This window comes from Lagenorhynchus albirostris, chromosome 7 (genome assembly GCF_949774975.1).
Source record: "Lagenorhynchus albirostris chromosome 7, mLagAlb1.1, whole genome shotgun sequence".
NCBI lineage: Eukaryota > Metazoa > Chordata > Mammalia > Artiodactyla > Delphinidae > Lagenorhynchus > Lagenorhynchus albirostris.
In genome coordinates, this window is record NC_083101.1 from 70,639,234 (window position 1) to 70,711,322 (window position 72,089).

Sequence of the window (72,089 nt, forward strand, 5' to 3'; positions counted from 1 at the left end):
CAATTAGATCACAGTATAATCTCCTACATAAAACATTTTAATGCTCTGAATGCCCTATAGAATAGAATCAGAACTCCTCAGCATATAATATAAAAATCAAAAACATAGGGCTTCCCTGGTGGCACAGTGGTTGAGAGTCTGCCTGCCGATGCAGGGGACACGGGTTCGTGCCCTGGTCTGGGAAGATCCCACATGCCGCGGAGCAGCTGGGCCAGTGAGCCATGGCTGCTGAGCCTGCGCGTCCGGAGCCTGTGCTCCACAACGGGAGAGGCCACAACAGTGAGAGGCCCGCATACTGTAAAAAAAAAAAAAAAACAAAACAAAAAAAAACATAAATGCTGATGGGCTGGAGGTTGATGACTGTACCGAGGGAGGAGAGGCCTGAGGCAAACTGAGCAGTACACACGTCATGTATAGTGCTGTGCTGGAACTAAAACAGTATTGCCAGACCCTCTAGATTTTCTAGAAAGCCTGGAATCCATATTTTTCCATTTAAAATATTCTAAATTTTAAATGTTGACACCTTATTTAAGAAAAATATTGAATGAGCCAAACAAAACCAATCTAATTTCCAAATTCAGGCCGCAGGGCCCGCTTTGCAAGGCTGGACTCTGATGTCTGCCACCTGTAGGGCTTCATCTCTCCTTAAGCACATACCCTGTCCTCTGGTCATAGTCTGAGAAGGGCACATACCCTGTCCTCCGGTCATAGTCTGAGAAGGGCAGCTCTGTAAATGCACTGCCTTCAGTCCCATGTTTGTAAGCCTCTTCTTGCGCCCTTTTCTTGCCTGCGAACATGGAAGTCATATTTCGTGATTCAGCTCATTGGCCTTTCCTCAAGATATCCCTCACCCCTACTTAGGCCATACTCACCACACTGTGCCTTATACCCCTCTCTCCAAACTCTATATAACTTCTCAATTACATTTGTAATTTACTGCTCTTTTTTATTTACCTGACTCGTCCTAAGAGACTCTAAGCTCCCCAAAGACAGGGACAGTATTTTATCAATCTCTGTATTCTCAGTACCTAATGCAGTACCTGGTACATCACCATCATCACTAACACATATAGTACTTAACTGCATTCCTAATGCCTGACAAGTATTAACTTGAACTCTCACACCGGACTGGTATTATCCTCCTCATTTTTCAGATGAGGAAACTGAAGCACAGGGAGTGACAAGATTCAACACCAAATACCCTGGAGTTAGAGGTCACACTTCTAGACCATATTTCCTCCCATATGGAGCAGTGTTATTTGCTGGAAATAAAATTAAATCTAAGTGTCATTTCCTAATAGTTGACCACTCTTTAGTATTTCTAATCCCTTTCTTATGTATCTTTCAGTTGCCAGTCAAATAGAAAAGCTGAGAGGCTATTTTGCCAAGAAGGCAAAACTTCATTAAAATAATGGTGTTTAAGGAATCTAAACTCACCTAGCCTTCTGAATTCATCTGCCCTTGATTCAGCCTTGGTGAAAAACAGAGTGCAGCCTGACCCGGTGATAACCCCATTAGGGAGTTTCTTTTGGTGCAAACAGCAATTTAAGCAAATATGACCCTTCTGTTTTTTCTAGTGCTCTTTGTTATTGCAGTAAAATCCAAGTAGAATTTCATGTGGGAAATCAAAAAACCAACGACGGGGACATTTCATTACACGCAGAAATGCAATGAAATGCTTTTTATTCTCATTCAAGCACTTATTATTTACCTGCACAGCTAAGGAATGGAAGGTCTAAAAATAAACTAAGTGCTAGACTGGCCTCTGCTCTTTTACCCAGAAGGAAATTTCACAGGCCTGTCTGAAGTTTCAGGGTAAGTGCTGTCACTCTCAAAAACGAAATTGAGCTATTTGTAATGAGGTGGATGGACCTAGAGTCTGTCATACAGAGTGAAGTAAGTCAGAAAGAGAAAGACAAATACCATATGCTAACACATATATATGGAATTTAAGAAAAAAAATGTCATGAAGAACCTAGGTGTAAGACAGGAATAAAGACACAGACCTACTAGAGAATGGTCTTGAGGATATGGGGAGTGGGAAGGGTAAGCTGTGACAAAGTGAGAGAGTGGCATGGACATCTATACACTAACAAAAGTAAAATAGACAGCTAGTGGGAAGCAGCCGCATAGCACAGGGAGATCAGCTTGGTGGTTTGTGACCACCTAGGGGGTGGGAGGGAGGGAGACGCAAGAGGGAAGAGATATGGGAACATATGTATATGTATAACTAATTCACTTTGTTATAAAGCAGAAACTAACACAGCATTGTAAAGCAATTATACTCCAATAAAGATGTAAAAAAACAAAACAAAACAAAAAACCAGTAGGTCTGCATTTTCCTTTGCAGTTCAAGTACTCAAACTACAGACGTTGTTACTGTTTTTAATCTGATTATAAATATTCCAACTAAAGTAGTTAAATGTTTAGAAAAGCTGAAGACATGGTAATACTAAGAGACTGAGGTACTTTGTTGACAACTTAAATAATGTAGCCAAGGACAACGTAGGAAGTCATTTAGTGCTATTAATCAGTAATCTAAATGCATTGTGTCTACGTGCATGTGTCTTTCTCTTGGCTAACATCTGTGAAAAGATCACTGAAAAATCTGATAAAGGAACATTGTAAAAGTACCCAGTAAAATCCAAATGATTGCCATCAATTACAGCTCACCTTTTGTAAGGCTCAAACTTGACATTTTAAAACATTTTAGTTATCACCTTGCTTCAAAATGAACAATGTACTCATGGTTAAAATTCTACCTTCCTTTCATCAAGATATTTGTGACTAGAAAATTCAATCCTCTAGTAAGTATTTATTTTACTTCTGTAATTTTTAAAATAAAGATTTCATGCCCTGTATATCTTTTTTCCCCAGAAAAATGCTGTTCTATATTCCTGACCCATGAAAAGTGCTGCCATCTGCTGGCCATCTATATAAGAGTTTGGGGTCCTTGAGGAAAGAACTCTGAAAAACTCCGTGCGTTGTTCTACCAGCAACTGAAGCTGAGTACACTTGTCACTTTAGAATTGCCCTTTAAATTATAACACCTCTCTCACTCTCTTACTCTCTTTCTCATATGTTGACTTGTAGGGTTAAAAACAAACAAAAAAAAGGTAATGTTTGCTGCCCCCTGCTGTTCAAATTCCTTAGCATTTCCGAGCTTTTCTCTCTTGCTGACACTAAAAACATAATAATTAATGCATTTGTTCCTCCATTCATTCACTCATATAGCCATTCACTCAGTTATTCATTCGATGAATGAATATAAGCCATCCTATGCACCTACAAACCATGATGTATGCAGATGACTGGGACACAAAACTGACCAATGTGACAAGGAAAGAACAAAGAAGAATTTCAAGGCAAAATTACATGAAATCTGTTTTTAAATGTCCCTAGAATCCATCAGTTCAGTTGTACAAAATCTGTGATGCCTGGGCTTAATAACAGTCTGAGGGCTTCCCTGGTGGCGCAGTAGTTGAGAGTCCGCCTGCTGATGCAGGGGATACGGGTTCGTGCCCCGGTCCGGGAATATCCCACATGCCGCAGAGCGGCTGGGCCCGTGGGCCATGGCCACTGGGCCTGCGCGTCCGGAGCCTGTGCTCCGCAACGGGAGAGACCACAGCAGTGAGAGGCCTGCGTACTGCAAAAAAAAAACAAAAAACAAAAAACTAATAAAATAGTTTAATTCATTCAGTTATTTACCACAACCAGGAGTGTTAAAGAACTTGGGGTGCAGATAGATCTTTTATATACTTACCAAGCTATACTAATTTTTTAAAAATAGAATGTTACCTTAAGGCTGGCCTAGTACATATTTGCATATCTTTTACTTCTTATCCTAATAAATACCAGGTACTGTTTCCTTTTAAGAATTGTTTTTTTCTTCTCGTGGCAGGGGAAAAAGAATTTAAGTATTTAGAGAACTGCCTATGGAAAAATTTCTCTGAACACAATTTTGTTAAGTTTTGTTGTGTCTATTTGACTTTTTTTTTTTTCCAGTGACTATACTGTATGCAATGATGACATTGCAGTCTTTGAATCCGAATTTATACCAGTTGAGACATCTCTGGGGTCTTCATGTCTGCATGGGCTTGCCTGACTGGGATTTGAAGGGGCAACAATTTTTAAAATTTATTATTATTACTATTGATTTTCTTACTGTCCTCTTAAGATTTTTTTTTTTTTTTTTTTTGCGGTACGCGGGCCTCTCACTGTTGTGGCCTCTCTCATTGCGGAGCACAGGCTCCGGACGTGCAGGCCCAGCGGCCATGGCTCACGGGCCCAGCTGCTCCGCGGCATGTGGGATCTTTCCCGGACCGGGGCACGAGCCCGTGTCCCCTGCATCGGCAGGCGGACTCTCAACCACTGTGCCACCAGGGAAGCCCCCTCTTAAGATATTTTGTTATCAATGTTCTGCTACATCCAAAGTGGCTGCTTGCTAATACAATTTCACCTTTTTACCTAAGCTTCCAATGCCAAACTCTAATCCACTGACAAAAGTGGTGGCCAAAATGTCCCTACCCATAATATCTGTGACACAGAAACATTGTACAAAGATCTGAGTCACACAGAATTGGGGATCTGCAAGGACACACTCAGGTTGTTCAGAATTTTTATTTCAGCAAATTTCTACAAGGTGGTGGGGAGTTATGTGAGTTGCTTCAGCCATGACAACTTGACAGCTTTAACGTGCCCAGTTGAGGAAGGGTTACCACCAGCCTGGGTCTACTTTGTAGTACCCATCCAGCACTGACACACTGGTCAGTAGCAGAGATGTGACCTTCAGTGGGAAAGCTGATATGGTCAGCTGAGATGATATATTTCATGCATTTGTGTGAACATTTCTTCTTCAATATTTGATGCTCCTGGAATGATTTAGAAAAGTCTTTTAAATTAGCATGTAATTTAGTCATATTTAAAGACATAAATCATTGTAGATTTTTCCCCGACAAGGGAACGTGGGACATGGAAGGACCATTGCTCAAGACCTGGTGTGGACAGCTATTGGCAACACCATCTCAGTACCTTGTTGGCTAGGTGATAGAAGCTGGCAAGGTATGTACAAGGGATTACATGAAAATAGAGAAAGCTATTGAAATATCCATGTAGTGCCATAATCAGAATTGTTGTAAGATGGCATCGGTACTTTTTTAGAATTGTCTTCAGAAAGACAAGGGTACAGGTAAACAGTAGGAATTTATAGGCCAGAACAGTAGGGCAAGATGCTACTTTCATAGACAGACCCTTGAGACTCCTATTGTCTTGTTGAAGATTCTTTATACCAATCAAAAAGGGAGACCACTGATTATTAGAAATTTTGTCATACTTTGATTCTGGGGATTGTTAAGAAAAAATTATCTAAAACTTGGAAATAAGCCAAAAAGATTACTGTCTGCCTTTTCAAAGACATATTAAAGCATTGTTCAACAAGTCTGCCCAAAGGTCATCTCCTTCTGGGAGGGGAATGGCAAACAACAGCCCAAGCCCTGCTCAGCCAAACCAGCTCTCCACCTGTTTTTGCATAGCTTCAAATGAAGAATGGTTTTTACAATCTTAAGTGATTGGGAAAATATCTAAAGAAGATTAGTCGGGGTAGGAAGATGGCGGAAGAGTAAGACGCGGAGATCACCTTCCTCCCCACAGATACACCAGAAATACATCTACACGTGGAACAACTCCTACAGAACACCTACTGAACACTGGCAGAAGACCACAGACCTCCCAAAAGGCAAGAAACCCCACACGTACCTGGGTAGGGCAAAAGAAAAAATAAACAGAGACAAAAGAATAAGGATGATACCTGCACCACTGGGAGGGAGCTGTGAAGGAGGAAAGGTTTCCACACACTAGGAAGCCCCTTTGCGGGCGGAGACTGCGGGAGGCGGAGGGGGGAAGCTTCGGAGCCGCGGAGGAGAGCACAGCAACAGGGGTGCGGAGGGCAAAGCGGGGAGATTCCCGCACAGAGGATCGGTGCCGACCAGCACTCACCAGCCCGAGAGGCTTGTCTGCTCACCCGCCGGGGCGGGCGGGGCTGCGAGCTGAGGCTCGGGCTTCGGTCGGAGTGCAGGGAGAGGACTGGGGTTGGCAGCGTGAACACAGCCTGCAGGGGGTTAGTGCACCACGGCTAGCCGGGAGGGAGTTCGGGAAAAGGTCTGGAGCTGCAGAAGAGGCAAGAGACTTTTTCTTCCCTCTTTGTTTCCTGGTGCGCGAGGAGAAGGGATTAAGAGCGCTGCTTAAACGAGCTCCAGAGACGGGTGTGAGCCGCGGCTAAAAGCGCGGACCCCAGAGACGGGCATGAGACGCTAAGGCTGCTGCTGCCGCCAACAGGAAGCCTGTGTGCGAGCACAGGTCACTATCCACCCTCCCCTTCCCGGGAACCTGTGCAGCCCGCCACTGCCAGGGTCCCGGGATCCAGGGACAACTTCCCAGGGAGAACGCACGGCACGCCTCAGGCTGGTGCAACGTCACGCCGGCCTCTGCCGCCGCAGGCCCGCCCTGCACTCCGTGCCCCTCCCTCCCCCCCCACCCCACCCCACCCCCCCCCCCGGCCTGGGTGAGCCAGAGCCCCCGAATCAGCGGCTCCTTTAACCCTTTCCTGTCTGAGCCAAGAACAGACGCCCTCCGGCCACCTACACACAGAGGCGGGGCCAAACCCAAAGCTGAACCCCGGGAGTTGTGAGAACAAAGAGAAAGGGAAATCCCTCCCAGTAGCCTCAGGAGCAGCGGATTAAAGCTCCACAATCAACTTGATATACTCTGCATCTGTGGAATACATGAATAGACAACGAATCATCCCAAATTGAGGAGGTGGACTTTGAGAGCAAGATTTATGATTTTTTCCCCTTTTCCTCTTTTTGTGAGTGTGTATGTGTATGCTTCTGTGTGAGATTTTGTCTCTACAGCTTTGCTTCCACCATTTGTCCTAGGGTTCTATCCGTCCGTTTTTGTTCTTTTTAAATTTTTTTTCTTAATAATTATTTTTTATTTTAATAACTTTATTATATTTTATCTTACTTTATTTTACTTTATCTTCTTTCTTTCTTTCCTTCCTTCCCTCCTTCCCTCCTTCCTTCCTTCCTTCCTCCCTCCCTCCTTTCTACTTCTACTAATTATTTCTTTCTACTTTTTCTCCCTTTTATTCTGAGCCGTGTGGATGAAAGGCTCTTGGTGCTACAGCCAGGAGTCAGTGCTGTGCCTCTGAGGTGGGAGAGCCAATTTCAGGACACTGGTCCACAAGAGACCTCCCAGATCCACATAATGTCAAATGGTGAAAATCTCCCAGAGATCTCCATCTCAACACCAGCACCCAGCTTCACTCAACGAACAGCAAGCTACAGTGCTGGACACCCTATGCCAAACAACTAGCAAGACAAGAACACAACCCCACCCATTAGCAGAGAGGCTGCCTAAAATCATAATAAGGCCACAGACACCCCAAAACACACCACCAGACGTGGACCTACCCACCAGAAAGACAAGATCAAGCCTGATCCACCAGCACACAGGCACTAGTCTCCTCCACCAGGAGCCTACACAACCCACTGAACCAACCTTAGCCACTGGGGACAGACATCAAAAACAACGGGAACTACGAACCTGCAGCCTGCAAAAAGGAGACCCCAAACACAGTAAGATAAGCAAAATGACAAGACATAAAAACACACAGCAGATGAAGGAGCAAGATAAAAACTCACCAGAGCTAAAAAATGAAGAGGAAATGGGCAGTCTACCTGAAAAAGAATTCAGAATAATGATAGTAAAAATGATCCAAAATCATGGAAATAGAATAGACAAAATGCAAGAAACATTTAACAAGGACCTAGAAGAACTAAAGATGAAACAAGCAACAATCAACAACACAATAAATGAAATTAAAAATACTCTAGATGGGATCAATAGCAGAATAACTGAGGTAGAAGAACGGATAAGTGACCTGGAAGATAAAATAGTGGAAATAACTAATGCAGAGCAGAATAAAGAAAAAAGAATGAAAAGAACTGAGGACAGTCTCAGAGACCTCTGGGACAACATTAAACGCACCAACATTCGAATTATAGGGGTCCCAAAAGAAGAAGAGAAAAAGAAAGGGACTGAGAAAATATTTGAAGAGATTATAGCTGAAAACTTCCCTAATATGGGAAAGGAAATAGTTAATCAAGTCCAGGAAGCACAGAGAGTCCCATACAGGATAAATCCAAGGAGAAATACACCAAGACACATATTAATCAAACTATCAAAAATTAAACACAAAGAAAACATATTAAAAGCAGCAAGGGAAAAACAACAAATAACACACAAGGGAATCCCCATAAGGTTAACAGCTGATCTTTCAACAGAAACTCTGCAAGCCAGAAGGGACTGGCAGGACATATTTAAAGTGATGAAGGAGAAAAACCTGCAAACAATATTACTCTACCCAGCAAGGATCTCATTCAGATTTGATGGAGAAATTAAAACCTTTACAGACAAGCAAAAGCTGAGAGAGTTCAGCACCACCAAACCAGCTTTTCAACAAATGCTAAAGGAACTTCTCTAGCCAAGAAACACAAGAGAAGGAAAAGACCTACAATAACGAACCCAAAACAATTAAGAAAATGGGAATAGGAACATATATATCGATAATTACCTTAAATGTAAATGGATTAAATGCTCCCACCAAAAGACACAGATTGGCTGAATGCATACAAAAACAAGACCCATATATATGCTGCCTACAAAGACCCACTTCAGACCTAGAGACACATACAGACTGAAAGTAAGGGGATGGAAAAAGATATTTCATGCAAATGGAAACCAAAAGAAAGCTGGAGTAGCAATTCTCATATCAGACAAAATAGACTTTAAAATAAAGACTATTACAAGAGACAAAGAAGGACACTACATAATGATCAAGGGATCGATCCAAGAAGATATAACAATTGTAAATATTCATGCACCCAACATAGGAGCACCTCAATACATAAGGCAAATACTAACAGCCATAAAAGGGGAAATCGACAGTAACACATTCATAGAAGGAGACTTTAACACCCCACTTTCACCAATGGACAGATCATCCAAAATGAAAATAAATAAGGAAACACAAGCTTTAAATGATATATTAAAAAAGATGGACTTCATTGATATTTATAGGACATTCCATCCAAAAACAACAGAATACACTTTCTTCTCAAGTGCTCATGGAACATTCTCCAGGATAGATCACATCTTGGGTCACAAATCAAGCCTTGGTAAATTTAAGAAAATTGAAATTGTATCAAGTATCTTTTCCGACCACAAGGCTATGAGATTAGATATCAATTACAGGAAAAGATCTGTAAAAAATACAAACACATGGAGGCTAAACAATACACTACTTAATAACGAAGTGATCACTGAAGAAATCAAAGAGGAAATCAAAAAATACCTAGAAACAAATGACAATGGAGACACGATGACCCAAAACCTATGGGATGCAGCAAAAGCAGTTCCAAGAGGGAAGTCTATAGCAATACAATCCTACCTTAAGAAACAGGAAACACCTCGAATAAACAACCTAACCTTGCACCTAAAGCAATTAGAAAAAGAAGAACAAAAAAACCCCAAAGTTAGCAGAAGGAAAGAAATCATAAAGATCAGATCAGAAATAAATGACAAAGAAATGAAGGAAACGATAGCAAAGATCAATAAAACTAAAAGCTGGTTCTTTGAGAAGATAAACAATATTGATAAACCATTAGCCAGCCTCATCAAGGAAAAAAGGGAGAAGACTCAAATCAATAGAATTAGAAATGAAAAAGGAGAAGTAACAAATGACACTGCAGAAATACAAAAGATCATGAGAGATTACTACAAGCAACTCTATGCCAATAAAATGGACAACCTGGAATAAATGGACAAATTCTTAGAAATGCACAACCTGCCAAGACTGAATCAGGAAGAAGTAGAAAATATGAACAGATCAATCACAAGCACTGAAATTGAAACTGTGATTAAAAATCTTCCAACAAACAAAAGCCCAGGACCAGATGGCTTCACAGGCTAATTCTATCAAATATTTAGAGAAGAGCTAACATCTATCCTTCTCAAATTCTTACAAAATATAGCAGAAGGAGGAACACTCCCAAACTCATTCCACGAGGCCACCATCACCTTGATACCAAAACCAGGCAAGGATGTCACAAAGAAAGAAAACTACAGGCCAATACCACTGATGAACATAGATGTAAAAATCCTCAACAAAATACTAGCAAACAGAATCCAACAGCACATTAAAAGGATCATATACCATGATCCAGTGGGGTTTATTCCAGGAATGCAAGGATTCTTCAATATACGCACATCAATCAACGTGATACACCATATTAACAAACTGAAGGAGAAAAACCATATGATCATCTCAATAGATGCAGAAAAAGCTTTTGACAAAATTCAACACCCATTTATGATAAAAACCCTGCAGAAAGTAGGCATAGAGGGAACTTTTCTCAACATAATAAAGGCTATATATGACAAACCCACAGCCAACATCGTCCTCAATGGTGAAAAACTGAAAGCATTTCCACTAAGATCAGGAACAAGACAAGGTTGCCCACTCTCACCACTCTTATTCAACATGGTTTTGGAAGTTTTAGCCACAGCAATCAGAGAAGAAAAGGAAATAAAAGGAATCCAAATCAGAAAAGAAGAAGTAAAGCTGTCACTGTTTGCAGATGACATGATACTATACATAGAGAATCCTAAAGATGCTACCAGAAAACTCCTAGAGCTAATCAATGAATTTGGTAAAGTAGCAGGATACAAAATTAATGCACAGAAGTCTCTGGCATTCCTATACACTAATGATGAAAAATCTGAAAGTGAAATCAAGAAAACACTCCCATTTACCACTGCGACAAAAAGAATAAAATATCTAGGAATAAACCTACCTAAGGAGACAAAAGATCTGTATGCAGAAAATTATAAGACACTGGTGAAAGAAATTAAAGATGATACAAATAGATGGAGAGATATACCATGTTCTTGGATTGGAAGAATCAACATTGTGAAAAAGACTCTACTACCCAAAGCAATCTATAGATTCAATGCAATCCCTATCAAAGTACCACTGGCATTTTTCACAGAACTAGAACAAAAAATTACACAATTTGTATGGAAACACAAAAGACCCCGAATAGCCAAAGCAATCTTGAGAGAAAAAAACGGAGCTGGAGGAATCAGGCTTCCTGACTTCAGACTATACTACAAAGCTACAGTAATCAAGACAGTATGGTACTGGCACAAAAACAGAAATATAGATCAATGGAACAGGATAGAAAGCCCAGAGATAAACCCACACACATATGGTCACTTTATTTTTGATAAAGGAGGCAATATAGTGTGGAGAAAGGACAGCCTCTTCAATAAGTGGTGCTTGGAAAACTGGACAGGTACATGTAAAAGTTTGAGATTAGATCACTCTCTAACACCATACACAAAAATAAGCTCAAAATGGATTAAAGACCTAAATGTAAGGCCAGAAACTATCAAACTCTTAAAGGAAAACATAGGCAGAACACTCTATGACATAAATCACAGCAAGATCCTTTTTGACCCACCTCCTACAGAAATGGAAATAAAAACAAAAATAAACAAATGGGACCTAATGAAACTTCAAAGCTTTTGCACAGCAAAGGAAACCATAAATTAGACCAAAAGACAACCCTCAGAATGGGAGAAAATATTTGCAAATGAAGCAATGGACAAAGGATTAATCTCCAAAATTTACAAGCAGCTCATGTAGCTCAATAACAAAAAAACAAACTACCCAATCCAAAAATGGGCAGAAGACCTAAATAGACATTTCTCCAAAGAAGATATACAAATTTCCAACAAACACATGAAAGAATGCTCAACATCATTAATCATTAGAGAAATACAAATCAAAACTACAATGAGATATCATCTCACACCAGTCAGAATGGCCACCATCAAAAAATCTAGAAACAATAAATGCTGGAGAGGGTGTGGAGAAAAGGGAACCCTCCTGCACTGCTGGTGGGAATGTGAATTGGTACAGCCTCTATGGAGAACAGTATGGAGGTTCCTTAAAAAACTACAAATAGAACTACCATATGACCCAGCAATCCCACTACTGGGCATATATCCTGAGAAAACCATAATTCAAAAAGAGTCATGTACCAAAATGTTCATTGCAGCTCTATTTACAATAGCCCAGAGATGGAAACCACCTAAATGTCCATCATCGGATGAATGGATAAAGAAGATGTGGCACATATATACAATGGAATATTACTCAGCCATAAAAAGAAACGAAATTGAGCTATTTGTAATGAGGTGGATAGACCTAGAGCCTGTCATACAGAGTGAAGTAAGTCAGAAAGAGAAAGACAAATACCATATGCTAACACATATATATGGAACTTAAGAAAAAAGAAAATGTCATGAAGAACCTAGCGGTAAGACAGGAATAAAAACACAGACCTACTAGAGAATGGACTTGAGGATATGGGGAGGGGGAAGGGTAAACTGTGACAAAGTGAGAGAGCGACAGGGACACTTATACAATACCAAATGTAAAATAGATATCTATTGGGAAGCAGCCGCATAGCACAGGGAGATCAGCTCGGTGGTTTGTGACCACCTAGAGGGGTGGGATAGGGAGGGTGGGAGCTAGGGAGACGCAAGAGGGCAGAAATATGGCAACATATGTATATGTATAACTGATTCACTTTGTTATAAAGCAGAAACTAACACACCATTGTAAACCATTTATACTCCAATAAAGATTTTAAAAAAATAATAAAGAAGATTAATATTTTGTCACATATGAAAAGTATATGAAATTCAAATTTAAGCATCCATAAGGTTGTACTGGAATACAGCCAGGCTCATTCAATCAGATATTGTTTATGTTTTTGAGTTTCACACACTCCTCAATTTTTGCCTCTTTGTAGGCAAGGTTTGCAGACCCTTTACCTGAGGGCTGTAACTTTGTTTTATTGTTTCTTACTGATAAGCGTTCAGACTCTGGTGGTTGATATCTTGCTTGTTAAGATAGATAAGTGACAATCTTTTTTCGAAGTTGAAGATGCAGGTGGTATCTGTTCACAGACATGATAACCCCGAAGGCTAGAGGTTTATTGCCTTGTAAAATATATACCAGTTTTGTATCTAATTTTTCCATCTTATTCTAACATTCTCTTTTCTGCTGCTGCAGCATCTTACATCCTCCGTTGAATCAGCTTTGTCATCCTGCTGGTTCCTTTATTAATGAGTTAAATACATCTCTGACATGTGCCAACTATTTATTTGTTTGAATGTTTTTAACTTTCTGAAAACTTAATTTGACATGTTCTTCTACAATCGATTCTTTTATTAAGAAAACTCTACAGTGGTTGTTGTCAGTTCAAATTACCTACAGCAGGCCAGTCCCATGCTTCTAATATTTGTATGCTCTTTTCTCAAAATGCATAATGATGAAAACTGCTAGAGTCCCCTTGGAAGGGGGATCAATTTGTCTTGAACTCCATGGCCCATACACAAAGAACAAAATAGTGCCTTACAGTCAGCTGGTGGGTGGGTGCCTGTTTTCTGAGAAGTTAAAAAATTGTTTAAATTTTGTCTAGAAATGCTCATTTCTTCCCAGAAATGGCTTATAAATTACATCACTGAAAAAACCAGACCAGACTTGGGACACTGTTCCCTTCACAGACATCACAAGTTCAAGAGCAAATGCTTGAGCCCTGTCCTGAAATTTAAAGTAGAAAAGTCCAGAAGTCCAGTTTAGCCCTGTTAAAAAGAAAACTACAAGCCCAAAATGGCATCACTTGCTTGTGCTAAAAGCCCATGAAACCAAAATTAGACTCAATACCTAACCTAACCGCAGTTTCGACCTTCCTCAGAAATAGTTTGAAATTTTCTGATCAGCACCAATGAGGTAATCTGTCACAAGGGTCCTCTCCATCCATCTCTCCCTCCTCCCCTCCCCCACTACAGAGGAAGAAGAGGCAATATGCATGATAAAACCCTTGCTGGTCCTTTCCATCCAAAAAGATGTCCTGGCCTAAAAATAATCATTTCTTTTCTTTTTCTAATAGCTCCCTGCCCCATCCTTCTTCCTATAAAAACCTTCCATTGTGTACAACACTTCTGAGAGCGCTCTAGTTCTAGCTAGGTGGGATGCTGCCCTTATGAATTGCCTAATAAAGCTAGTCAGACTTCCAATTTACTCAGTTGAATTTTGTTTTTAACCATTCCAGGTTTCCAACTCCTTCTTTGTCTAGGGGTCTTCTAATGCTTACAGGATTTAACTTGTTTACAGGGTCTAACTAACTCTCCGCAGGGAGGCAGTGCTGAGTAGAAACTGGACTTGCTGGTCACATTAAAGCACATAAGTTGGTCAAGATCCCCTAATTGTGAAGCAGCCATAAAACCCAAGTATCTGTGTCCCTGCAATGGTTCCCCTCTGAGTAGTGGGCTACCAACAATAGGACAAGCAGCAGACAGGCTCCTAGGAAACTACATTTGGGAGGAACTCCCAGCCTCCTGCTCTTTCAAAGGAGCACCCCAATCTTCTACTTTTATTCTTTGCTATTTCATTTTATGACTTAAAAGAAATAGAAGAAAAATTACATTGCAAGAAAATTTAAACCTAGAGCAAATGATAAGGAGAGAGTGAAAGTCTTTACTGTTTAAGTGAACAGTATACAGGAAGCACCCAGTGATGTTTTGAATGAAATTATGCTTGCATCGTGTTTCAGTGTTTTACTGCTATAGGGAAAGAGGAAAGTCTACCCTTCCACAGCCATTCTCCCACCCCCAGAGTAATCTGCAAAGTTTCTGTATATCAGAACATCACTGTCACCCAGCATTTTGTTGAAGAGTTTAATCCATCCAGGGAGTTTAAATTGGATTATCCCAGTAGAGAAGGGATGGGGATTTTGAGAGTAAGGGATTATCCCAGTGAAGGCCTGGTATAACGGGGGTGGGGGGTGGGGGGTGGGTGACCAGCCAGTGCTGAGTGATGAATACATGAGTCTGGATTCTGAAATCTAGTTGGCTTGGATTTTGGCTGGTGTGGGTAAGGTTAAAGATGGCCCCGGCCCTGTTGACCCAGGCTGGGAGTTAGGTAATATTTTATCCCCTTGAAAGCCTGACCTCAAACAGCCAGAGTTTGTAGGTCAGAAAGGTTATCCAGCAGCACGTTACTCTGTTTATTTTCTTTTTGCCATCCCTGAGTCTTGGGTCAACCCCTCCCCTGCTCTGTCCCCCACGAATTAACAGAAAGGAGCAAACCCCCGGTTGGGTCACGGTGATAAGAAGAGCCAACCGCGCCCCGCCCCGCGTTAGCAGCTGGAGGTAACCTTGGCGAAGAGCCTGTTCCCTCCTCTCCACGATTTTCCCTCCCGCGAGAACTTCTGCACCGAGAATGGGCCTGGTTTTACAGATAAGGCCGAGCTTGCAGCTGAGACGAGGCGGAGCCGGAGTGCTGCTCTTCCTTCTTTGTAGCGTTCTTGTGATGGTTAACGGAGCTGATTAAAGTGCAAAGCACAGAGTCTGGAACAACATAAGTACTCAATCAGCGGTCTCCATTATTCTCACTATCATGAGCCCGTTAGTTATAACTGGGGGTCGAAAAAAAATCAACGGAGAACCAGAAAGGTCCGCAAACGGGGCGGGACACTGGAACCTCAAATTGAGGTGGGGGGGTGGCGGGGGAGAGCCCACACCAGCAGCCAATCCAGCTGTCCCGGGGAGGAAGAGGAGGAGCCACAGCCGCCCCCGGGACCTCGTTGGTCAACCCCGGGCCCAGCGCCTGAAACCGCTTCGCTCCGCCGCTGCACGTCTCCACCCCGCCCGAGGCCGTCGCTCCTTCCTCGCGCAGCCATGGCCTCAGGTGCCACTCCCGCGGCCGTGAAGGTGAGATTAGTCGTTCCGGCTGCTGCGGTCCTCCGTGCCCTGTACGATCCCGCTCCCGCTCGGGAGGACCGCGCCTCTGGGCCGTGCGCCCAGCCAGTGCGCCCCCGCCGCGGCGGGGAGGGTCTGAGGCCGGTTAGCCCAGGGGCGGCGAGCGGGGGAGAGGGAACAATTGCAGAGTCGTCCCCCAACCTTTGGTCTCAGCTGCATCCGCAGCGCGCAGCGGGTAGGCAAGCACTTAAGAGAGAGGGACAGCGGACCGGTGCTGCGCCCGCGCCCAACCCTTCCCGAGCACCTTTCTGGGCAGATGCGTCTGGCAGGGGCTAGCGGGTGTGCCAGGTGGGTGGGTACCTGCAACCGCCGAGACGGACTCCTTGAGCCCTGACCGACTTCAAAGCTTCCGCTCTGACTTGGCTCTCTGCCCGCGGCCCACGTGGGAAAACTGCATGCTTGCTCTTTTGCAAGCTTCCGGCTTTTTTGTGTGTTCTAAACTTAGGCCTTCTCTGCTTTAGGAACTCTTGAGAGTTTTTTACAACACCGAAATGGAGTATAGGAATGCTGGGCCACTCTCTGGAGGCCTCTGGCTTTAAACTGCTTTGCTGGCAACCTTGAAAGTTAGGGATCAGTTTCCTTGTGCCCTTGGTCCTCACAGGTCTCGGTACAAGGCATCATTGTGCAGTGGGAGCTTTGGCCGGAGGAGGGCACGAGTTCCGAGGATTCCAACAAGTTTCCCTGGGGCTTTGACGCACTTCTTCCTGGTTGATGTCTCGCAGGGAGAGACTGTAGAATTCCAGTCCACAGAAATAAACAGGATCAAAGTTAAGATCTCTTCCAGGCTGTTTATGATCAGCTAAAAACTCAGTTGACTTGTTTGGCTTTAGAAATTCTTGGCCGTGAGATAGGAAGGCCCGTCGCCTTCAAGTCTCTCTCTTGACTCCGCGTTTTGTGTTCAGTTCCCCCTGGAGAAGGCAAATCTCTGAGATCAGTGTGTAATCAACCAGAGTGATTAGCTTAGTAGGCCCTTGCAGCTTTCAGACACTTGATATCAGGGGGTGGGTTGGGGAGAGTTGCAGTCACATTTAGATACTGTATTCCCTTTGCCATTTTGAAAAGAATCTTGCATTAAACAAATATTGTAGAATGCCTCTTCCTTATCAGTCATGGAGAACAAAGCAGAATTTTTATGAAGCTCTTTTTCATTTCAGTAAAATGGGAACATTACTGCAGGGTTTGCTGGGACGTTAGAATTGTATTGTCTTTCTAGCACATGGCTGAAACTTATTAAATGGTAGTGCTTCTGAGTGAGGGAGATGAGATTAATTTTGAACATCTTTTCTCCAAAAATTAAATTATGATAGGCCACAGTTTTCAGTGGGCAGGCAGGAAACTATTGCCTTTCCTTTACAGGAATACACTTAAAGTGACATTAAAAATAGAGAGCGGTGGTATTTAAAACAGTCTCACTTTAACCTGGTTTTGCATTCTCCCTACCACAGTTTCCCTGTAAGATTAGTGCAGTGCATTTAAGTGCAGAATGGGCACTGTGATCAGAGCCCTGATGTAAATATTGAATGATGTACATTTTTGTTCTTGGCCAGCTGCTGAATATAAAATTAATAGGTACAAATAGTGCTAGGCCTGCCTGCTGATTTCTCTTTTTGGGGTTAGAACAGGTGATAATTTTGCTGTTGCAAATCCATGATTCCTACACCACTTCTGCCAGACTGCTGAGGCAACATCCTATATAGAAAACATGAACTGCTAGTGTCCAGAGCAAAATAAGCTAATGGAAACCATATCCTATCCCCAGATCATAAAATATAGAGCTGGAGTGTTCCTTAAGACCATATAACCACACAAACCTCTTTTTGTGGACATAAAGCTGAGGCCCAGAAAGGTCACCTAAGGAGTCCAGAATTATAGTTGGACCTAGGTAGTGATAGAATTGGCCTAGAGCCTGGCATTCCGCCAACTACATGTTGTGAGCCATTTCTGAAATCTGACATGTGGTCCCTGTGCCCTGTTTTATTCTGTTGACAAAGGCCATGCAGCCTTAAGGAAGGGGGAGTGTAGAGTGTTTGCATGAAGCAAGCTGCTTGCCGAATGCCCAGTGGATACTCTCCCATAGTATTAGTAGCAGCCACTGTCTGGGAGGACCTCAGGGAGACAGTGTCCTCCGGCAACAGCCACGGGCAGTGGCATGCTTGGCCATGCAGAGGGCTGAACCGGATCTCTGGCATTCTGGAGGGCTCCTGTAATGGGCCATGGCTCCCCTAGGCAGCTGCCCAGCTTTTACTCTGAGGGATTAAAAATAACTCTTGTTTACATGGTTGCTATGACAAGGAGGGGATATGGTCCCATCATAGTTGGGTAGTGGGCTATAAACAAAATGGTATCAATATTAAGGGGGACGGGCAAGTCTAGACTGTGGAGAACAGGCCTTTGAAACTCTCCTTTTCGATGGCTGAGTGCGGCCAGCAAAGGCCTTCACACTGAAAGTCCTTGAGTGACCTTCAGAAACTGGTGGACAACCCACAGGCCCCAGTCAGAAACCAAATGACCAATGAGCCTTCATTTTTTGCCTAGAGACACAATGCCATTTGGGGTACGACAATTCCTCCCTTAGTATAACTGTCCTGAGCATTGTAGGACATAGAACACATCCTGGGTCCCCTCTCCCCACAAAATGCTGGTAGCACTCCCTCCAGTCATTGTGGCAGCCAGAAATTTCCCCGTGGATTTCCAGGCACCTCTCAGGAGAGCCTCAGCACTTGGTTGAGGACCCCTGGGCTGTAAATCCCTGAGACAGAGACCGCCTGGTGAGGAGATGAAGCAGCAGCCAGGTTGGTGTCCTGAGCAGCAGAGAAAAACAGAGATGGGGGCTTTTTTGCTGTTGTTACTTTGAGAAAGGTGTGTGTGTGTGTGTGTGTGTGTGTGTGTGTGTGTGTGTGTGTGTGTGTGTGTGTGTGTGTGTGTGTGTGTGTGTGTGTGTGTGTGTGTCTGCTTTGGGTCTTCATTGTGGTGCGCGGGCTTCATCTTGAGGTGGCTCCTCTTGTGAGGCACGGGCTCTAGGCACACAGGTTTCAGTAGTTGTGGCACGTGGGCTCAGTAGTTGTGGCTCATGGGCTCTAGAGCTCAGGCTCAGTAGTTGTGGCGCATAGGCTTAGTTGCCCCGCGGCATGTGGGATCTTCCCAGACCAGGGATTGAACCCGTGTCCCCTGCATTGGCAGGCGGATTCCTATCCCCTGCACCACCAGGGAAATCCCTGAGGAAGGTTTTTTGATTGTGATTATAATCATGGTATTCTAGTCTGTGCCTCAAAAGCATCTAAAGCAGTAGTTCTCAAAGCCTGTGCTGCATCTGCACCCTCCTGGGAATTTGTTAGAAATGCAAATTCTTGGGCCCTTCCCCAATCCTGCTGAATCTGAAATAGGGAGGTGGGCAGCAAATTGGATTTTCAAGAGCCTCAGTATATTCAGGTACCTGCTAAAATGTGATAACCATTGGCCATGGAGCTTTGAAAAGGCTGGGCATCTGCATTTTTAACAAGTTCCTCAGGTGTTTCTTAGTGAACTAGTTTCCTTGGCTGCTCTCACAACCACCACAAACTGGATGGCATAGAACAACACAGGTGTAGTCGCTTAACAATTCTAGCAGTCACAAGTCCAGAATGAGTCCTATGGAGCTAAAATCAAGATGTCAGTAGGGCAGGTCCTCTTGGAGGATCTAAGGGAGAATGTTTCCTTGCTTTTTCCGGCTTCTAGAGATCACCAGCGTTCCTTGGCTCTGGGCCCTACATTACATCGCCTTTTCTCCCCCTGCTTCCATCATCACATCGCCTTCTTCCTCATTCGACCTTATTAAAAGGACCCTTGTGATTACATTTAGGGTCCACCCAGATAATCCAGAATCATCCCCCCATCTCAAAGTCATTAATCACACAGGTAACATGCACAGGTTCTCGTAATTAGAATGCTGACAGGCTCTCTTGCAGGAGCCATTATTCAGCCTATGATGCTCAGCTAGCCCAGATTTTAGAAATTGATGATCTGGGCCCTAGAGCAAGGGTGCTCAATTATGGCTACACATTAGAACCACCTGAGGAGCTTTAAGAAAAATAACAACTCTGTCTTGCTCAATTAGAATATCTGGAATCTGGGACCTGGGCTTTGGTACTGAAAGCTCCCCTGGGGATTCTACTATCCAGCAGCTGACCCAGGAGGAGCACCAGGAAGAATCCTATGTTCTTCCACAAGTGAAGGAGAGTGCTACAGAGTACAGTAAGCTTTGAGGAAAATCCTCCTCAAAAAGTCACTGACCACTTCCGGAAGTGAACTGTATCTTCAAAGAGGGTGTCTGCCCATTAGAATAATATCTTGACTTTGCAAGGAGAGGTTGGTTAAATAAAAACTACAGATGTTCTGAACCTGAAGTTATTTTGGATTAGCACTCCCCCCACCAAGACCTCATTTAATTTTAATTACCTCTTCAAAGACTCTATTTCCAAAAATAGTCAAATCCTGCCCTTTGATGATGGCTAATCATCAAAGAAAGGCAAATCAAAACCACAATGAGATCATCTCACACCTGTCAAAATGGCTATCATCAAAAAGTCTACAAATAGCAAATGTTGATGGAAGCAACCTAAGTGCCCATGAGCAGATGAAAGGATAAAGAAGTGGTATATATATACACAATGGAATATTAGCCATAAGAAAAGAATGAAATTCTCCACTTCATGGGGTGCTAGGTTCCTCCATGTAGTATAAAGTGATGGTGAGCGGCTGTTGAAACCAAGTGGGGTATGTGAAATCTCCTGTGGCTGGTACCAGGGGAAGTGGACACAGGGTAGGGGTTGGTGTAAACCCTTTTGGCATCGTTGGAAGTAACCATTCTGGCTGGGTAAGCCAACATTTAGATAAAATGCTTACACAGTCTCAGAGAGGAAGTCAAACCATCTCTTCTTTTTGAGGAGTTTGACTTGGTGGTCTGCAAGTGGAAAAGTGTGGGATGAATCAACTTGCTGTTAAAATCTAGCAATGGCCTTGATGGACCAGGGGGTCCTTATTTCAGAACTTTATCTTGTGTAGTGAAGAAGTCCTGGCTGGGCAGAATTGGCCCAGAAATTCCATCTCAGACCTTGAACACTTTTCCTAAGCATTCCTAGGACTGCTTGGACTGAGGGCGATGCCTCTGGCCTAGGAAGCCTGGTAAGTATGCATGAGATCATGCATGGACAGCCCCCTCCCTTCCAAGGTGGTTCACTCAGGTGCCCAGAGTTGCTGTTTCCATGCTTGCTCTGTGACCTTGGTCCAGAACTTGAACTCTGAGGATCAGTTTCTTCATAACATGGAGACAAATTTCTAATAGGTTGTGGTGTTTATCAAGGATTCCAGGGGATACTGGGAGGTAGTACATCATAGTGGTTGAGTATGAAAGACCTGTGTTCCAATCCCAGCTTTGCTCTTTATAATTTGCTCTTTGGACAAATTTCTTTTAAGTTTTGTGTTTCTCTTTCCTCTTTTATAAAATGGGTGTTACACTATAGGGCCCATCTTACAGGGTGGTTGTGAAAATTAAATGAGGTAAGGCCCCTGGAGAACTTGGCCACAGTGCCTGTGACATGTAAATGAAAAGACACAGTTACTTTATCAAGGCAGGTACTGAGTTGACCATTTGAATTTAGAGGCTGGAGGGGAATGACAGGCCACTGGTGCTTGGGAGTTTCGTCCCATAGTTATACTTTACCATGGAGCCAGCAGGTGGCGACATTGCCATATCTTGGCACTGCTGGCTTCCGTCTGCAGCAAGAAAAAGGTTAGGGATTGAGTTCCCTGGTGTGGCTGTACTCAGTTGCTACACTTGTCCTGTGTCCCTTCCAAGATATGGGTTTTGAGAAACAGCTTGAGCCAGTTTGACTGGACGGGCTCTCCTGCAGATAACTCCAGTGCCAGAGAACACATCCTGGCCTTTCTGATGAGCTGTAACGGCTCTTGTTTTCACACCCAGTACTAAATATTCCTCACTGAGGGCTGAGTTAGCAGCTACCCAGTGCATGGTCATCATGCAGCCAGAGTGGTTTGGGCTGAAGCTTGGGGCTGCTGAGGGTGGGCTCCAGGGCACTGAACTTCAGCAAGACCCCAACTGGCATTTCTTATTCACTGCTGTGAGGCTGGGCTGGCTTGCCTAAACAGAGGGTGGTTTCAAAACCAAGTCTGGTTTGTTTTGTATATACGAGTCTGAGTCCAGTGTTAGATCCAGAATGTGAGATGCCATGGCCCAGGGGAACGGCCAGAAACAGCCAAGTCAGGGTGGTAGTATTTTTTTAAAAAAAAGGAAGCAAAAAAACACCAGACGTTTCCATGAGTAGTAGAGTCCCCAGGGGGTAGGCTGAGAGTAATTTCAAAGTCAGCAACTCAGTTCGGCGGTCTGAGGTGATGACATGGGCTGGACAGTTCATTGCACCCCCTACCCCATCCCAACTATGATCTGTGGTGCTTCGGCCTTACATGAAATGATAAAGACACCAGCTAGAGGATGGGTTAGGATTTCATAAAATAGTGTGATTTTAAAAATTTCTACTGAACTGAAATGAATTTAAACCCACTGACTTAAGTGAACACTTCTGTTGATTTGAAAACTGCAGTCCTGTATTGATTAGTCTTTACCTACAATGTTAAGTTGTAACAAAGAAAAATGTTGACTTGCTGTAGAATATGTAACCTGCTGTGGTTTCAACAATGTACCACAAGGTGGCAGCAACTTCAAAAACTGGTTTAGCCACTTGAGGAAGTCGTGAGATGCTTTCCAAGTACTAAATCATGTAACCTGCAGTTCTTTGTAAAAATCTTACTCAATCGCCCTTTTTCTTATTTCGTTGATTTATTTTTCTAGGAAATAGGGCCAGAGAGGTAACTATTTTCCCACATACTAGTATAAATCAACTTTGTAACCTGATCTCAAAATTATTTAATTCAGATGTTCAGTTAATTTTTAACTTTGGAGTTTTGTTCTCAAGGAGCTACTTCCGCTGAGTAGAAATTTTACTCAAGTGACAATAGATTTAAAGCTGTTCATTGAAAAAAAATGCTCAGGTGACTTTTTATTAGGTTTCTAGTTCATCTCTGTAGCCTGTTGCTGACAATTTAAATAGTATTTTTCCTTTAGGAAGTATCAACCCAGGGAAACCTTCCTAATGATTTCAGTTATTTCATTTTTAGTTAACAGTTTATTTAATATATTTAGTTATCTTTGTAATTGTTTTTGTTCAGGTGTCTTAATCATCAAATTAGATTAACTCTATAGGGTAATATCAGGGTTTTTAGACTCAGATTACTTCCTGAAGACGAGGACAATTAAGTTAATGTCTGGAAAATGCAATAAGACACTTGAAAATAATTTGGAACTACAGACCTTTGAATTACTTACTTACATTTACATGTATATGAATGACAGTTGGATTTCATAAATATAGAGGTTAACTTTTCATGCTATTCCAGATTCCTCTATCTGTGATCCCTTACAGCTCTGATTTTAGTGGCATAGGAAAGAAAATCTCTCGTTTCTTTATCAAGTGCGGTAATGAGGAGAAATCCTTACCAAATGGAAATGCTGAATATTTTCTATCCTAGTTGTTTTCTGAACATTTATTCCATCACGCATTTAGTAGAGATAATAAAATTGGTTAGAAAGTACTTTCTCCAACCATATTTACCTATTTTTAGGTTTGGCTTTATGATTTAAACTAGTTGAAGTACATTTCCATGCTAATTTGTTATTTAGATAGTCAGCAAAAATGTGATTTAGTCCGAAAAGGTGACTCATGCTTTGGTTATTTCTGGAATATAGAAGGCTTTCGAATGTTTGCTGAATAAATGATTGCTTTTCAGGAATGTTCAGATTTTTAAAATAACTAGGGCTTACCAGGAATGGAGAAGAGCATATGAGTATGGATAAACGAATTTGCTTAAAATAGTGATTTTGTTTCTACTGCAAACTGATCAAATGTGATATCTTTTTATTGTCTCCTTCAGATTGGAATAATTGGTGGGACAGGCCTGGATGATCCAGAAATCTTAGAAGGAAGAACCGAAAAATATGTGGACACTCCATTTGGCAAGGTTAATATCCAGTTAGTGGAGACATACTAGCTTTTTTCTTTCTCCTTCCTGGCTTGATTTTTAAGTTAAAAAATTTTTTTAAATTGCTTTTGTCTTGGCAGCACAGGGCTGCCTGCCCCAGGCTGAGAGAGGCCAGGAGTTTCTGTTACTGGGCTCTGCCAACTGAGACAGTATCCCTGAGATTGCCTTGGACTTGACGACTGAGAACATGGCTTTTAAATGTGTACAAATAATTTCTTAATTATATCCCTAGAAGCCAGATGCTCATTTCAAACACAGGAACTGTACTCTCCAGATCACTGCATTCAAATCAGCTTCTAATTTGGGGCCTATCGGTCATACTACAGTCTGTAACAAATGGGAGGAGATATCTAATGGCCTTTTCTTAGTAAGCCCTGGCCCAAAGGGGGATTTTGGGGGGAATGAGAACACAACTGCATAACTGAATTGGAAATAAAACACTCCTCCTTTTCTATTAAAAGGAGGCTGTTTAGTTCTCCCAGCTAGGGTGAGGGTGTCTGCCTTCTCCTAACTCCATAGGGCTACTTCCAAATGCTGTGGTTCCTCTGATCCTCCTACGAAGATCCCTGTATTTGGCAATCCCAACCAAACCCTCCTTTTCAGCCAAGTCCTTAGATTTGATCCGGTATCCTCCAAGTCCTGCTGTCAGCTTGTTCACTTCTTAGCCTCATGTTTTCTTAACTTCCTAGGTTCTCAGACTTTTTCCTCCATTACCTGAGGTCATCTTGTGGCCATCTTAGACCTGGTTAACACAGCAAACGGTTCCAGTGCTGAGTTCTTAAATTCCCTGATAGGGGCCTCCTATTCCTTTTGCATTTCACTCTCACACCTGTTCTTAAACCTGCCAAATAGCCTTGACACATCTGTGTATGATCAGTGTGGCATCAGAGTCCCCAGGGGTGCTTGCTACAAATAGATCTTACTAAATGGTACCTACCCACGCACGCTTCTAAGTCTTACGAATCTCTGTACTGGTAGAGAGGGCTCAGTAAATATTGAGTGACTAAGTTGATCCATCAAATCGAGACTCTTTCACTTCTTTGAAATATACCCTCAGACCCCAAGTTTCTATGACTCCTACTACAGATGAACAATTGAAATGGCAGCTTTTTGATTGTTTCTATATGTGTTTTTAAATCACTGACTTGTAACCATTTTTCACTGTGTGCAGCCTTCTGATGCCTTAATTTTGGGGAAGATAAAGAATGTTGATTGCGTCCTTCTTGCAAGGTAACGTATTTCAAGCTTTTGAATGTTACTACTAAAGAACATTTTAAATTTAACTTAAATTATGAAAAGAGTCATGATGCAGGTATGAGTTTTTAATGTGTCGGTGGAGCCATAGCATCTGAGTCATCTTTATCGCTTACAGTTTCAGGGTAGGTTTTACTGACTTTGGAGATTAAAGATCCTGCCTATCCCCCCTTAGGTTGGGAAAAGGTTTAGAACAATCCAATGAGTGATGCAATGATTTGACTAAACTTGAAGCTCTGCTTTCAGTTCTAGCTGCAAGAGGAAATGTTTTCTTTTGTTCTTTTCTGTCTTTTATCTTCTAGTTAACAAGATCGAGAAAAACTGCTTCATTCATGACCCCTTGTGTAGTAATAGTTCTAGATTTGTGGGGAGTGGGTTTCGGGTCACTGAAGTGGGTTCTCGGTGGTGTCTACACCCTTATTGCCTTATTGACAAGGCTCGTGCTGTTCCCTAAAGAGAAGAGCAAGTCATTTTATCACACAGTTAGAAATTAGTCAGACTGCATGTATTAGCTTTCTATTGCTGCATAACAAATGACCACAAATTTAGCAGCCTGAAATAGCATACATCATCCCACAGTTTCCAGCTAACCCAAGTGTGGGCACAGCTCATCTGGGTCCTCTTCGGGGTCACACAAGTAAATATTGTGTCACATGGGTATACTTAAGTGCTTGTTCTTATCTGGAGCTCCAGGTCCTCGTTCAAGCTCATGTAGGAGTTGGCAGAACTCAGTTCCTCAGGGTTGAAGGACGGAGGCCGTCCGCTCCTAGAGGCTGTCCATGTTCCCTGCTTTGTGGCCCTCCCCGTGGGCAGTTCACAAGACAGCAGCTTACTGCTGCAAGGCCAGCAGGAGGGCCACGTAGTGCATGCTGGCAGGCTGGGGCCTGATCATGGGAGTGACTCCCAGCACCTTCCGCTGTGTTCTGTTGGTTGAAAGCATCTCAGGTCCGCCCACAGTCGAGAAGGAAGGAATTATTCAGAGCATGAAAATGAAGACCACCCTAGGGTCTGTCTGCCACACTGCATTTTTGAAACGGAAGTGGCTTTGCTGAGTCCAGTAAAACTAAATTTTAGTTCTAGATGGTCGCATAGGGTTGATTTCAGGCAACCTTCTTTGTTGGTCTGTGGTCATTGCTGGAGAAACGCTTAATTTTTTCCAGACTGTAAGAGAAAATGGTTCGTGTTGTAGCCCCATGGTGAAGGTTTTATACTCTTGCCAGCTGAAATGAAGTGTGTCGGACTGTGAACCACTTTATGCAGTGGTTCTTAACTCCTTTTGATATGTGAATTTCTTTTGAAAATCTAATCAGAGATTTGGAGACCAGCCTTAGAAAAAATGCATGTACAGTAGTCCCCTCTTATCCACAGTTTCAGTTACCCATAGTCAACTGCGGTCCAAAAGTATTAAATGGAAAAGTCTAGAAATAAACAATTCATAAGTTTTAAATCTTGTGCCATCCCACCCCCTCTGCTCGGGTCAGGAATCATCCCTTTGTCCAGCGTATCCACACTGTGTACACCACCCACCTGTTAGTATAGGAAAAAAACATAGCATATATAGAGGTCAGTACTATACGCAGTTTCAAGCAGCCACAGGGGGGTCTTGTAACGCATTTCCTGTGGATAAGCGGGGACTACCATACTTTCTGGGCATTCATGGACTTCCACCTTCTGAGAGGTCGTTTATGACCTTGGGGTAAAAACCCTCATATGCTAATGCTTGTCTGCAATTATGTACAAATTATTTCCGTATTCTTAATTCTGTTGTTGGTGAAGAAGAGACATTAAGGTTTATTTCAAAATATCAATATGGAATGATACAAGGGATATTGGATAGCAACCCTGTGGTGCAGGGTTTTTTATTATCCATTTTACAGATCAAAAAAAAAAATGGGGGGCTGAGAAAGCTGAGTGATTTTGATGAGGTCACACAGCTAGTAAGTGGCAGACCTAGGATTTGAACCCAGGCAGTTTTACTTCAAAGCCCAAACTTTTAATCATTATCGTACAAAGTGAGATTTTTGTGTGTTGTTACTTCCTTGAAAGCCTGTTTCTATATTATCACATGTGAAGACGACTGGTCTCTTGACACTTAGCCTTCCTGTGGCAGAACATTACCTGTGATGTTCGTACTTTTTCAAGCAGCTCAGGATAATTTTAACTCTCTGTGAAATACTGCTTATAAATATACCCTCTAACGTGTGAATTTTTAAAAGTAATTTTAGAAATCAAGTTCCCGTTACTGGCTGTTTCCTGGCACACTGGGTGTGTGGGTGTGGGTGTGTGTGTGGGTGTGTGAGAGAGATAGGGGGAAAGAGTGTGTGTGTAAGTACTCAGTTTTTCATCCAACAGATTGAACTACTCATATGGCAAGTCCAGTTCTAGGCACCAGCAGGGAAGACAGATAAGGGCCTCACCGTCTCAGGGCTGATGCTAGTGGGAAGGATGGACACTGAGAAGGAAATATATAGTTTGAGTGGCCAATAGGTGCCAGAAAGAAAAATAAGGTCAAGGGGTAGTGATGTGATGGAGATGCAGTGGTCGTGGAAAGCACTCCTCTGGGGAGGTGATGTGGGAGCTAAGCAGCGAGGCCAATGAGGCTGAGCCCCGGTGGGAAGGGATAAAGGTAAGGACTGACGTTGCTGTTTGTAGGCTGGGCCCAGATGATACGAGCGCCATGGCAGAGTGTTTGGATTTTGTTTGAAGCGTGACACGAAATCATTAGTGGTTGTGTTAAGTGTGCTGGGGCTGCCATAACAAGGTGCCACAGACTGAGTGGCAACAGAAATTTGTTTCCTCACAGTTCTGGAGGGTAGAGGTCAGAGATCAAGGGGTCAGCAGGGTTGGTTCCTTCTGAGGTTGGGAGGGAAGGATCTGTTCCAGGCCCCTCTCTTTGGCTTGTACCTGACTGTCTTCTCCCTGTATCTTCACATGTTCTTCTCTGTGTATGTCTGTGTCTTTTTATAAGGACGCCATTCATGTTGGATTAGGACCCACTCTAATGACTTCATTTTAACTTAATTACCTCATTAAAGACCCTGTCTCCAGATATGGTCACATTCTGATGTACTGGGGGTTCGGATTTCAGCCTAAGAATTTGGAGGGGACATAATTCAGCCCATAACAGTAATGATGAGTGAGGTGATCCATTCTTGGACCATACCTGCTGATGTCATCATAAACAGCTGGGAAATCTAATATTTTAAATGTTTCATTAATTTCTTTGGGTGATCAGGCAGAAAAGAATAGAGAGATGAGACTGGAAACTTGAGTTTCTATTTTGGGTGTTTCTTCCTTGGCACCTCTTGTTTTCTGTGTCATGGCTCATGAGATACCAGATGCCTCAGATTCTGGGGTGTTGGTGCCCCACAGGATAGACATGGCATATTTTCCTGGAGAGTGAATTCTAAGTAAGCTATTACCTACTCTTGATAGGAAAGTAAACTATGAAATGTAAATTGAGTCTGCACTTTATTTATTTTTATTTTCGGCTGTGTTGGGTCTCTGTTGCTGCGTGTGGGCTTTCTCTAGTTGCGGCAAGCAGGGGCTACTCTTCGTTGTGGTGCACAGGCTTCTCATTGCGGTGGCTTCTCTTGTTGCAGAGCACGGGGTCTAGGTGCGTGGGCTTCAGTAGTTGTGGCACGTGGGCTCGGTAGTTTTGGCTCTTGGGCTGTAGAGTGCAGGGTCAGTAGTTGTGGCGCATGGGCTTAGTTGCTCCGCGGCATGTGGGGTCTTCCCGGACCAGGGCTCGAACCCATGTCTCCTGCACTGGTAGGCGGATTCTTAATCACTGCACCACCAGGGAAGTCCCGAGTCTGCACTTTAAAACCACATAGTTTATACTTGAAGTAGGCTGGTTATTGCCTGGCCTGTTCTCACTCTTCCTCTGCCAAGGAAAGCATTTTGGTGGGAAGGGCTGGAAGGCACTGCTGTAAATGAGTTTTCTTTTCCAAGAGTATTTTCCAAGAGTATTAAAAATGCCCCTGCTCGGGCTTCCCTGGGGGCGCAGTGGTTGAGAGTCCGCCTGCCGATGCAGGGGACACGGGTTCGTGCCCCGGGTCCGGGAGGATCCCACATGCCGCGGAGCGGCTGGGCCCGTGAGCCATGGCCGCTGAGCCTGCGCGTCCGGAGCCTGTGCTCCACAACGGGAGAGGCCACAGCAGTGAGAGGCCCGCGTACTGCAAAAAAAAAAAAAAAAAAAAAAATGCCCTGCTCACTCCTCTACCATATTTAATATATTTACTCTCTTTCCTTAGGCATGGGAGGCAGCATACCATCATGCCTTCGAAAGTCAACTATCAGGCGAACATCTGGGCTCTGAAGGAGGAGGGCTGTACACATGTCATAGTGACCACAGCTTGCGGTTCCTTGAAGGAAGAGATTCAGCCTGGCGATATCGTCATTATTGATCAGTTCATTGACAGGTGAGCAGTCGTCTAAAATGCTCAGGCTCCTCCTGTACAATCGTTCTCAGCTCAAGTGGACAATGTGTGGGGACTTGTGGGAAAGGGGACACAGGCCCACGGATAGAAAATAGAAGAATCATCATGAACTCTCAAGTTCCTAATTCTCAGCTTCAACATTTATCAGTTTGTAACTTTAAAAGAACTTTTTAAAAAACAAATTAGTTAATATTTCCTTAGTATTAGATGTCTAGGCAGTGTTCTCTTTTTCCCTATTGTCTCACAGACTTTTTTTTTGTAGTTGGTTTGTTGAAATGAGGGTCCAGAGAAGGTTTTTTTTCTTTTTTGTCCTATAGTCTCCCCACATGCTGGATTTTACTGATTGCATCCTTAAGTCTCATTTAGTGTCTTCCTCTGTCCCCTGTGTTTACCGTAAACCAGTGCTTAACTCCGGAGGCCTGATTGGAACCAGGTTTGAATTCTTGGTGAGAATCTTTCTGCATCATATCAGGAGGCACGTAATGTCTGGTTGTCTTTTCGTGATGTTAAGATCAATAGTTGGTTCCTGAGCTAGGGATTTTCTGTTACTTAATGGCACAAGGAATCTATAATGTTCCTTTACCAAAATATTGAACAATAATGGACTGCCAAGATCCTGGGCTTTCTCTGCATTTAGAAGTAGTTGAAGAAGTCATAAGGAAAGGGGTGGTATCCCAGGGATCCCATCCTCCTGCTGCCCCCACCTCCCATTCCTGGGGGAAGTAACCACTTCCCAGAATGCTCTGGATGGAGACAGGTAACTGCAGTCTGCTACTTGAGCCAGAGCGGTGGGGAGAAGAACCACAGAGAGTAAACCACTTGGTAGCTCCTATCAGCGTCCCCCATCCATTCACCCCGACCATCACCTCAGTCCATCCTACTCTTCCAGTCTGTTAACTCTGGGCTCGCTGTACCCAACGCCTCTCCTACCTTGACTATTATGGAAGGAAGGTTTATTCAGTCCTGTTCTGTGTGTCTTCTGCTTTTCAGGTATTTAAATATTCCCTAGTCCATCAGAAGCATTGAATGTTACCTGATGAAATGAAGCTATTAGCTTGAACCAAATGAAATTGCCTGTTCTGTAAGCTAGAAATGGTTGAATATCAGTAATTTCATGTGGTTCAACCTAATAAATAATGAGGATAGACTAAAATCATTACATGCCCCTCCCCTTTCATTTTTCCTATCATTTTTCTGCACCTGACACTATATGTTTTTCATCTTCCCCTCTAGAATGTAAACCGTGTGAGGGCATGGACCCCATATGTCCTGTTGGCCACTTTATCCCCAACACCCACAATACTACCTGGCCTGTGGTTGCTCAGTCAGTATTTTTTGAGTGACTGAATGAACATGATTGTTCGAAGGGAGAGGGAGACTGGAGTTTGTGTTTAGGGGACATCCTGATCAAAATCTCTATGGCCGTCAAAGACATGTGTTTGGGGGTAATGACCTAAGAAAAGGGGTGCAATGTGGTTTTTTTAATAATGCAGTGCACAAAACTCTAGAATGATGTGGATTTATAAAGTATGGTAGATGGTACTGGAAGGAAAAGTTTGGCTTGGATACTAAGCCTGGGATTAATTTGTTACTTACGTGGTGTAACTGTACACTGTTGCATTTCCCAGATCTTTGTCTCACATGTAGTAAATGTAAATGTTTCACATACTGGCTCGCAAGAAAGCAGGTGGGGCACAAAGAGAATAGAAAGAGAACAGGCGTTGCCATCAGATCTGGTTTCTTTCTGCCTTGGCACTTATTAGCTGTGTGACCTTAAAATCTTCCGGTGTCTGTTTTCTTCTATGTGTCATGTCTATAACCTGCCTCCTTAGTCTTGCCTTGGGAGTTCTGAGTCCCTAGCGAGTGCCTTTTATGAATCTAGCCTGTGGTACCTGCCCAATAAATGCCTTTACTGTGAGTCTGGGCTGGAGTATGTCTGCTAGTCAACATCACTTGGTAAAAACAGAAAAAAAGGTCTGTTAAAAGGAGGATCCCCTAAGTAAGTAACATTTAGAATGAAATCTCAAATTTTGTATCAATTATATATTGCAACAATAACATTTTTGATATATTAAGTTACATAAGGTACTAAAACTCATTTTACCTGTTTCTCTTATACCGTTTTGATGTGGGTGCTAGAACATTTTAAATTACATATGTGCCTTGCATTATTTTGCTATTGGAGAGCATCTTCTAAGTGTTACTGCTGCTGTTTGAGCTATGTGGTTTCTGTTAACCAGGCTTGAGAATGTCTTACAGGAGAGGAGAATCCGAACTTTTTGTCTTGTGAGAAATGCCCTACGTGTGTTGTACTGACAGCACTTTATTTTAACAGAGTAAATCCTGGTGTGTTAAGGCAGGCGTCTGAACCTCCACTTAGTCCTGTCATCAGGCATGAATGGTGAGCTGCAGGCTCTGCTGTTTACAGCCTCAGTGCCCATAGCTGTAACCACAGCCCCAGAATATTTGATAGGACTGCAGCATCCTGCAGAGGTGCACAGAGGATTAGAGCTGTGGGGGCAGGAGCACTGAACTCTAGAAGGGTCATCTTGGCTCTGTTTGGCCTCAGGCAGATCACTTTACCTATGTGGGCCATGGTCCTCTCCTCAAAATTACAGGTTGAATTCTATCACTTAAGCTCCCTTTTCCTTGCACTGTCCATGGGTTCTTCTCCAGGGATTGATCTGGAAACACATTTTTGCTTACTACTGCTATAACTTTTCCAGCACATCATCTTAGAAAAAATATCCTCATCCTAAAGTGTCTTCCAAGACTAGAGGGACTGTTTTAATCTCCCTGACATACATTTGTGATAAAGAATCAAAATGGAATAGTATGGCTATTCTTTTTTAATAGATGGCAGAACTAGAGCATCTTGCTTTCTTTGCCCTCAGTGCTCAGCATAGGGGGAAAAAACACCAACCTGGCTTGTCAACCATGCCGTGCATAACTTAGAAGTCATTAAGATTTAAGAGTGACAGGTAGCTTTGATTTTTATGGTTGTTTTTAAAATCATTAGATGCCTATAAGCTAAAAATGAAAAATACCCTTGAAGGTGTCTGACAGGCTGAAAGCTCTTTTAGGAAAATAAGATCATTCTATTCTGAAAATCATTGGGTTTGCTCATGCTACATTCCAACCTGTGAAAACTTGAAAGCCTCGGCATGAGAAAAGGGGAATCCTGGGTGTGGCTGACCTGGAGAAATCAGGACAGCAGACAGGTGGGGAGAGGAGTTGGTTCCAGTATTTTTGGGTGTGTGTACTCAGTCCTTTCATCTGTTTCTCAAACATGCAAGGAAATAACCTTTGCTAATATTTAAAGTGAAAGTAATCTTTCATTTGTGATTAGGGCTGCTGTAGAAAGGAAAATGTATGTGGATCTAGAACTTAAATGCTGAAAGAATGTGTTCTCTGGTCATTTTCCCATGTGTGTTGCACAGTGACAGGTTTCCTGAATCTTCCCTTATCCTGGACCCCATGTGCAATATTCTTCACAAACCAAAAATTTTAAATAGTAATTTATACCAAGAATTTGTAAGAGGCTCGCCCACAGTAAGTGTCCTCAGTGCCTGCTTTGGGCCTCCTGATATACTGGGGGATTTTTGGTTTTTTTGTTGTTGTTGTTTTGTGGTTTTTTTGCAGTACGCGGGCTTCTCACTGTTGTGGCCTCTCCCATTTCGGAGCACAGGCTTCAGACGCACAGGCTCAGCGGCCATGGCTCACGGGCCCAGCCACTCCGTGGCATGTGGGATCTTCCTGGCCCGGGGCACGAACCTGTGTCCCCTGCATTAGCAGGTGGACTCTCAACCACTGCGCCACCAGGGAAGCCCACTGGGTTTGATTAATCCCTTTCTTCTACTTGGTGGAGGTCCCCACCATCAGAGCCATAAGTCTTTTGGCAATTCATGATAAAACATGGTTAAGAATGGGGCTTGTTCTGCTTCTTGACCATTATTAAACAGTCCATGTGAACTGGGGAGAGAATGTGTCTGTCTGACCTTTCATCTGTTTTAGGATTGTGAGGCTATTTCTACTTTAAAACGATCTTATAAGGGAGACACTCCCAAGATTCATAATTTGGGGTAGTTCTCCTGTGGTATAAACCTCTGCCCGTGTAGGGTACATCTGGCTCTCACAGTGTTTCTGGTGGGGAAGCAAGACTGCCTGAGTGATGGAGAGAAAAGACCTCATAGGGAATCCAAGTTGATTCCCTCCCCATAATCTGGCTTTGCACATGAAACAGAGACAGAAATCTGAAAGCTTAGCTACTCTCAGGGTTCCACTAAGGCTTTTCAAATTGTTTCTCTACTGTGCTTTATACCTGCCTGCATCCTTGTGTCTTCTGATCTCCTGTATCTATTTGCCACTGTCCAGGAAGCAGCTGGGACAGCCAGTGGCTTTACTTGCTCAGTGGTTCTGCTGTTACCTCCCTTCCTGCTGGTGGAAGCACCTCCCTCCTTTGAGCCCAGCAGGATCAGTGGTAGGTGTTTTATGAAGCTGGATCCTCCCTGCCTGTGGTTTGGTGAGGGCTCCGTATAAGACTAACCAAATTCTGAGACAAGACTTAGAAATTTAGAGGCATAACTATGCATTTACTTGGCTTTTGTTTTGTTTTGTTTTTGCTTTTCAGCCTTTCAGGTAAAGACATAACCATCCCTCGCATCCCACCCCACTTTTAAGGCCTGACTTGGATGATACATTATAAAGTGGAGTATAGAAGTGATTTCTAATGAGATTTTTGCTATTATAGAGCAAGCAACACTGTTTCCCCTAGATGCTTTTTTCAAAGCATGAGGCATTTTGTTGTTTCTTCCTGTTTTCCTTCTGTTGCACATACCCTCCATTGTCGACCCAGTTGTTGTTAGATACTCCTAGAAATTCATTTGTCTGTGGGGGGTGGGGACTGATTATATGGCCTCTCTTCCACCCTAGACTAGTAACTTTCCGTGCCATGGAAGGTACACATGGGCAGGAGATTCTAGCAACTTCCACATAGGACCTTTCTCCTTTCACCATCAATCCTGAGTATCGTCATTGGCGGGAATTCAACTCACCTTATTTGTTTGTTTGTTTATTTTTAAAGAATTAGTTTTATTTATATATTTATTTTTGGTTGCGTTGGGTCTTCGTTGCTGTGCACAGGCTTTCTCTAGTTGTGTTGAGCAGGGGCTACTCTCTGTTGTGGCGCGTGGGCTTCTCATTGAGGTGGCTTCTCTTGTTGTGGAGCACAGGCTCTAGGCGCGCAGGCTTCAGTAGTTGTGGCACACGGGCTTAGCTGCTCTGCAGAGTGTGGGATCTTCCCAGACCAGGGATTGAACTTGTGTCCCCTGCATTGGCAGGCAGATTCTTAACCACTGTGCCAACAGGGAAGTCCCTCACCATATTTATGAAAGGAACAATTAGATATGCAGAGTGTTTCGAAAGATGCCCACATTATATTAAGTTAAAAAAAGGGCTTCCCTGGTGGCACAGTGGTTGAGAGTCCGCCTGCCGATGCAGGGGACACGGGTTCGTGCCCTGGTCCAGGAAGATCCCACATGCTGCAGAGTGGCTGGGCCCGTGAGCCATGGCCACTGAGCCTGCGTGTCTGGAGCCTGGGCTCCGCAACGGGAGAGGCCACAACAGTGAGAGGCCCACATACCTCGAAAAAAAAAAAAAAAAAAGATGCATACAAGTAGGGTCCCTTAAACTGCTTCTGTCACTACCAGAAATATCTCAAGGTGAAGCTGGGTAACATCTGTAAGGATGAGAATAAGATTCTTTCTTTTTAATAGCGGCCTCTATCAGGAATGTTTAAGGTGTTTGGGGGTTTTTTGTTTTTTGTTTTTTTAACAGTGAGAAAAATATGGCCAAAAAATTAAGATTAAAAAAAGGCAGGATGTAATTCCTAATGCCAAGTGTTTTCTGCAAAATGCTGTTAACACACTGGCCTGAGGCCCCTGGTTAGGTTCAACTAAAAGAATGTGGTGGAAGAAGCCCCAGCTTGGAAGTGAGGACATCCAAAATTGTATCCTGGCTCTGCCCCCAAATTCCTGTGTCACTTAGTGTCCTCATCTGCTAAATGAGGGTGTTGGATTGATTCCTAAGAGTTCTGATGCCCACCCTCTTAAGAGAATTATTTTCTCGCTAGAATCGGGAGAGGTTGGGGGTTGGGATGAGCGTTGGCTGGTGATGCACACTTACTCATCAGGAAAGTCCCGCTGTAACCACAGGGGTAAGGGATGATGTCAGTTTATTTCCCTCTCCCAAAGACATAGCCCTGCCTTGGGCTTCCCCCAGGGTTTTACAGTACAAAGTTCTTAGCCATCCTTGGAAGGTAGGCCTAGAGGTTGAGGTGTGTAATGATGTCAGTTTCTCAGTCTTTCAGCCTCTTGGGCACGGGGTTTGTTCTTACCAATAGAAATGGAGGTTTATGATAAAGAATTATACAGGAAGCCTTTGCTTAGCTCTTTCTCCCATTCCTGTCAGCAGCTACTTTGAACCCTTTCTGTTCTCTCACAGCTTCCTGCCCATATCCTTCGCTCTTGGTTGAGAACATTGCCTCTTTACAAGAAAACAGATGGTATTAGGCACAAACTCGCCATCTTCCTTCACCCTCCCTTTCACCAGTTACTTGCATCCCTGTTCTTCTTTGTCATCTTGCTGCTGTCCTTGAAGTGGGAGCAACTGTTCCCTGTGTGAGGTTAACTCTGTTCTACAAACTACCTTCTCACCTTATATCCTTACTGTTATTTAAAAAATGCTATAAGCTCCCAATGTTTGAGTTCCTACCAAGTACCACAAATCAATTAACCCTATTTACCACATACATGGGTCGTTTCCTCAGTTTAAATTGAGGGAACTTAAGCTCAGAAATATTGGTCATTTGCTAATAAGTGGGACCTGTGGGGTTTGAATTAGGTTCATCTGCAAACCCTATGACCTCAACCACTCCTGACACATGGACTTCCAGCTCTGGCCTCCACCTTGAGATCCATACTGGCTCCTAGATACAGGACAAGGTCCCAAAGACACCTCACACTTTGTAATTCACAGTTCATTAATTTTCCCCCTTGGTTGTCTTCTAACCCCACACCTTCCCCCGTCTCGAGCTCCCTCTTCTCCACTTGGTAAGTTGCTAAGTTGGTAATACCATCGCACTGCCATCTACCGGGTGATCGCTGCTGTGGATCTGTCACCCCTACATCCAGTCGGTCTCTAAGTCGTGCCCATGTGTGCCTTGAATCCACCCTGTCATCTGTCACCACTACCCTCATCTGGGTTAGTTCTTAACATTTTTACTTCTCCCAGCTTGACTCCCCTCAAAGCTGGTTGCCATACTACTCCCAGAAAATATAACAGGAAGGAAGACACAGTCACAGGAGTGCTGGAAACCAAGCTCAAACAACTGCTACCCTCTGGGAGGGCTTGCCCCGGAATCTGTTACTGAGCGTCAGCTCGTATGCAGACTTCTGAATAAGCAGCACAGTCCAGAGAAGGGCTGTCCCTGGGTAGAAGACCTCAGCTATTCAGCTCTTCCTGTAATTTGATGTAATTTTTTCCTAGTTCCTTTTGTCATTGATGGTAATGATCTTTGATGTGTACTTAAAACTATCTTGTCCCCTTTGTGGTGGTTTCTTCACTGCTTTTGTACTTTGCATCCCTGCTCATTTCCCTTTCCCCAGTGAAGTATTAATGTTTATTATCTGGTCATCTCTGGTCTTTTGAACATGAAGTCAAGTTATTTCTGAATAATTATGAAGGGAAAGAAAAATATTAAGTTCTTCCCACCTGTGAGATGCTGTCAGGCCCTGGATAATTAACGCACATACCTATTACTGGTAGAGATGGTTAGAATCGTAATAGAAGGCAATCTGACACATTACTAAAGTTTTCAATATGCATGCCTTTCCAACCAGCCTTCCCCTTTTGCAGCTTGCAGTGCTAAGAGTAAATGCACCAAACGATGCATTTTTCACTTAGGGGCACTCATGAGATAGACTGTTTGGGTAGACTTTAAGTGATATGGGTAGAATCATTTCCCCGAAACCAAGCTGTGTATGAGCAGCCCTTGGCCCCGCTTTGCCAGTAAATTAACCGCCTCGTGTTCCTGTGTGCTGAGGCTCGTGGACATGTGCTGTGCTCCAGAACCACCTTGGAAGTGTGCGGGTGTGTTTGCTTCTGCTGTGGGAAAAGTGTTTTCCCTCATCTTGTTTGCAACTCAGCACTTCCTCAAAGGAAAACTATTAACAAATGGCTGTCTTTGTGCCAATTCAAGGATCTTGATCCAGAAAGAACCTACTGGTCAGTCTTTCTCTGGGCTTTGTTCCCCCACTGTGTCTGAAAGTGCCCGGTATTCTCTCCCTGATGGCCTTGAACTCATTTCTCTTGCCAGTACACAACATCATTTTGTCTTCTTCACTCTTCCATACGCAGTTTGTTGTTTGTTTTGCTAACTTTTCTCATCACATATCCCCGTTTTGGGGGTACCCTTGACTTGAGACCCGAGTACGTCTGCTCTGAAGTTGGCAGACGACAGGTACAGAAGCAGATTTTCTACCAGCAGTAGTTACTCGGGCTGAGCACTTGCTTCATGTGTTCTTATTCAGTCTTCACACAGTATTTACCCTTCATACTTCCCCATTTAAAATATGAGAAGACTGATAAGGTGAACACAGGTCAGAGTGACTCTCTCCTGGAGGCACACAGCCAGCCAGGGAGCAGTAAAGCCAGTCAGTTGGGCAGTCCCTGAAGTCTACTTCCAGTGGATATATATCCCAGGCTGATGGTGGAGAGGGGGGTGAAATTAGCAGTCCCTTTGCCTCGCTAGGAGGCTTCACCAATTGAAGCAAGAGTTAGGGGCAGAGTTGCATTGCGTTAACTGTGTTAAACCATATGAGCACATGTATTAGCTTCCTATTGCTGCTGTAACAAGTTACCACAAACTTAGTGGCTTAAACAACACAAATTTATTATCTAGTTCTGCAGGTTAGGAGTCTAACATGGGTCTCAGTAGGCTAAAATCAAGGGCTGCATTCCTTTCTGGAGGCTCGGGAGAATCCCGTTCCTTGCTCTTTGCCACCTTCATTCCTTGGCTCCTGGCCCCCTTCCATCTTCAAAGCCAGCAATGGCGGGTCAAGTCCTTTTCATCACTAGTATTGACTCTTCTGCCTTCTTCCACATGTCAGGACTCCTGTGATGATACTGGGCCTACCTGGTTAATCCAGGATAATCTTTCTAAGTCCAGCTGGTTAGCAGTCTTAATTCCACCTGCAACCTCTGTTCCCCTCTGCCATGTAAGGTAACATATTCATATGTTCTGGGCATTAGGGTGTGGATATTCAGGGGTGTAGGGGGGCATTATTTTGTTTGCTGCCACATGCCACTTTCATAGCTTGGTAGGACAGAGCCGCCACCCCTAAACTCTCATCCTTGGTCTAGGTTGCTTCTGGAAGGTGTGTGATCCTTCCTGTTCTTCTCACCCACAGCCTAAAACACAGCTTCCCAATGGATCCAGCCAGTCTGACGTTGTCTAAGGCTAATTTTTTTCCTGTGGCCCAGGAAGAGATTCCAGTTCTATCTCTTGATGGGAGGAAGAAGAGATCTCATTAAGGGCCCCCTTTATCAGGGAAAGGTGCTCACCTAGGCACGGCTGCACACCTAGTTTCTGCCCTCAAGAAAAATCTGCAAGTGTCTTCCATTGATGAGCTCCTCCATGTGCTTGCTTCTGCTGCGCCTGTGTCCATCGGTAATGTGACCTGGGTGAATACTGTGGGCCAGATGCTGCATCTGTTCCCTCATTGATCCTCAGGGCAATAGTAGTAGCACTTTGCAACAATTACTGTTTATCCCCAAACGCACATTTGACATATAAATGGAGGAATTATTGCATCACCCTATTGGGATGTAGCTACCAGAGGTTTTTTGCGGCCCTGTTTTAAACAAGGGTGTAAGTGGATGTTGCTAATACCTTATGAAGAAAGAACTCAGGGAGGTTTGCTCTACTTCCCTGAGGAAGTAATTTGCTCAAGGCCACACGAAAAATCAGTAACAGGATTGAAATCCAGGTACAAAACTACATTTTCTATATTTTCTTCATATCCGTCAGAAAGCTCCACTTGAGAGTGAACTACTGTTTTGTTTATAGAAGAGCTCTTTTGACTGGAAATTGGGAGTGAACAGGCAGGAACCCCCTTTAACACAGGCTCAATGAGGTAACAGTCCCCACCGTGTGGGACGTCCTTTGCTTCTTGCTACATTACAGAAGCTCTCACTTCTCCTTAAAAACTCTCAGGGGGAGGACAGGAGATCTTAAAATCACATATATTTTCATTTTAGAATTTCACTTGGGTGGTGTCCTTCACTTGTGATTGCAAACCCCATTGCTCTTGGTCTGAATTTCATTCAGCATAATCATACCTCATTATTTTATGCAGCATAGGAGTACTTATAGTGATTTAAAATTAGATCATTACTTTTCCTTGAATGTGTCATTGTTTGAGTTATGCAGAACACCACAAGTAGGTGGGCAGTCTGTGTGAAGAGATGTTTCTTATTGGCACTTTCCCTCCTGGGATCTTAACAGCATAACCCTGAACCTATTAGAAATACTGGTATTAAAGTCCCTATTTCTTCCTCGGGGCTACCCCTCCTGCAAGGTTGGGTGCTCTGAGGCCCCATTCTCAGCTACAGCTTCTCCTTGGTGCTGACTCCCAATTCAGTCTCTAGCCCAGACCTCAGTTCTGAGCTGCCGTGGGATATCTAGGCATCAGGGCTCACTTAATCCTTATAACACTCTTACAAATGGGTGGATGAACACTACATTTTGTAATTGGGAAATGAAGAATCAAGGAGATATGATGGTTTGCTATAAGCCTTAGAAGTGGGAGTTAGGGAGCTTTGTTTAAAGAGAAAAATGTAAAATGTTCCAGTTGAGAGGGAATTAAAACAGTAGGCAGTTAGTATCACATGTATATAGCATAACATAAGGAATAACTAATACATATTATGTCTTAAGGTAAATGTTCAAAACAGAGAGAGGAGTAATTAGGCAAAGAAGGGATGGAGATAGAGAGGGACAGAGATAGATAAGATGGGGGTGTTACTGCATAGATGTCTATTGGGGTATAGCCACTGAAGGGTTTTGTGGCCCTGTTTTCACACTTAATCATGGTTGTAAGTAGGATTTTTGCTAATACTTGACTCACTGAAGGCTGAAACCAAGCCAAAGCTGGAATATGTGGAACCATTTTATTAGTCAGTTTTACAAAAAGAGAAAAGCCTCTGTTTATATAGGCTGGAAGAGTCATTTGACCTGTTCTTCGGTGCCATCTGAAATTGCTTTGGGGTTAACTTAGCCTTTCCCTTAAGACCCGTATATGATAAGGGGTTGAGAGGAGCACAGACTGGGTTTTCATTCCTCCCAATCTCTGAGGCCTAATCTCTGAGCAGGGTGGCTTTGGTGCCAGCTAGTGTCACTGTTTAATATGTGATGGGGAGGAAGTGACAGGTTAACTTTGATAGGTGGACACGCCAGCTGTGTAAACTGAACCAGAATATTTCTCCATGCCGTCGCCTACCCTCCCACCCCCAGAAGCAGAAATGAAGTGATTTGCCTTCAGCTGTTGGTTTTCCCTTGCCGTGTCCCTCCCCTGCTCTCCCCTCTCTAGGGAAATGAGGACTTTCTTTTCTATATTACTCATGAGTTCAAGTTTAGAACAATATAATGGATATAGGAAGTGCTTTATTCTGAAAACTTTGAGAGAGAAGTTGCTGGGTGACTTGCCACTGGCTTAATTTTACCCTCTCTCCTACAGATTCAAAAATGTTTTATCAGAAAGTTAACTTTAGAACTTTCATGAGACTTTAGAACTAATTCTGGCGGGTAGACGCATAAGCTTAAGTAAGGGAGCAAAGAGACAAATGATTCTGAAATGTGGAGCTGGATGAATGGCTGCTTTCTTCAGTGGGTCAAAGGCATGAAAAAATAAGGTTGAGGGCAGAGGGCAGGAATTACTCTCAATTTAGTGACAGGGCAATCAAATGCAAAGTTTGGACTGTGTTTGAACATGAAACTAATCAAGCAACGGTTTAAAGAAAGATTTTTTTTTTTTTTTGAGGACACCAGGGAAATTTGCACATGGTCTATATATTAGGTGATACTGAGGAATTAATGTCATTTTTATCAGCTGTGATAATGACATTGCCGTGGAAAATACTCCACATATTTTGGTCCTTCTGAAGTAGGGGTGAAGTGACAAAGTCTGGGATTTGCAACAGATGAAGCAAGTTTGACAAAATTTTGCAAACTGTTGAATCTAAGTGATATATATGGGGTTCACTATACAATCCTCTACATCTGAGATGATGGAAAATTTTCATATTGACTTCTTAAGTGTTTTACCTGGCCTCCTGAGCCCACAGTTGAGTTGCATCTACAGTTCAGTGTGGTTATCCTATCACAGCCACCAGACCACAGACACTTTAATTCCTGTTGGGAAGCACATTGCCACCAACCCAGAGCCAAAAAAGCCAAATACCATCCAGAAGCTCTTTTTCTTGTTGTTGTTGTTTTTTTTAAAAAAAAAAAAAAAAGTTTCCTTCAGCTTATCCAGAACTATTGATTCTGGAGTGAGGACCAAGATATCGACCTAGATACAACTGATTACCAGCCCCCAGAGGGTGGGAAGGTGGCTTTTTAAAAACTACCCTTTTTTATTTTATTTTGTAGGACTACCAGAAGGCTTCAGACCTTCTATGACGGAAATCATTCCTGTGCCAGAGGAGTGTGTCATATTCCAATGGCTGAGCCGTTCTGCCCTAAAACAAGAGAGGTTCGTAATATTTCTGGAAGGTGCACCAGAATAAATCATGAGGGCTTGGGGTGGCATCTAGACGTAGAATTAACTGGCCAAGCATGTGGTCTCTCTTCCCCTCTCTAGCTTGCTGCTTACTCAAGGTTTTATGAAGAGTTGTTTCCCTTTGCTAATAATGTCTCCACTACCCTCAGTCATTTGTTAAGATGAATCACTCAAAGTTGCAACCTACTTTTTCTTTTTTCTTAACTAAGTTTTGATTTTGCTGTCAGGATACCTTTTAAAATAATTTAGGGTAGCATAGTATGTCTAGAGTATACAATCTGGAACCAGATTTCTTATGATCAGGTCTTTGCTCTTCAGCTTAATTGGTGTGTGTCTTTGGACCAAAACCTCGGGTTTGGTTTCCTCGTTTGTAAAATAAGGTGATGATAACATGTACCTCGTAGGACTGTGAGGGATAAAAGAGTTATTTACTTATAAGTGCTTTGAGTGCTGCCTGTTAGTTATAAGACATCCAGTGACTGTTAACTGCTTTTATGAATTAAGTTATTAATAATCTGTAAATTGTCAGATTGGCATCATTTGCCTTTGAGCTGAGTTTGGCTGTTACTGTCCAGCTTCCTCTCCAGGATTATAGTAAGATCTCAGGACTAAAGGGGCAGCCCTACAAAAGCCAATGGTGATATAAAGTGAGGAATCACAGCCTTAGCTTTCAGAGAATAAAAATGGCTACCACAATTCAAAAGTCCATCCATGGTACTTTTCTTATAACTCAAGATTTGAAAGTCAGGTGCAACCCAGTAGGTCAGAAGTTATTGTCAGAGACAAACTGCCTAGTAAAATCTACTTTATAAAATAACTTAGACGATACAGATACCTAAACATGTTAATCATTCAGGTGATTTTAACACCTGAAGGTTAACTTTTAAGTGTGAGTTTAGAATACATTTGACCCTTGAACAACGTGAGGGGTTGGGGCACTGACCTACCATGCACTTGAAAATCTGAGTATAACTTTACAGTTGGCCCTCCTTATCTGCAGTTCTGCATCCAAGGATTCAGCGAACCACAGATTGTATAGTATTGTAGTATGAATTTATTGGAAAAAATCCATGTATGAGTGGACTGCACAGTTCAAACCTATGTTGTTCAAGGATCAACTGTGTAAGTTCCTGGGTAGTTATCAGCAGAATATATCAGAACAATGTAAGTCTGAAACACAGATCTGTCCACAGAATAAATTTGCTCTCCAGAGGAAGGTAGATGTGTGCAATAACATTTTTGTCCACTTCAAAATGGGGGCAGCTTGGGAAGAAATAGACTAGGGAGAGAATATGCATGTTAGTAGGAAATCAGAGGTACTGCCCAGTGATGTGGGTACTAGGAGTAGAGGTGGGTAAGGGAAAAGTGCTAATGATGTATGCAGAGCACTGTAAATGTGGTGGCTGGATGATAGTTTCCAGTAATGCAGTTTGGCCTCCCTTGAGACTGAATTAATTCAGCTATTATTAGTCTAGTCAAGCTAAGGACCCTCACATAAAGACTTTAAAAGAGTGCTGGGGAGGGCAGTTTAAGAAAATGGGAAAATAACGCCTTCAGAGTATTACTTTATTCTTATATACCCTAAAAGAGATTTTAAACTATTGTCCAAAAAATGTAAAGAGTGGGTAGTGTTTCCCCTTCGTAATTATCACTTTAACTTTCAACGTCATTGTGTACTTTCGTGTACCGATGACAGATTGTCAAGTGGCAAGCAAGGTACACTATGGTTGTACTATATCTTACCACTTGTGTTGAAATATGTGTATATAAAAGAGATAAATATGAAAATATTTATATGCAAATAGAGTGTTTCTGGAAAGTTGACCGAAGAACTGGTAACAGTGGTTTCCCATGGGGAAACTGGGTCGCTAGTACACAGGTAGAAGAAATACTTGTCACAGAATAATATCCTTTTGTACTGTTTACGTTTTTGTACCATGTGCAAGTATTACCTATTCCAAAAATAGTACTTCTAGTCGAAAGGTAATCTGAAACACATTCTTCTAAAGTCCTGACACAGTAAAGAGACCTCTCAGCCTGTAGTTTATATTTCTGGCACCTTACGGTGGCGTTATCTGTTTGTGTGGGAGTGCAGAGTACTTGCCCAGGTGGCAAGGGCCCAGGGTCTGTCACTGCCTGGCCCACCCAGGCCGATAAGCCTCTACTTCCTCCTCCCCATCGTGGCACCCACCACCCAGGGTGATGGTGAAGACGTACAAGGCACATTGCCACTGGCCTGCGATAGTTGTGATCTTCCTTCACACATCTCTAGAAGCACTCTGAAGTTTGGCCGAGACATACAGCTCAGTTATTTGGGATTTTTAAAGACATTTAATGAAGACAGGACTGGGCTGGTTATATCTTAATTTTGAAAGTGGGGGGGGACATCAGGGGAAAGAGTGATTTAATAAGCCCTTGTATTTATACCTATACTCCTTAAGGAAAAGTTTTTATTTAGCAGAATCTTATTTTCAGCATGTATAGGATAAATAAACATGATGTAGCATCAGCTAGTCATCTAGGGCTTGTCATGGTTCTAAATTTGGAGTTGCCGAAGCTCTTGTTAAAATTCTTTCTCGTCTTGCCATAGCATAATGTGTTATTTTTAAGGAAATAGGTTAATTTGCTTATGTGGTTCAGACATGTGCAGGCAAGACTTTGGCCTGGATTGGAGCCTTCTATTGACTTTGAGTTACTCCATCTTATATATGGTATCATAGGAAACTTGACAAATTATTTGGGAAATGTGTAGAAGCTGCCAGTGTTAATAATTAGAAGACCAGTTAAGCATTTAGATTCCTTGCTATATATATTCCTTAGCTCATTTAATATTCACAGTATCGGGGCTTCCCTGGTGGCACAGTGATTAAGAATCTGCCTGCCAGTGCAGGGGACACAGGTTCGAGCCCTGGTCTGGGAAGATCCCATATGCTGTGGAGCAACTAAGCCCGTGTGCCACAACTACTGAGCCTGCGAGCCACAACTACTGAAGCCCCCACGCCTAGAGCCCATCCTCCGCAACGAGAAGCCACTGCAATGAGAAGCCCACACACCGTAACAAAGATAAGCCCCCGCTGGCTGCAACTAGAGAAAGCCCACATGCAGCAACGAAGACCCAAAACAGCCAATAAATAAATAAATAAATAAATTCTTAAAAAAAAAAAAAACTTCTCAGTATCTCTGAGTTATATAATATTATTCCCATTTTACAGATGAAAAAACTAGGACGTACATAAGGGTAAGTGAATTCTTGGCAGTGCTTTAAGAGTTAAGTTTAAAAGACTATTTTTTTTTTAATTAAAAAGGAATGTTGAAGCACAGGCTAAGAAAATAATGAAATTAGATTAGACATACATTATTAGACACTAAAAAAAGTGATCAAACTTCTAAATAATGTTTCTAAACTCATATGTGGCCTTGCCTCTAAAGGGATGCCAAGATAAGTTTATCTCTGGATAGAAGAAATCAGCACAGCCCCATTCTGTTTTTTACTGTATGTCTTTAGAGAGGCAATAGGCAAAAGAGATTATGAAATCACTTTCTACCCCCAAAAAGCTTTCACAAAAGCCCTCAGGTTTTGTATAAAAGACCAGTGAGAATGAGTTTCTCAGGAGCTTGAAAACAGTTCACTCTGCACGTCTCTGAGATGTGAATGAGGAAGGCACCTTAGTGTAGACTTGGAGGTTAAGAGCTCAGGCTCAAGCCCCCATTCACAATCCATGATAGTCTCTTAAAGTTGTTAAGAAGTGAGATTAAAGCATGTAAACAAATGCCTGGTGTGTAGAAAAACCTCACTGTTTGCTCTTGTAGCTGTGAGCTAGGGGCTGGGGCAGGACAGAGCACTATATAAGGATAAGGGTCTAGGAAACACCCTTCTGTGATTTCCTAGGTTCTCTTTGAGGGCCTACAGGTACTAGGTATTTATAGTAACAATCTTTTAAACAATCAGAGGAAAAATAAATTAAGCTGACCTTCTGTTCGTATGTTCGTATGTTTTGAGTTTGGTTCTTTGCATTCTAGGTCCTCATAGAGACCGCTAAGAAGCTAGGACTCCGGTGCCACTCAAAAGGGACAATGATCACAATTGAGGGACCTCGTTTTAGCTCCCGGGCAGAAAGTGTCATGTTCCAAACCTGGGGTGCGGATGTTATCAACATGACCACAGTTCCAGAGGTGATTCTTGCTAAGGAGGCTGGAATTTGCTACGCAAGTATCGCCATGGCAACAGATTATGATTGCTGGAAGGAGCATGAGGAAGTAGTAAGTGAAATTCTCTTTGGAACTTGTATGGCCTGGGTTTCCACGTGCTGTGTGAGCCAGTAAGGGAGTGTCTTAACTCTTTGTTTATATTACATTACTTCCAGAAAGTGCCATTCTACCAGGTTTTAAAGTCAGCTTTTTATACAGTGTCATTAGGTATTAACAGATTTTTTCTGTAGTTCCCACTGGAAGAACAGAAATCTTCATAGAGAATAAAAAGACACTTTTATCCAAGGATCAACAGGGGAACAGTACATTGTAAACATGTAGGTGTGTTGGGAATTATATTGAGACTTGGCCCTTACTTTAAGGATAAAGACTTGGTTATAAGTTCTGTATGCTGTGCTACTGTTTATTATGTAGGGTGAAAACCCTACTATTACGTACCTCTTCCTGGTAAAAGGACTCTGTATTCATGTCTGTCTGTATTCCTGTTTGTCTTACCTACCTTGGCTGGGTACTGTGCTTGGTATAATAATATGACAGCAGACAGACAAGTCCATAAGGAGCCAACATTCTGGGTTTTGTGGGGCTGGGTAGAGGCCAAGCAAACCAATGTGAGAAGGCTCAGGGTTATAAAGAAATAGTGTGATAAGGTACAGAAGTACATATCAAATTGGCCCAACCAAATACTTGAAATCCAGGAAGGCTTCCTGGTTTAAGTGTGATGGGAAAGATGGCCGTGCCTGAGTTGAGTGGAGAGGAGAGGAGGGAGAAGAGGGAGGCAGGGCCACGTAGGCTGTGTAAGGATTTCAGATGGGAGGTCAATGAGGGTTTTTGGCAGGAAAGACAGCAAGATCCAGCTGGTATTTGAGGACACTGGGCCACTGAGGTCAGGCTTCCAAAACAAATATTTTCTTTGTGGAAAACTTTGAACATCTACAAAAGTAGAGTCTAATATAATGAACTCCCAGTTACCATCACTGAGCTTTCCACAGTTATCAGCCATGTCAAATCTTGTTTTATTTATATGCCCCTACCCACTTTTCTCTCCCCTACCCTAATTATTTTGAAGTAAATTTTTCTAAAAGGCCTCTCTTTTAAAATAATTTTTTAAAACCACACCATTGTTGTATGAAAAAATATTGATATTAATTCCTTAATATAATCAAATGTCCAGATTTGTCACATTTTCCCTCGTTTTATAATTTTTAACTGTTCAAATCAGGATCCCTTATAATCCACACATTGCACTTGAACGATATGCCTCTTAAATCTTTTACTGTAATATTCTCCTCCCTTTTCATTCCTTGCATTTTACTTGAAAAAACCAGATGATTTGTCTTGTCATTTATCTCATTTTAAAAAGAGAAAGTGATAAAACTACAGTCAAGAAATTTTGAAGGAAGAAGTGCAGGGGTGGCGGTTCTGAACACACTTAGGGAAGGTGACATCTTCTCCAAAGGGACCTTACCACCATCTCAGGCTGCTTGTTTCACCATCCAATTTCATGTAAAATGGAGTAAGATATTCTAGCTGCCTGTCCATCCGTGGGTATGGATTTTGGGTCATAGATGAACACAGATTCTTTGCATGAATGTCTTATCCTGACTCCGCAGTGTAATAAACTGTTGCTGACAACTAGGATGTTTGTTATGTAAGAGATTTGCAAATCCTGACTCAACAAAGTCTCTGACTTGGCAGCTTTGGTCACCTAAGGGACAGCTCAGCCTCATGATATTGAGAAGCTGCTTCCAATTAATAGGAGACTCCAGCCTCTGCCACTCCGCAAGAGCAGATTGCTTCCTGCCTGTGGCTTTCTGCTCGGTCTAGTAACATTTGTCCCCCATGCAGAGCGAATGGTACTTTCGTTTAGTAGCCCACATGAGGTTTGGAAAACAGTCAGTTGGAGCTACTTCAGTTAAAAGCAAAAAAAAAAAAAAACAAACCTAAGCTCTTTGTAAGTGGTAAGGCACGAAAGCAAATAATATTAAATGCCACCAGGAAAACAAAGACAAAGATGGCATCATCTCAGTCAGCTATGTGTGTCATTGTGCTTTAAACCAGATGTGTAGCCTGGCATGGCAAAAAGGTTTTAGAGTTGCCTAAACCCTTCTTCAAATCCCTGTTGTTCTTTTTACTTGTAATACTGGTTGAGTTATTTAACCTGTTCGCATGGGTGGGGGTTGTGTAGTTACATTTCTGACCTTGCAGATTATTAGGAGATTTATTAGGAGATTAGCTTATTAGGAGAATTAAGCCATATGATAAATGTAGCGCATCTAGTATAGTGCTGGCTCCTGAGAGGGTGGTCATCAGATGGTAGGTGTGATGGAATGGGGGAGGGGGATAGTTTCTGAAGAAAACTTCTCCGAGATTTAAGCTGGATGTTGAACAGAAGGTTAGAATTTATTGTGAGGAAGTTAGTAGAAAGGACATTTTGGGTGAAGAACAACAGCAGAAACAAAGAGAAAAAGGAGATCAGAATCTATATTAGTCACAAAGTGTGAGGAAAAGAGTAAAATACAAGGTAAATCTCTTGGATGCTTCATGACCCTGCATTTGAAGATTCATAGCTGGCCAGGCACCCAGCTAGCTGGTCACCACCTTGTGCTGTGATCCCCTCGCACAGTGATGGGACTCCCCTCTGCTACAGTGCTCATCATTTTGTTCTAAACACATCTCAATGTTGTGGGAGGGGTCTGGACTTGATACTTCAAGAAACAGAAATGTGTAATCACTGTGCCCTGCCCCTGAATCTTGGGTTTCTTCTAAGCATAGTGAAACATGACAAGTACTCTTTCTGATCATCTGTTTTACACGTAACTTTTTTCAGCTTTCTTATTAAACAACTTTACTCAGAAACAGACAATGGTAATGAACGTCCAAGAATCCAACATCCAGCTTCAATCAGAAACATAACAACTTAAGGCCAATCATATTTCATCTATACTCTGATCCATAATTTTATCCATAAACATTTTAGGAAACATTTAACATAACCACATTACTGTTATCGCATTCCAACAATAATTGCTTAATACATCCAGGCAAAGTTCAATTTTCTAGTTATCTCAAATAGCATAAGTGAGTTTTTTCTTCCAGGTATTTTTAAAAGATCAGGTAGGAACTCAAGAAGATGTTCTGTGAAAAGCAGGTCATTTGTCCTGTAGAGTTTCCCACCATCCGAATTGGTGAAATCATCTCCTTAGGGTGGTTTATCCAATTTCTCAGCGCTCTGTTATTTTCTGTAAATTTGCAGTAGGATCTAAAGATTTGATCATATTCGGTCATCATAATCCACAAGGAAGCTTATTAAAGTGGACTGTTTCTTTGTTGGGTTTGGGTTTTTTGGTTCTGTGATGTTAACAGCCCATCCATTAATTCACTGGGACTGTAAAATGGTTGATGCTTTGATTCCATCATTTTTCTTTATTAGCTGGAAGACTTCTCTAAAGAGAAATGTGCTTATCTTCTGATTTATCCAGTATAGCAACAGTTTTTAAAACTGGAATCCATTCTATGGACATGAGAAGAGCCACAACCTTTTTAGGCCATGCTAACACATTATATATCTGAGAAACTTTCTTGGATGCCATACTGAAAACCAGTAGTGCTTTTCAGAGATGTCACTGGGTTTCTCCAAGAGCTCTTCCTGATACATGCAGAGCTTGCGCTCAGGGGATTGAAACTGGGGTAAACTGACTTTAACAGATCAGTTAGGAACTCAAGAAGATGTTCTGTGAAAAGCAGTGGAATTTTAAATTGCTCTTAACATCCCGTGTTGTTGTTTCTCTAGGTTTCTGTGGACCGGGTCTTAAAGACCCTGAAAGAAAATGCCAATAAAGCCAAAAGTTTACTTCTCACTACCATACCTCAGATAGGATCCACGGAATGGTCAGAAACCCTCCATAACATTAGGGTAAGTATCCTCAGCCATCTGTAAGCAGACACTTCCATAGACCCTCAGCTGCCTTTTTCTCCTAATTTGCATTTCACCCTTGGTCCATCTTCTTATGTATTTTATACTAGACTAGATGTTTTCTACAAGTTTTCATGCTATTTACTACTACTAACCATAAATGGAATAGATACACATTTTGGCTGGTAATGCAAGAGCACTGGAAGTTAAGGTGGGGAGAGTTTTATTATCTAGTCTACCAGGTTCTTAACATTGTCCTGCTTTGCAGTATATCCCTAAGTTTTACTTCAGAAGATCGGTAATATTTGCTCTGTACATGGATTACACTGCAGACAAGGCTGTTTTCTCTTTGGCAGATCCATGCAAAGTGTTGGCAGCCTTTAAAGCCAAAACACTGACAACAGCAATACTGAAATGGTGCCAGGGAATGTCTACTTACAGTTAATGCTGCGTCAAACTAAGATAGTAATTAATGATAAACAAGTGATGGGTTGCAGATTGGTAGCTCTTCAATTCTAGTATTAATTCCCAGAATATAATTTGAACTGACTGCTGAGCTCAGAGATGTGTGGTTTTTATCTGGACATCTTGAGACTCTCTTGATTAACCACCTTGGATAAGAAGTTGCCTGAAATTGATCAGATGTTACATTCACCTAGTAGCCAGTATATCCTAAGGTCTCCTAGAACACATCTGTACTCTTAGGTCTTAAGAAAAGTAGTTGAGAGAGGATTCGAAAAGTTGATAAAAGCCCTCTCTACCTGAATTACTACCGAGGAGCCCTGGAATGAGAGCCACTGTTTTAGTGTGACAAGGACACTCTGTGGTAGTAAATGATTGCCAATTGCTGGGCATGGAGGTGCCAAGATTTGTTGTGTTTGCTGATTGCTGTGGTATAAATGCTCTTGCACGGCCGACTTCAAGCTACTAACATGAAGCCACTGGTAAGCTGGGAAGTGATGTACATAATCAGGTTTTTACAAGCTGGTACAAGCAGGCTCCAGCACACCACTGTAATAATATGCCTCTCAGCCTTGAGGACTGACGAAGTCAGGAATATTGACATTTGTAATCTGTCTTCCCTACTAGACTTTAAATCCATAAGGAGCAGGAAACACATCCATTGGTTTCAGCCTATATACCCAGGAGATAAATGTTCTTTAATGAGTAAATGTTAAGCTCTTCCCCCCATGAAGTATTTCATCATAATTGAAATACAGGCAGCCCTTATTATAAGGATAAAGAAAAGGGGAACAGAAAACAAATTCTAAGAATTGGAGAATGTCACTTTAAACTAGAAACAGTTACATTTAGCTAAACATAATGAGTGTAATGTGATAGAGCAGCATGACTTTGGCTTGTCTAAATAAACACACTGTTGATTGGCAGGAAATGTGACTCTACTTTTGCTGCTGCTGAGGGTATAACCTGCAAGATGGGATGGTGTGTTTTGGGTTTGTTTTTTTTTCGTTTTTTTTTTCAGGTTTCTGACCCCATTTTGACCATAGTCCCTTGAACTTAAAGATAATTTGTCAAGCAATAAATTTATTATTTCAGCTGCATTTTTAAGTAAAGATGTATGGATAGTAGAAATTGGTGTTCTTTCTGTGACGCTTCTGAAAGTGTGTGTAAAATTGTGTGTTTCTGTATGTATGCATTTTTTAAGAGGGTCAATATGTGTAGAAAAAAGAAAATGAAGAATTGCTGCTCTAGACAAAATTAAGAATCATGGCCTCCATTCTATAGCATTAAGGAACACCATACTAATAATCCCTTATTCCAGGGCAGTATTTTCAGCTCTCTCAGCACTGAAGTGTGTATCATTAATTCACTACACTTAGTGAGCACCCACTCTATGTCAAGATATGTAAGACGCTGTAATGAAGAAGCTCCGATTCTATTTGGTGATACTAACGTAGAAATTTCAATGACGTTTTTCAGTGGAATAAGGCAAATGATGGAGGTTGCATAAACAACAATCCAGGCTAGAGGTTGGTGTATAAAATATGTCCTAGTGGATGTGAAGGCGGATGGAGATAAGTGAGAATCAGAACAGTCCTCTGAGATAAACATTCTGAACCTCACCTTACATGAAAGAAGAATGAAGAACTAAAAAGTTAGGAGTTACACTCAAAGTCCCATAATTTGTGCCTGCTTTCTTTCAGAAAATGGCCCAGTTTTCTGTTATGTTACCAAGACATTAAAATAGCATGGCTGCCCAGAAGACAAGGTAACCTTCTAACTCCAATCATTTGGGGAATTCCTGCTTGAGAAAACACAGAAGAGATATGCAGCTTCTGTGCCCTTGCCCCCTAAGGAAGAACAAGTGATAAGACAAGACATTGCTCACATCAGAGATGCCTTCTAAAAGACTTGGACTGCTTCAAATAACAGAAGGAAAGCAAATAACCAGAAAACGTGGGGAAATATTTACACATTAGAAAAAAGAAGACACCTTTCACCATTCCCCCAAATTTGTAACAGTAAAGGTAAGCAGTAACATTCCTATGTTGCCAAGGAATGTGAAGAAATAGCTCTTAGACTATTTATTGATGTGACTGTGAATTGGTATAATCTTTTTGGAGGGCATTTTGGTAAAATGTATCACAAGGCTTAAAAAATACCCTTTGTGCTGGTTACTTTACTCCTAGGAATTTATCTTTAAGAAATTATCAGAGATACATACAAATAATTATGTATAAAGAAGGATGTAGAACATAGTTTTAATAGCAGATATTCAAAACAATCTGAATATCCAACAACTGGAGGTAATCATGGTTAAGCTCTAATTAGATTGTGAAGCAGCCAACTGAACACCATGGTTTCACATAATATTTAACGTACTAAGGAAATTGTTGCTGTATAATATGAAATGGGAATATAGAAGCATTTTACAGTACTAATTTTGTTTTAAATATGTACAAAGAATAGAAAGATATATACTCTTTTGTTATTATATTTGGGGGGAGGGATACTGGATAAATTTTTAATTTTCTTTATATTTTTCCATATCTTCACATTTTTCTACAATGAATATAATCAAATAGTGACGTTTTAAAAATAAAAATGGGGGCTTCCCTGGTGGCGCAGTGGTTGAGAGTCTGCCTGCCGATGCAGGGGACACGGGTTCGTGCCCCGGTCTGGCAAGATCCCACATGCCGCGGAGCGGCTGGGCCCGTGAGCCATGGCTGCTGAGCCTGCGCGTCCAGAGCCTGTGCTCCGCAATGGGAGACGCCACAACAGTGAGAGGCCCGCGTACCGCAAAAAAAATAAAAAAATAAATAAAATAAAAACTAAAAAAAATAAAATAAAAATGGGCTTAGAAAGATCCAGTTCTTGAAAACACACTGTTTCTGGTAATGCAGCAAAAGTTAAAATGGCAATACTAAGAGGAGTTCTGTTTGAGTTCAATCTTTATTTTTGTTAAAAAAGATAATTAATGACTGTATAGTCAGAACAATACTTGGGTTTGCAACAATGTGAGAAAAGCTGGGTGTTTAATATGGAGCTAATCTTAAATTATTTAAGAGACTGTATACACACATTATAGTGTGTCAGATATTCTTTAAATTGACATTTGATTTTCTGTTTCTACTCCTTTTTATGATTTGATGAATTATTTTCCATGAGTTGGTGATTTTTGTTTTTTAATAAAGAAAATGGAAGCTTCTGATTGTTTTTTATTATCAATTTTTTAGGAATGTGGCTTGTTTTCTTATCACAGGGAGATCATACTTCCCTCAAAATTACTCCTTCTCACTGTGGTCTGTTACTGGGTCCTTTAGTGATGTATCTCGTCTGTTTAAAGAGATTGTAGAATGAATGTGTTTGTGTCTAAGAAACTGTCTTCAAGATAATAAGCTGCTAATTGTAAACAATAAACTAGTTACCCACCCTTCAGCATTAATACTAAGCTGTCTGGGTTACATGTGAGTATGGCTCTTGGACTCTCAGATGCAGTGGTTTCAACTCTGCATATGAGGGAGCCACAGAGGACCTGATGGGTCTGAACCTAAGGTTCTCTGGCTCTATACCCCATGATTGTTTTCACTACCCTGTAATATACGCTATGCCTTACTTTCCTTCATTTTTGGTAGGTGTCTGAGGATGTCAAGGCCAAAATGTGGGCATTTTTCTTGTTGCCTTCCCAAAGTACAGTGCTTCCCAAGTTAAAGAAGTTCTTTTCTCGATCCAGTAGCCTTTTCTTGCAGCCTCATTTTTAGACTTCTCAAATGGAGTACATGGTACTCTTGTTTTATTACCCATCATTCACTCCTTAAACAAAGCCAATAATATAATTTTCCTCCTACCTCATTCTTGAGGACTCTGCTGACCATTTCTTCCCAGAACACTTCCACTTCTATGATTCTTCACTCCTTTTCTTAGCTACAAAAAAAGTGAACACTGTGATCAGTTTTGAGCATTTCGAAGTTTCCCCAGTGGATTATGGGCATAATGGAAAAGTTCTAGCTTAGTGACTTAGCCCCTTGGAAGAGTGCTGAGTTACTAATTAGTACATCTGCATCTATTTAGAAATGTGTATTGGCATTGTGAGCTGCTTATTTTTGTTCTGCATTGTTGTTCATGATTTTGACAATTAGATAACCGGAACAGTTCATATTCAGTGTTAACCAAAAAGAGTGGAGAAGGCTGGAACAGCAGGCTTACATTTGAGACCTGAAAATACTTCGCAAATTAGCCTCAGTGCATCCTGGAGTTGTTCATAATAGGCCAAAGCTTAAGAACGGCTAAAATTCTCAGTGGTGTGGGGCGGGGCGGGGCGGGGGGGGGGGTCTAAATAAGGTACATTCATTCAAATAAATAACATCTTTATGTGCCAGTATAAAACAATGTCGGTGATAAAAGTGGAAACCAGAGAAATATGTAAAGTAAAATAATGCAGTTTGTGTGGGTGTGTGGATAGCATATTTATGCTTTATGTCCACAGAGTTTCTGGAAAGAAGCTGAGTGGTAACCTCTGAGGTACAAGCCAAGGGACCTACTGTCTACCTCGTACCTTTCTGTACTCTTTGGACTTTTTACCATAGGCATCTTATCTACTCTTGGTTTATTCATTTTGAGGCATGGAGAATAGGGGAGGCCTTGCTCTATAGCAGTTTATATAAAATAACCTCTTTAACCTGACATTGAATTCTGCGAGGCCATGTCCGGGACAGTGTGTCTACTTCTGGGCACAACACTTTCAGGGGAACTCTGACCACCTGAAAAGCACCGAAAGAAGCGTATGGGAACTGGGAAGACCATGCCACGTACATAATGGTTAAAGGGACTGAATATGTCTAACTATTTAAGAGAAAATCTTATGTGAGCATTTCAAATATTTAAAGGGCTGTTCAGTTCTGGACTAACCTCTCTCACTACTGATAAGCCTCCATAAAAGCAGGAAACATCTTTTTTACTTATTATGGGATCCTTTGTTCCTTGTACTTAGCACAAGATCAGTGAATATCTGCGTAAGTGAAAATCTGATCCTATTTTTCCTACATAAAACCTCCATCAGCTCTTCATACACCTCCTCCTCCGTCTTCACTTTCAGCATGTGACTTCAGTTCTCTCTTCACTGACAAAACTGAAGCATCAGCAGACAACTTCCAGGCATACCCCCATTTCCCTCCCCCAAGCTCTTTTCCCCTCTGTTGTCTTTTCTGACAATACACATATTAGCAGCACCTGGAGGGCTTCTTAAGCCAGACTGCATGATCCCACCCTAGAGTTTCTTTTTTAGAAGTCATCAGTCTGGGACATAGTAATCTGAGGTTTGTAGCCATCTTGAAATTGTGCACACATTTCAGTACTGGTGTCTCAGTCCCCCTTTCTGTGTTTTGCATCTTCCAGCCTCTGCTGAGCTTGTTGATTGCTGCTCCCAACATAACCCATTCCACTGATGGACAGGGGATGGTTAGAAAGAATTCTTTTTCTTAAATTTTGAATTGAAGTTAATCTACCTGTAACTTTCATTTGTCCCTCTCTGGAACTACTAGGGAGCCATCTAATCTCTTCCACACAACACAATTCTAATATTGGATGACAGCCTGTCCTTCCAAGAGACGTTTTGCCTGAACATCTTTAGTTCTTTTTCTTTTCCAGTGTTACTGAGATATAATTGACATTCAATATTGTAAGTTTAAGATAGCATAATGACATATGTATATATTGCAAACTGATTAGTTAACATCCATCACCTCATACAGTTACAGAAAAAAAAATGTTTTTCCTTGTGATGGGAACTTTTAGGATCTGCTCCCTTAGCATCTTTCAAATATACCATAAAGCGTTATTAACTATAGTCATCATATTGTACATTACATCCCCGGTACTAACTTACAACTGGAAGTTTGTACATTTAACCAACTCCACCTAATTCCCCTACCCTCCACCTCCTGCCTCTGGCAACCACAAATCCGATATCTGTTTGTATGAGTTTAGTGTTCTGTTTTATTTTAGATTCCACATATAAATGAGATGAATAGTATTTGTCTTTCTCTATCTGACTTATTTCACTTACCATAATGCCCTCAAGGTCCATCAGTGTTGTTACAAATGGCAGGATTTCCTTCTCTTTATGGCTGTACCATATTCCACTGTTTATATACATACCACATTTTCTTTATTCATCCATCAGTGGGTACATAGTTTGTTTCCATGTCTTGGCTGTTATGAATAATACTGCAGTGAACATGGGAGTGCAGATATCTCTTCAACATGGTGATTTTGTTTAATTTTTTTGAGAACCTCCATACTGTTTTTCATAGTGGCTATACCAATTTACATTCCCACCAACCTTGCACAAAGGTTCTCTTCTCTCCACATCCTTGCCAGCGTTTCTTATCTCTTTTTTTTTTTTTCTGATAGCCATTCTGACAAGCGTGATGTGTTATCTCATTGTGGCTTTGCACTGCCCTAATGTTGAGGACCTTTTCATGTACCTTTTGGTCATCTGAATATCTTGGGGAAATGTCTATTCAGGTCCGTTGCCAATTTTTCAGTTAGATTATTATTATTATTATTTGCTATTCAGTTGTACGGGTTTTTATATATTTTGAATGTTAACCCCTTATCAGATACATGATTTGCAAATATTTTCTGCCATTCTGTAAGCTACCGTTTCATTTTGTTGATCGTCTCTTTTGACTTTCAGAAGCTTTTAACTTGGATGTGGTGCCACTTGTTTATTGTTCATTTTGTTGTTTGTGCTTTAACTGTCATATCCAAAAAATCATTGCCAAGACCCATGTCAACAAATGTCTTTCCTGTGTTTTCTTCTAGGAGGTTTGTGGTTTCAGGTCTTACATTTAGGTCTTTAATTCATTTCAATTTAATTTTTGTGAGTGGTGTAGATATAAAATAGGGCTTCAGAGTTTCTGATTCAAGAGGTCTGGGACAGGGCCTAATAATGTACATTTCTAATAAGTTCCAGGTGACCACACTTTGAAACCTGCTATCATAGATGTTTTTCCCTGCTCATCCACTTACTAGATCTTGTAACATCACTCTGGCACTTGCCCCTTTCTCCATAATCAAACTGCCCCTCATTACTGGATCACTGCATCTCAGTACACAAATTTGCTGTTATTTCTGCTATTAAAAAAATACTTCTTGACCACAGTTCTCTCTACTCTTTGTCTTAATGCTTTGACTTTCATTGAAATATAACCTCTTGAAGAGCTATCTATTTTCACTGCCTCCAATTCATCTTAATTCTTTTTTTAAAAAATAAATTTATTTATTATGTATTTTTGGCTGCATTATGTCTTCGTTGCCGCACACAGGCTTTCTCTAGTTGTGGCGAGCGGGAGCTAGTCTTCGTTGTGGTGCACAGGCTTCTCTTGTTCCAGAGCATGGGCTCTAGGTGAACAGGCTTAGTTGATCTGCAGCATGTGGGATCTTCCCAGACCAGGGATCGAACCCATGTCCCCTGCATTGGCAGGTCTTAACCACTTTGCCATCAGGGAAGTCCCATCTTCATTGTTTCTTCAGCCCACTCCAAATCAAATTTTGCCAGCATCTCACTTCCAATACCACAAAAATTATACTCAAGGTCACTTGTATTAAAGCTATTGGTCAATTCTCAGACTTCACCCTTTTCCTGTCAGCAGCATTTGATACATTTTATCCCTTCCTGCTCTTTAATAAACTTTCTTCATGTAGCTTCCAAAGACACCACACTCGGTTTTTCTTCTACCTCAACAGCTGCTATTCAGTCTTCTTTGCTGGTTCCTCCTCTTCTCCCTGATCTCAATCTTTGGATTTTGTATCTTCACTCATCCCTTGGTGACCATTTCTCATCTTCCCCCCAAATCTGCTCTCCCAGCACAGTTGTTGGCAGTTTCATTCATCCAGTTCCTCAGACCAAAAACATGGAGTCATCCTGGCCTCTTCAAAACCCACATTCACACCAGGAAAACCTTATTCACTCTACCATCAAAACATATCCAGAAACTGACTATTTCTCATGATATCTACTGCTTTTACCCTGCTCTGAGCTGCTCTCATTTCTCACCTGAATACTGAAATAACTTCTAACTGGTCTTCCAGCTTCTACCCTTTTCCATGGGAGCAGCACCTGTCCTTTCTCTCTCTGACTTCCTCTCTTACTGACACCCTCTAACTCACTCTGCTCCATACCACCAACCTTGCTTTTCCTACAGCACACCAGGCCTTCTCCTTGAGTACTTGCTTGGTGTCCCTTCTTCCTGGAAAACTCTTGCCCCAGATAACCACGTGGCTCACACTAGCACCTTCTTCAAATCACTGTTCAAAATATGCCTCAGTGGGTCAACCCCAACCATCCTACTTTAACGGAAGCAAGAATCCTCACTCTACACGCCCAGCACTCCTGAGAACAATTACCTGGCTCAACTTTTTTTTTTCCCCATAGCTCTTAACATTCCCAACATACTCTAGTATGTTATTTGTGTTTGCTTCTTCGTTGACCCTCCTGCTTTCTCTAAAATGTAAACTCTGCAGAAATTTTGTCATTCACTGATACACATCCCAAATGGCCGGAACAGTGTCTGGCACTTAGTAGCCTTTCAGCCAATACTTTTGAATGTACGGTTTCCCCTTCCTTATCACAAGCGCTGCATGTTCTAACATGTTATGGCTTACTCCAGCCTCTTCTCTCACTTCCCATATCTCATGGCAGTCTAGATCAGAGCTATCCTATAGAAATATAATGTGCACCAATATATAATTGCAAATCTTCTAGGAGTCACATTTAAAAAGTAAAAAGAGATAACTGAGGAGCTGTTCAGCAGCAGCTGCTGCCTCCTGCCTTTGTTTGCCACCGCCACCCCACAGCATAGCAGAAGAGACAGACCCTGGCACTGTAAGTGTGGACAGCCAGCCCTCAGCCCCAGCAGCTAGTTCACTGCCTCCAGCCCAACGATTCTGAAAACCATTCCTCACTGGAAAGAAAAATCCCTTTTGAGAGGAGACAAGAAGGTTGAGTAGAAGGAAGTGAGCTCACGTCTTCTTATGGAAACACCAAAATCACAACTAACTGCTGAACAACCACTGACAAAAAAATGCTGGAACCTACCCAAAAAAATACACCCAAAGACAAAGAAGAAGTCACAACAAGATGGTAGACAGGGTGCAACTGCGATAAAATCAAATCCCTACACACTGGGTGCGTTACCCACAAACTGGAAAATAATTATACCACAGAAGTTCTTCCACAGGAGTGAAAGTTCTGAGACCCCACATCAGCCTCCCCAGCCTGGGGCTCTAGCAATGGGAGGAGGAGCCCCCAGAGAATCTAGCTTTGAAGGCCAGTGAGGTTTAATCACAGGATTCCACAGGACTGGGGGAAACAGAAACTCCACTCCTATAGGGTGCACGCACGGTCACGTGCACACCAGGACCAAGGGAAAAAAGTGGTAACCTCATCAGAGACTGGGTCAGACTTACCTGCTAGTATTAGAGGGTCTCCTGTGGAGGTGGAGGGTAGCTGTGGCTCACTACAGGGACAAGGACACTGGCGGCAGTAGTTCTGGGGAGTACTCATTGGCATGAGCCCTCTTGGAGGCCACCATTTTCTCACCAAGACTGGGCCCCACCCAACAGCCTGTAGGCTCCAGTGCTGGGATGCCTCAGGCCAAAAAACCAACAGGATGGGAATACAGCCCAACCCATCAGCAGACAGGCTGCTTAAAGTCTTCCTGAGCACACAGCTTCCTGCTAAACGCACTCCCTGACACAGCCCTGCCTACCAGAGGGACAAGACCCTGCTCCACTCACCAGTGAGCAGGAACCTGTCCCTCCCATTAGGAAGCCTGCACAACAAGCCTCTCAGACAGCCTCATCCACCAGGGGATAGCCATTAAAAGAAAGAACTACAACCCTGCAGCCTGTGGAACACAATCTGCAATCACAGAAAGTTAGACAAAATGAGATGGCAGAAGAATATGTCCCAGATAAAGGAACAAGGTAAAACCCCAAAAGGACAACTAAGTGAAATGGAGATAGGCAATCTACCTGAAAAAGAATTCTGAGTAACGATAGTAAAGATGATCCAGGATCTCAGAAATAGAATGGAGGCACAGATCGAGAAGATACAAGAAATGTTTAACAAAGACCTAGAAGAACTAAAGAAGAAACAAATAGAGATGAATAATACAATAACTGAAATGAAAACTACACTAGAAGGAATGAATAGAATAACTGAGACAGAAGAACGGATAAGTGATCTGGAAGAGAGTGGTGTCTTTATTCTGCTGCGGAACAAAGTAAAGGAAAAAGAAAGAAAAGAAATGAAAACAGTCTAAGAGACCTCTGGGACAACAGTAAATGCACCAACATTTGCATTATAGGTGTCCCAGAAGGAGAACAAAGAGAGAAAGGGCCTGAGAAAATATTTGAAGAAACAGTAGCTGAAAACTTCCCCAACACAGGAAAGGAAACACTCACCCAGTTTAGGAAGTGCAGAGAGTCCCAGGCAGGATAAACCCAGGAAGGAACATACCGAAACATGTGATAATCAAATTGACCAAGATTAAAGACGAAAAAAATATTAAAATCAACAAATAACATACAAGGGAACTCCCGTAAGGTTATCGGCTGATTTCTCAGCAGAAACTGCAGGCCAGAAAGGCACAATATATTTAAAGTGAAGAAAGCGAAGAAACTACAACCAAGAATACCCAGCAAGGCTCTCATTCAGATTCAACAGGAAAATCAAAAGCTTTACAGACAAGCAAAACCTAAGAGAATTCAGCACACCAGACCAGCTTTGCAACAAATGCTAAAGGGAATTCTCTAGGCAGAAAAGAAAAGGCCAAAACTAGAAACAAAATTATGAATGGAAAAGCTCACCAGTAATGGCAAACTTACAGTAGAGATAGGAAATCATCTGCAGACAAACATGATATCAAAATCAGCAATTGTGAGGGGAGCACAAATGCAATAAACTGGAAATGCATTTGAAATTAAAACACCAGCAACTTAAGACAATCTTGTTCATATACAGACTGCTGTATCAAAACCTCATGGTAACTGCAAACTGAAAATCTACAGTAGATACACACACAAAAAAAGAAAAAGGAATCCAAACACAACACTAAAGATAGTTAAATCACAAGAGAAGAGAACAAAAGAGGATGGGAAGAAAAAAGACCTATAAAAACAAATCCAAAACAATTAACAAAATGACAGTAAGAACACACATATCGATAATTACATTAAATGTAAATGAATTAAATGCTCTAACCAAATGACACAGGCCAGCTGAATGGATACAAAAACAAGACCCATATATATTCTGTCTAAAAGAGACCCACTTCAGATCTAGAGACACATACAGACTGAAAGTTAGGAGATGGAAAAAGTTATTCCATGCAAATGGAAGTCAAAAGAAAGCTGGAGTAGCAATACTCATATCAGACAAATAGACTTTAAAATACTGTTACAAGAGACTGTTACAAGAGACAAAGAAGGACACTACATAATGATCAAGGGATTAATCTAAGAAGAAGATACAACAATTGTATATATATATATGTACCCAACACAGGAGCACCTCAATACATAAGGCAAATACTAACAGCTATAAAAGGAGAAATCAACAGTAACACAATAATAGTGGGGGACTTTTAACACCCCACTATTATCAGTGGATAAATATCCAGACAGAAAATAAGGAAACACAGGCCTTAAATTATATATTAGACCAGATGGACTTAACTGATATTTATAGAGCTTTCCATCCAAAAGCAGCAGAATACACATTCTTCTCAAATGCACATGGAATATTCTCCAGGATTGATCACATGCTGGGCCACAAAGTGAGCCTTGGTCAATTTAAGAAAACTGAAATCATACCAAGCATCTTTTCCAACCACAATGAGATTAGAAATCAACTACAAGAAAAAAACTGTAAAAAACAACAAAACACGTGGAGGCTAAAAATTATGCTACTAAACAATCAATGGATCACTGAAGAAATCAAAGAGGAAATCAAAAAATATCTAGAGACAAATGAAAATGAAAGCACAATGATCCAAAACCTATGGGATGCAGCAAAAGCAATTCTAAGAGGAAAGTTTACAGCAATATAATCTTACCTCAGGAAACAAGAATAACCTAAAATAACCGAACCTTACACCTAAATCAACTAGAGAAAGAAGAACAAACAAAACCCAAAGTTAGTAGAAGGAACAAAATCATAAAAATCAGAGCAGAAATAAATGAAATAGAGGCAAAGAAAACAATACAAAAGATGAATGAAACTAAAAGCTGGTTCTTTGAAAAGATAAACAAAATTGATAAACCTTTAGCCAGACTCATCAAGAAAAAGAGGGAGAGGGCTCAAATCAATAAAATTAGAACTGAAAAAGAAGTTAAAGCTGTCACCACAGAATACAAAGGATCATAAGAGACTACTACAAGCAACTAAGTGCCAATAAAACGGACCTAGAAGAAATGGACAAATTCTTAGGTACAATCTCCTAAGACTGAACCAGGAATAAATAGAAAATATGAACAGACCAATCACAAGTACTGACATTGAAACTGATTTTAAAATTCTCAATAAACAGAAGTCCAGGACCAGATGGCTTCACAGGCAAATTCTATCAAACATTTAGAGAAGAGTTAACACCTATCTTTCTGAAACTCTTCCAAAAATTTGCAGAGGAAGGAACACTCCCAAACTCATTCTATGAGGGAACCATTACCCTGATAACAAAACCAGACAAAGATATCACACAAAAAAAGAAAATTACAGGCCAATATCACTGATGAACACAGACACAAAAATCGTCAACAAAATACTAGAAAACTGAATCCAACAATACATTAAAAGGATCACACACCATGATCAAGTAGGATTAAAATCAGGAACAAGACAAGGATGTCCACTCTTGCCACTTGTATTCAACATAGTTTTCGAAGTCCTAGCCACGGCAATCAGAGAAGAAAAATAAAGGGAATCCACATTGGAAAAGCAGACATAAAACTGTCACTGTTTGCAGATGACATGATACTATACATAGAAAATCCTAAAGATGCTACCAGAAAACTACTAGAGCTCATCAATGAATTTGGTAAAGCTGCAGGATACAAAATTAATACACAGAAATCTGTTGTATTTCTATACACTAACAACAAAAGATCAGAAAGGGAAATTAAAGAAACAATCCCATTTACCATTGCATCAAAAAGAATAAAACACCTAGGAATAAACCTACCTGAGGAGATAAAAGACCTATACTCCAAAAACTATTACAATTCAGATGAAAGAAATCAAAGATGACACAGATAGAAAAATATACCTTGTTCTTGGATTGGAAGAATCAATATTGTCTAAATCACTATACTACCCAAAGCAATCTACAGATTCAATGCAATCCCTATCAAATTACTAATGGCATTTTTCATAGAACTAGAACAAAAATTTTTTAATTCGTATGGAGACACACAAGACCCCGAAGAGCCAAAGTAATCTTGAGAAAGAAAAACAGAGCTGGAGGAATCAGGCTCGCTGACTGCAAACTATACTACAAAGCTACAGTTATCAAAACAGTATGGTCCTGGCACAAAAACAGAAATATAGATCAATGGAACAGACAGAAAGCCCAGAAATAAACCCACGCACCTATGGTCAATTAATGTACAACAAAGTAGGCAAGTCTATACAATGGAGAAAAGACAGTTTCTTCAATAAATGGTGCTGGGAAAACTGGACAGCTACATGTACAAAAATGAAATTAGAACATTCTTTAACACCATACCCAAAAATAAACTCAAAATGGATTAAAGACCTAAGTGTTAGACCCGATACTCTAAAACCCTTCGAGGAAAACGTAGGCAGAACACTCTTTGACATAAATCACAGCAATATCTTTGTTTTGATCCATCTACTGGAGTAATAGAAATAAAAACCAAAATAAACAAATGGGACCTAATTAAACTCAAAAGCTTTTGCACAGCAAAGGAAACCATAAACAAAATGAAAAGACAACACACAGAATGGGAGAAAATATTTACAAACAATGCTACCGACAGGGGATTAATCTCCAAAATTTACAAACAGCTCATCGGGCCCAATATCAAAAAAAGAAACCATGCCATCAAAAAATGGGCAGGAGACCTAAATAGACATTTCTCCAAAGAAGACATACAGATGGCCAAGAGGCACATGAAATGCTGCTCAACATCACTAATTATTAGAGAAATGCAAATCAAAACTACAATGAGATGTCACTTCACACCAGTCAGAATGGCCATCATAGTAAAGTCTAGAAACAACAAATGCTGGAGAGGGTGTGGAGAAAGGGAACCCCTCCTACACTGTTGGTGGGAATGTAATTGGTACAGCCACTATGAAGAACAGTATGGAGGCTCCTTAAGAAACTAAAAATAGAGCAACCATATGATACAGCAATCCCACTCCTGGGCATATATCCAGAGAAAAATACGGTTTGAAAGGTTACATGCACCCCAGTGTTCATTGCAGCACTGTTTACAATAGCCAAGACATGGAAGCAACCTAAATGTCTATTGACAGATGAATGGATAAAGAAGAAGTGGTACATATATACAATGTATTATTACTCGGCCATTAGGAAGAAGGAAATAAGGCCATTTGCAGCAACATGGATGCACCTGGAGACTATCATGTTAAGTGAGAAAGACAAATAGTATGTGATATCGCTTATATGCAGAATCTAAATAAAAATGACACAAATGAACTTATTACAAAACTGAAAGACTCACAGACTTAGTGAAAGAACTTATGGTTACTGGGGTAGGGAGGGTGTGGAGGGAGGGACAGACTGGGAATTTGGGATTGACATGTACATACTGCTATATTTAAAATAGATAACCAACAAGGACCTACTGTATAGTACAGGAAACCCTGCTCAATACTCTGTAATAACCTAAATGGGAGAATTTGAAAAAGAATAGATACCCATATATGTATAACAATCACTTTGCTGTACACAAACTAACACAACATTGTTAATCAACTATACGCCAATAGAAAATAAAATTTTTTTCAAAAAGTAAAAAGAAACAAGTGAAATTAATTTACTTAACCTAATATATCCAAAATATTATGTCAACATATAATTAATATTAAGAAGTTATGAAATTTTACACATTCTTTTACAAATACTAAACCTTTGGAATCTGGTGTGTATTTTATACCAACTTTACACCACAATTTGGATTCTAAATTGTCATCATAAATATTCGATCTGTATTTAAATTTAATAAAATTTACTTTCAGAAAGTAGGTTCACATGTTGTTAGTTGTTCCAAGTATACTGAAGCAGATGTTAATTTTTAAGCTTAAGTTAATAAAATTAAATAAAACTAAAATTCAGTGTCTCAGTCGCATTTGCTATATTTCAAGTGTTCAACAGCTGCATGTGACAAAGGGCTACCATAGTGGACAGAGCAGTTCTTGGCCTTGCAGCTCCAAGCAGTCTGCGCCCCCTCTTGCCTCTGGCCCTTTTCAACTGCAGTCTCTCCACCTGGAAGAGGGTCCTCTTTGCTCCATCACCACCCCTCTTCATTTGGCTCATTTGCTGTCTGTCTCTCCTCTGTGTTCCACAAACACCCTGTTCTATTACAGTACGTTGTCACACTGTTATTATGGATTGGCCACAAAGTTCATTCGGGTTTTTCCTTACCATCTTAAGGAAAAGCCCAAACGAACTTTGTGGCCAACCCAATATAATTGTCTGATTCAATGTCTATTTAGCGTAGTGACTTACACATGAAAGTTACTATGTATAATTGTTAAATAAATGTATAAGCCCATGACATTTCTGCCTACTGAAATTTCAGTCATCCTTTCATTTCTAGTTCAAATCACTTCTCCCTAGGAACTCTAGGCAGACCAGCCCACAGTAAACAGTCTCCCCTTTGTACTCCCAAACTACTTGAAGTCCATATTACTCACAGACCATTTATTAGAATGGTTATGTACAAATTCTTATGTACAAATTCTACTCCCCCAACTAGATAACGAACACTGGAAGAGCAGGAATTCTGGAAAAGAAAATTACCTACATATTAGGTGTTCACAAAATTATTAAATGTATTGCCTGGTTTGAATCTTGTGTCTGATAATTGCATTTTCCTGGATAATCCAATGAAACTTTTTTTTCTTGTTTTAACTATGATGTTAAAGCCTACTTTCTTTCAGGGACTTCCCTGGTGGTCCAGTGGCTAAGACTCTGCGCTCCCAATGCAGGGGGCCTGGGTTCAACCTCTGGTCAGGTAATTAGATCCCACATGCTGCAACTAAGAGTTTGCATGCTGCAACTAAAAGATCGTAGATCCCGAGAGTCACAACTAAGACCGTAGAAGATCGTAGATCCCGAGAGTCACAACTAAGACCCGACGCAGCCAAATAAATTAATTTAAAAAATAAACCCTCCTTTCTTTCCACCTTTTGACTGGATTTTAAAAGCAATATTTCATAAAGAAAAACTACTTTCTGAATGACTCCATCTACATGTATATGTAGTAAATCATTCATCAAAATATCTTTTGTCTCACAAACTTCTTCATTTATCTGGAATTGGTCAGATCTGATTCATTGTCTAGTCTGTCAGTACAGGGTATGTGTCCATCTCTCTGAAGATAAAAGTAATCAATCATTCATCAAAATGTTGTTATATACCAACCTTGTTCATTTCATTTATCAGTGATCCTAAATAATCAATTAAGATCCTAAATAATCAATTTAGATCCTAAATAATCAATTAAGAACAAAGCTTATTTCTCCCTTTTGCAAAAAGGTATCCTTCAGTCGTCAGGCTAAAGGGGAAAAGAGCAAACCAAACTATAAAACTGCTGCCAAATCTGCTCTATGTGATTTACTGCAAGCATTAAAAGTCTCTTCTCTGTTTCTCTACCAGATTGGAAAAGAGAAGAAAGACGAGTGGGTTATCATAAATAAATCAGAGCTTCTCAGCTTCTCACATGTTTTATCAACATAGTCCTAATTAAGAACCCCTGAGGCAAAGCGGGACCTGCCTGTGGGTAGATATGAGCCTGGAGACCCACTCCCTGTAATTGTTCCATTCATGATAACGATCATGGTGTTCTGGCATGACAGAAGCCAAAAGTCTACATTTTCCAGGAGAATGAATGAATGTACGTATCTTATTTTGGTGCCTCAATTAGTATTAATAGAGCCCTTTTCCCCATTCTCTCCTATTTTCCCAACTAATGCCCCCTTGTTATCTTAGCATAGGTGGGGATTAATCAGGGTATAATATAGTTGAAAAACACCTAGGGTGGAGGGAATTAGGAATTCTGGGTATTGAATTTTGAGCTGGCAAAAAAATTATATAACATTCGGTTGCCTTGACAATTATTTACATCTTTCAGGGGTTGTTCATCTTGTCATGTACTTTGTCTTCCCAAGGACATTATAGGTTTCTATAAATTGTGGAGTGATTTAGGTGCCACTCCCAAAAGCCTGGCACATGCCTTACACTTAATGAGCAACCAATTAATTGTTATTGGTTTTACCTCAATCAGTAGTTTAAACTGAACAGACTTGGAAATTGAACAACTAATCATATCAATAAGATCCTGAAAAAATGGTTTTTGAAAAAGAACAAACACTGAAACACATAAGTATTTCAGAATTCAGCATATAACTGAAAAAAAGATATGCTTGATTTCATAGGTATTTTGTTGTAGAGCACATTTCTTCACAATAAAAAAAAAAGCATCTGAATGCTTTCATTTAAGGGAAAATGAACAGGAAATTGTCAGTGTTTTCAAACCATGCCCTCAGTTTCACAGATGATCCAAAATTAAAAAGTCTACACATCAGAAAGTGATGATGCACTCGTTAACTACTCTTTTTGGCCTCACTTTAGTTTACAAACTCCCTCCCTGTAATAATCAAGATTACAAAGCCAAAGTAGTAAGTAATAGGAAAGTCAATTCCAAATATATGCAAAAATACAAAAAACAGTAATTAACTTTATCCATCACCCATCTTCAAGAATTATCATCTCATAGCCAATTTGTTTCTTCTATACTCCTACCCACTATTCTCCTCCCATGTTCTTTTGAAGCATTTCACATATATAATTTCATCCCTGAATATTTCACTGTTACTTCTAAAGGATAAGTATTTTGAAGACAGCCACAACACTGCTAGTACACATAAAAATAAAAATTCCTTAATGTCAACTATGCACAGAATACTCAAAAGTTCAAATGTTTCATAAATGCCATTTTTTTACACATTGTTTATTTGAATCAGGAGGCAGTTAAAGTCCACACATTGCAATCTGTTGATATGTAGTTTATGTTTCTTTTAAATCTCTGTGTTTACTCTCCCTCTCTTGCTGGTCCTTTCACTCTTCCTTTCTCCCCTCTTCCAATCTTTCATATGCACTCTTTCTCCTTACAGTTTATTTGAAGAAACCCAGTTGTTTGTCCTTGAGAGATTTATATAATCCAGATTTTTATAACTGCATCCCCATAGCATAATTTAATATAATCCTCGATCCTCTGTACTTCCTCTAAATTGCTAAGTTGAATCTAGACAGGTTTTTTTTCAAAGCTACTTCAGAGGAGGTGGCGTGCTCTTCCATCAAGGGCCACATAATGTCTCATCTGTCTTGGATTTAGCACCCTCAGCTTTTAATGCCTCTATCCATCAATTTAATATGAGTTTCTAAAAAAATGATATTCTAATTCAAAGTTACCTCCATTTAAATACATGAAAAGACAGATGACAGCCTCCTTATTTTAAGATTGAAAACATCTTAGTTTACACAGACAGAGCATTTCATAAAATTTAACAGTCATTCATGCCAAACAAGCTTAGTAAACAAGAAATCAAAATTCCTTAGAATTTAAGAACGGGTCAGATATACACTATAAAATACACATTGGATAAATGATTAAGAACAAAGCCATAGGAAAAGAAAACAAGAAAAAAATGACTCTACTTTAACATACAAGGCAGATTTAATTTAAAAAATACTAAATAGTACTGAAGGAAATTTGAAATATAATCAATAAAATTAGAAACTCAAAAGAGAGTTATATAGAGTTGGAGAGATAATTCATGAGCTGGATTATGAACTAAAAGGGAAACCCAGGATGTACGGAGAAAGAGATGGAAAATATGACAGCATGAAACATAAAGTGTAGCAGAAATTCTAACAAAGATCTTATTAAAGAGAATGCATTTTCCAGAAAGAGGAAATAAAGAGAGTGGGTGGTGTGACTCTGATCTCCAGCTTTACAGCATGAGGAACTCTGTGGATTCACTCACCAGTGAAACTAGTGAAAATTATTTTAAAACAACCAGTTAAAATCTCTGGACATGGCTGAAGGACATATACAGCAAATATAGAAACACACATTCAAGAAAATTTTCTACAATTTAAGAATATTGAGAGTCTCTGGTATTTGAACTGAGATCTGCTTCCTCCTTCCTCCCTCCTCCCTCCTAACTCAGCAAGAGGGAAACTTTACTCCAGACTGGATACAGTCAAGAACACAGGGATCCAGCTCTCAGTTTGAGGGATACAATCCCAGGACAGGCAGTATGTTAGTATTTCTTTTCCTACCCCCACCTATCTGTTACTGAGGCTAAGTTATGGGCAAGTGTAGGTGAGAGGTGGCTCTCTCTTCCTCTGCCCAGCCCCCAAGAAGGCTGTATCCTGGGTGTGGTGCTGATGAGAATATTGAGCCCCAGTCATCATTCTCCTGGTTTGTAAAGCGGTGATTCTGTGCTGCAAGAGTCAAACAAAAAGATCTGAAGGTATCGTCCCCTCCCCACCACCACTGAGCACTCAGCTCCTAAATTGGGAGTGTCACTGACAGAGAAGCTTGCCATTGTCCCCTCTTCCACCTCCATAGCCATAACTCAGAGATTTTGCCTTGAGGGAGAGCAGGTCATAAACCAGGGAGCTATTCTCTTCCAAAAGGAACTGACTTCATTTGCAACAGAGTGTGGAGAAGTTCAAGCCTACCGGTGCTCTCAACTTTAGTAGAGGTTGTGGTAAGGGCAATTGGGGTATTGGTAGAATCACTGGACATAAAAGCTAAACTGTAAACTGGCTAGTTTGTGTGAGAGAATCTGGGAAGGACATAGCTGGGCAGAGACTGCCTGAAGTCAGAAAAAAATCTCAACAGACTTCCAGAACTATCCCTTCAAAGGATTCTGAATTTCACTGGTTCAGCTGGTGAGCAATTTACGCACCAGGGCATTGTTGAAAGTAATTAAACAATCACCTAGCAATTAGTAGAGTTCAACATCTGGCTAAGGTCAGGGACAGAGTCAGCCAAAGAGAACCCAAAAAAAACCACTGTTAACCCAGGGTGACTGTAGACATAACCCAAGAATATGCTCCCTGAGGAGCAATATCAGAACTTACCAGTGCAAGAGAGAAATAGACTCTACTAAAATAGTACAGCCAGTTACTTGACCAATAAGCTAGCAAATAACAATAACAAGCTCCAGAGGGAGGCACCAGTACCCAAAGTTACTACAATGTATTATCTAAAATATCTAATTTCCAACAAAAATTAGTCATACAAGGAAACAGGAGAGTATAACCCATACACTGGGGAAAAAAAATCAGGCAACAGAAACTGCCTGTGAGAGCAACTAGATATCAAATTTAACAAAATCTTCAAAGCAGCCATTATAAATATGTTCAAAGAACTAAAGGAAACCATGATTAAAGAGCAAAAAAGGCATTATGAAATGTGGCAGCAAGTAGAGATCATCAATAAACAGGAATTATAATAAAGAACAGAATGGCAATTCTAGAGTTGAAAATTACAATAACTGAAGTGAAAAATTCACTAAAAGGGCCAATAGTAGATTTGAATTAGCAGAAGTAATAATAAGCAAATCTAAAGAAA

General features: G+C 41.3%; 1 protein-coding gene across 1 annotated transcript; it reads left to right on the forward strand.

Moving 5' to 3' along the window:
• The first annotated feature begins 15,752 nt into the window (after window positions 1–15,752).
• Window positions 15,753–53,325, forward strand: MTAP (methylthioadenosine phosphorylase). Its single transcript, XM_060155174.1, has 8 exons — window positions 15,753–15,906; window positions 23,938–24,024; window positions 25,217–25,275; window positions 29,556–29,723; window positions 42,451–42,553; window positions 46,601–46,840; window positions 50,580–50,702; window positions 52,868–53,325. Exons 1-8 carry the CDS (start codon window positions 15,874–15,876, stop codon window positions 52,904–52,906), a joined length of 852 nt encoding a protein of 283 aa, XP_060011157.1. The 5' UTR covers window positions 15,753–15,873; the 3' UTR covers window positions 52,907–53,325.
• The last annotated feature ends 18,764 nt before the right edge of the window (window positions 53,326–72,089 follow it).

What these genes read in the sequence shown, in the direction of transcription:
- MTAP (XM_060155174.1), top strand. Translation starts at nt 15,874, where the DNA reads ATGGCCTCAGGTGCCACTCCCGCGGCCGTGAAG. An exon ending in TCTGCCCTAAAACAAGAGAG is followed by an intron (nt 42,554 to 46,600) that starts GTTCGTAATATT and finishes TTTGCATTCTAG; the next exon opens with GTCCTCATAGAGACCGCTAA. An exon ending in GGAAGGAGCATGAGGAAGTA is followed by an intron (nt 46,841 to 50,579) that starts GTAAGTGAAATT and finishes TTGTTTCTCTAG; the next exon opens with GTTTCTGTGGACCGGGTCTT.